The sequence below is a fragment of the Setaria italica genome, chromosome III (genome assembly GCF_000263155.2).
Source record: "Setaria italica strain Yugu1 chromosome III, Setaria_italica_v2.0, whole genome shotgun sequence".
Lineage (NCBI taxonomy): Eukaryota > Viridiplantae > Streptophyta > Magnoliopsida > Poales > Poaceae > Setaria > Setaria italica.
The window spans coordinates 44125409-44186356 of NC_028452.1; the positions used below are offsets into that span (position 1 = coordinate 44125409).

The 60948-nt window shown below is 45.9% G+C and overlaps 4 protein-coding genes and 1 pseudogene across 4 annotated transcripts; 1 reads left to right on the plus strand and 4 right to left on the minus strand.

The window, feature by feature from the left end:
* Nucleotides 1-8270: 8270 nt before the first annotated feature.
* On the minus strand, nucleotides 8271-8873 carry LOC101773779 (annotated as a pseudogene).
* A 30138-nt stretch (nucleotides 8874-39011) lies between these two features.
* LOC101759296 (5'-adenylylsulfate reductase-like 6) lies at nucleotides 39012-42058 on the plus strand. The gene is made up of 4 exons (XM_004962766.3): nucleotides 39012-39323; nucleotides 40484-40659; nucleotides 40754-40878; nucleotides 41322-42058. The coding sequence occupies exons 1-4, from the start codon at nucleotides 39120-39122 to the stop codon at nucleotides 41738-41740; spliced, it is 924 nt and encodes a 307-aa protein (XP_004962823.1). The 5' UTR covers nucleotides 39012-39119; the 3' UTR covers nucleotides 41741-42058.
* A 100-nt stretch (nucleotides 42059-42158) lies between these two features.
* LOC101759704 lies at nucleotides 42159-47671 on the minus strand. Its single transcript, XM_004962767.4, has 4 exons — nucleotides 47516-47671; nucleotides 44761-46468; nucleotides 43213-43924; nucleotides 42159-43008 (listed from the first exon to the last, which is right to left on the minus strand). The coding sequence occupies exons 2-4, from the start codon at nucleotides 46406-46408 to the stop codon at nucleotides 42402-42404; spliced, it is 2967 nt and encodes a 988-aa protein (XP_004962824.1). The 5' UTR covers nucleotides 46409-46468; nucleotides 47516-47671; the 3' UTR covers nucleotides 42159-42401.
* Nucleotides 47672-48393: 722 nt separating this feature from the next.
* Nucleotides 48394-52877, minus strand: LOC101760113. The gene is made up of 9 exons (XM_004962768.3): nucleotides 52647-52877; nucleotides 52513-52551; nucleotides 51508-51561; nucleotides 50963-51016; nucleotides 50514-50567; nucleotides 50352-50423; nucleotides 50180-50269; nucleotides 49958-50014; nucleotides 48394-48846 (listed from the first exon to the last, which is right to left on the minus strand). The coding sequence occupies exons 1-9, from the start codon at nucleotides 52740-52742 to the stop codon at nucleotides 48778-48780; spliced, it is 585 nt and encodes a 194-aa protein (XP_004962825.1). The 5' UTR covers nucleotides 52743-52877; the 3' UTR covers nucleotides 48394-48777.
* A 2160-nt stretch (nucleotides 52878-55037) lies between these two features.
* On the minus strand, nucleotides 55038-60214 carry LOC101760523 (respiratory burst oxidase homolog protein B). Its single transcript, XM_004962769.2, has 8 exons — nucleotides 59676-60214; nucleotides 58627-59189; nucleotides 58389-58548; nucleotides 58257-58305; nucleotides 57405-57518; nucleotides 56489-57307; nucleotides 56184-56398; nucleotides 55038-56093 (listed from the first exon to the last, which is right to left on the minus strand). The coding sequence occupies exons 2-8, from the start codon at nucleotides 59168-59170 to the stop codon at nucleotides 55304-55306; spliced, it is 2691 nt and encodes an 896-aa protein (XP_004962826.1). The 5' UTR covers nucleotides 59171-59189; nucleotides 59676-60214; the 3' UTR covers nucleotides 55038-55303.
* Between the last annotated feature and the right edge of the window lie 734 nt (nucleotides 60215-60948).

Here is a 60948-nt window from a genome sequence, read left to right on the forward strand (position 1 = left end):
AGAGGTGAATTTTTCAAGAGCTTTAAGGGTCCGAGGCAGGGGGATCCACTGTCACTGCTCTTGTTCAACTTGATTGGGGACGCTCTCTCACCTACTATGTCCAATGCTTGCAGGAGGGGTGAGTTGGAGGGCCTAGTGCCACACTTGATAGAAAATGGGTTAACACATTTGCAATATGCTGATGATACGATCATCCTGTTGAAAAATAATGAGAGTGTTGACGCTCGTTATTGACACACTTTTAGTTCCATTTAAGTGGTGCTTTCATACATATTCTTATACTAATCTGCCACGTGGCACTTGAAATAAACCCGTTTTCGCATATGCATTGTATTTTGGAGGATATTTTATTTTTTAGAAAATTGGACCTAAAAGTATATTTTTGGATAAAGCCCTGAACAAACTATGAACCTGTCAAAGACAAAGGCCATCGGGCTCAGAAAGAGCCTAGGCCGATCAGCCTAGTGAAGCCCAAGCCGATCGGCTAGGGGTCTTTTGTCCTCCTCCGATGCTCATTTTTGGCAAGCACTCCTCCAAGATTACTTTTAGGCCTAAGATTGTGAAGATATGGCAAGTATCACTTTGGGATCAAAGAGGAATCGAAAAAGATCAAGCAAAGATTTGAAAAGTTATCAAAGATCAATCTCATCTCAAAGCTATCGATGTGCCAGGCCCAAATGTATACAAAAATAAGCTTCCAGAACGTCAGAGGAGACTTGGCGATGAAGTTGGGCGCGAGGGGATAAAAGAAAGGGCCATGCCGATCAGCCTGGACGCCCCCCCCCCCAAGACCAATCGGCTTGAGGCTTCCTTACTCCCCTCACCTTCCAATTTTTGCCACGCGCTCTCTAGACTATAAATACCTTAAAAATTCACCGAGCACGGAGATCAATCCACCAGAACTTGACGAATAGAGGGACACAGACCAGAGGGAGTTGAGGGCCACTGCAAGTCTTTGAGGTTGTCTAGGAGATGGCTTAGGCTAGACCCTAGCCGCCATGGTCGTCCCTACATGGTGAAGCTATGGTGGAGTTCTGGAGCCGAGCCTTGTGATCATTAAGGCTTATGTACACATGATGGTGATATCAATCTAAACTTGTGCTTACTTTGATCTACTATGATGCATGCTTATTCTCATATGTCTAGCTAGCATATGTTCTTAGTAGGAATATATGTAATTGTGGTGATTAGTCTATATCTTGCGGATACATTTTAGTAATGCGTAGGAAGTCAATGTGATTACCCTTGCGTGGTGACAGCATGCAGGTAGGAAAAAGGCCGAACGATTATGTAATGTTGAGTAGGATCAATGGCGAGTATTGTGAGAGTCATTGGGGTAAAGTTTTGGGAAATTGGAGGCGTCAACAGGCACCTCGCAGTAGCGACCACAAGAAAGTAGGCCGCTTGCGACCTGTCTTTCTAAGAGATGACTCTTTCTCAAGGTACGAGATACATTAGTTACCGCTTTGGCTGGAGCTCCAACTAGAAGACGATAGGCCCTTATTGCCTTGTTAATGTTATATTATTTATATCTGTGGATCTGATCAATCTTTGCTCTATCATTCATATCTATAAAGGTTACCCTTCTTCTGCAATCTATGCTTCATTTTAGGATTAGATCCGTTAGATTAGATGGAAAACCCTAGTTAGTTCGCTGCCAATCCACGGGTTGATAAACCTTGGATGGAATACTCTAAGGGAAAAGCTACGATGATCTGTGCGCTTGCGGTTCATAAATTGGCGCGCTAACTACCGTGAACAAGCTTTTTTGGCACTGTTGCCGGGTATCGGAACCTCGAACCCTAGGGCAATCTATCTAATTTTTTGGACTAACCCTAATTCTTTTTATTGCATATACCCTGTTTTTCTTGTTTGCGTCCTTGAAAGCAGGTAAATACTAGACGCCAGATGATCGAACATGGACTTCATCAAGTCTCAATTCACTCCGATAAGATAATAACAACATCAAGCCCAACTCTTTAGCAGTAGCTGCTAACTTTGTTAGTAGCCCAGCATCTGCTATCAAGTCCACACCAATAAAGACAATACAAATGCTTATAAGCAAGGTATGCTGCTGTATCAATTAATTTTTAATACTAATGTTTCTTAAAGATTTGTTTGTTCAAGTAACAGTTGTTGGGTCATGCCCAAAAAGTTGCAAGTTGGATCATCAACATCTCAAACATTGCTGTTGTGATCAATTTTCTACCCATGATCAGAGATGTACAGAAAAATTGAATATTCAGAAGCTCCATCAATTCTTCTTTCCAACGCATCAAGGATTGCTAATTTCAGAGATCCATACAAGGAGTTATGATAAAATCATTCAACGCTGCGCGTTCTGAAATTAGTTCAGGATAGAACGTAGTGCCGGAGTAAAATGGGCGTAACTCTTTCATCCGAAATCTGTTTTGAGTGAATGATCACTTGTTGGAAAGGGAATTTGATGCACTTTGTAATGGATTAGAAGTTTGGTACATATTTTGTACTTGACATTGAGGAGTTCAATGGAGATGAGGCAGCAGCGAATGACGAAGAAGGTGGTGATGATGTTGAGGGATGATTGGAGAGCCTCTCTGCACAAAAGACGATGACTTGAAGTTGATCAAGACTGGAGGTAACAACATTAGAAGTACCATGGCACTACCAATCTTCTCCAGTGGGATGTTGAAGAAGCTTCTAATTTAGTGATGCAATCAAGAAAGAAAACCGCTCAGATCATTGACACAAAGCGCAGAAGCCTCCTCTGATCTCAGCACCTTGGCCAGAGCAAGAATTATGGAGAAGACATATCATTGCCACCATGATACTCGCTGGTGCAACCATGGGGATGACTTTGAAGCCAAATTATGTGAGACATAATGCCCCAAAGACCACAAGATTAAGATCATCAACATATCTGGATCAATTCGTGACAAGCTACTGTTGCCATCAATATTTTTGCTCAACCTCAGAAGACAATAATAGAATATTTCTAAATATTTAGAAGCCCCCTGAAGCATACGTTCCAATGAATCAAGAATCAAGGCAATCGGAGATTTCTACAAGCGGTTATGGCCGAATCATCAAAGGTCGTGCATCCTAAAATTAGTTCCGGACAGCACGAAATGCTAAAATAAAACAGGCATAACTCTCTCATTTGAACTCTGTTTTAGATGAATGACCACTCATTAGAAAGGTAATTTCATAAACTTTTCAATAAAGCTATATTTCACTATATGTTCTGTTCTGGACATAGGCAGCGAAGCCTTCAAACTCATAGGTAGCCGTTCTTTGAATAAACACCATGACATCATAGATTATTCAATATAATCATGCGGTGTAAATAAATAAAATGATGGCTATATGAGCTGACGGACTAGGATAAAAGTATTATAAAATGATAGCCATAAAAGGAAGCCCTTGTTAACCACGCGCTTATCAGATAAGCTAACAGATCTAGCCAATATCTTGATAAGTATATTGAACTCAAAGAAGGTAACATGAATGAGAGGGCATTGGCATCAATCTACTAACTTAAAATATTAGAACATAGTAACAAGGACCAACAGATGATTACTGTATGCAAGCTACATACATTAACAGATCTTAATTAATGTCTTGATAAGTGTATTGAATTTAGACAAGGCAACACGAATAAGAGGGCATTAACCTCGATCTGTCAATATAAAAGACTAAAAAACAATCACCAAGGACCTCTTGCCTACTGCTTGCAAACCTGATTAAGGTAACAAAATCTAAATCTAATAAGTGTCACGACCATGTAATTGAACTTAGACAAGGTAACATGGTGAGAGGGCATTAACTTTGATCCGTTAATCTTAACAAACAGGCTCGTGGTAGCAAGGCCTCGCACGTGCCCCTATTAGCTCGATGATGTCACCACGCTCCTGAGAGAAATGGATAAGACCCGTCCGAAATATCGGCTCTCAACAGTAGCACACTGACGTCAAGGGCCCGACGGTTAGCAATACAAGGGACAGGGGTAAAGATCTATCGGACCTAACATATGTAAAGCAATAAAAGCATGCAAGATCTACCAGCTGATACGATCTGATAACTATGAACATTTAAATAAGGTGAGGAAGCCGATGAAGACAACCTAACCAGATCTAAAACATTCGATAACTTGAGCAACGTCGAAGACAAGCAAAATATTGGACAAATCCTAGAAAGTTCTACTTGCAATCTAAGGATACTCGATAACTAGCCACTCAACAATATCAGAATATAAAACTTAACTTAAAAAGTTCTGATAGAGGTCGTAATGACCGGGTGATGGTACTTACAAGCTGACCTGAGATCGAAGCCGATGCAGCCCTGCACGTTAGAAGGAATTCATTGAAAAGCTACATTACTCCTATTCCTAAGGGTTTGGCGGCGTGGTACTAAAAGATTGTATTGATTGATCGAGAGATATCCCTTTACAATAGCCAGAGGTACATATTTATACCCTGGAGTAATGACTCCTAATCAGCTAGGATAATGATTCGTACAAGACTTCCCTAAAAATAAAAGAAAATATTAAGATACATGAACTCTAATTTCCCTTGCGTAGAATCCTTGCTAATAAAGCTTCCTCATGCCTTCGCATGCACGAACTGCCCTTCTTAATTAATCAATCTGGCCACCATCCTTTCTTTAATTACCTTGCATGCAGTCTAACGTCACTTTCCAATGTATGTACCTATGCAAATAATGCTCATGACGCATGCAGCACCCGTCTCCGTGTATACCCATGCAACTCCGTAACATCATACTTGCATGCCTCCGTATGTCATACAAACAAAATCATCGGCTTGGTTCCTCTCATTGCCTGTGACTCCCGCAGACGTATGCTAATGGCCGATTATGTTCCCTTACTTCGGATTACCTAATTTTGCTAGCCAAAATCCGGTATCAACACAGGGCCCCCCAAGTTTGGAGTATGAATGTTCATGCTTCAAACTTTGCAAGTCCAACGTCTCAATCTTTTAGCCGATACAATCCATTTGATCGCACCATGGACTCGATACCCTGACTTTTCTGTTGTTGCTCTTTCATAGCCAATGTTTCTCTTCAATCTTATTCTCAAGTCTTCAAGCTAACGTGCTTAAGAATCAGGCTAACTTTACTTCTCCTGCTCAAATAACTTGGGTTTTTTGAAGGATTTTTAAATCAAAATATAACCTTGCTCCTCAAATGATTCCCTCGAATCAGTCACTTTGTATGGTTCCTTACCAAGACATTAGAAGGCCTATTTTCTCCCTATTCCTAATAAGACTTTTTTGTGGAGCTCAGGGTAGGGGATGAAAAGGAAGCATACTCGTATTGCATATTTGCAAAGTAAAAAACCGGATCCAAGGAAAAAACAAGTCATACAATCAGATCAATATGTGCATGTGTGTGGAATTTTTGGATGAAATTTATTTGAACTCCTTTTTGCATGACTCTATCTTTTATTTCTTTTTTCCGGATATGAGCTACCTTTCTTCTTCTTCTTTTTTCTTCTCTCACTTTTTCTTCTTCCTTTTTTTATAGCCCATACCCTTTTGCATAATGAATATAAAGAGCCATGTTAAAGGGATGGAATATTTTTGCCTAGATGGAAGGCAAGCGTAACTTCCAATATAGAAGTCAGCATGAATATATGTGGCGTGTGTGTGATTTTGATCATGAAAGCGTGACTAGAATCTTTCACGGGTCACAACAGTTTGACAAAGCTCAATGCAAAATAAGTAGCACATGTATAAGGTTTTCAAAGATATCAGTATATGGCTTTGGTAGGAATTTATCATATCACTGAGGAGCTAAGCTATTTTTATTTTTGCAAGATAACATTCCCAAGTATTTTGCAGCAAAAAGTAAGATTTCTTTCATCATACCATATCTTCTGATAGATTAGCCGACGTCATGCACTATTCATTAAGCCTCTTTTGACGAACCATTTGTCCCTTTGCCTTTATCGGCTTGCTTGATGCGCCACTCCTGGTTATGCTCGTCTTGGTTAAACCTGGCGCCGTTCCTCCGTTCCAGCTTGCGGTGGCGTCGGCAGTAGTAGCGACGGCGTTGGCAGCAGTAGCGGCGGCGTCGGCAACAGTAGCGCCGTCTTGCGATCCCGAGTCCTTGCTGCTCAATAAGAACCATCGGCTGCACCAAAATTTGGACCATCGGCTTGTATTCACAGGCCGACGCCTCACCGTGGCAGCAACGAGAAACTTCCGTTCGTGGAAATCTTCCACAAGTTAGCTAGGTATTCACAGGCCTCACAAGTTTGCTTGTGGCAGATACGTGCCTACACATGCATGTACTGGGACGCTGTGAACCAACAAGGTCTCCAAAGGAAGCATGACTTCTCGGCTCTCTGAGGTCCTTTCGCCAGGCATCATCGTCTTCATCGACATCGTGCCGTATTATCACCGCGGCAGCCTTGACAGCAACGATAGCACCATCTTGTAATAATCTTTTGGACAACCTCGCGGTACCTTCATTGGTGGCGCCGCCTTGTCATCCCAGGGGCAGCCCGGCAGCCCTCTCATAGCGTTGTCGCCATCATTTTCATAGGCAGAGCGATCTTGTCCCTCAGCCCTGCTGGTAGCTCCGCCTCATCGCCGTCTTTGTCGTCCTGGCGCCGCTCCTTCGTTCCGGCAACCTTGCAGCATCACGGCAGTACCTCCGGCATCAGTAGCAACGTCAATGATACCCGGCACCTCCGGTAGCCTCACGTCGGCGGTGGCCAGGCCGTCATGGGCTGATGGCGCAGCTACTCCACGGTCGACGCGGATGAAGTGATCAGCGGAATTGCGGACGGGCCACGTCCTTCAAGGCTCCTTGCTAGCCTCCTGCGTTTTGAGCGCCTCTGACCGTCGGCGTGTGTGGGTCACACGACGTCATGGCACCATCGCAGCTGCGTCGTGTCGCCTCCGGCCGGTCAGCATGGCATCGTCGTCGTCTCCCATAGCGCCATTGGCATCCCGTAGTGTATAGGCGCCATCTCCAGAGTGTCCAGTGGTTTCGTGGCATCTTGATCTGGCTCCTCCGCAAGCTGCACCCCCAAGACGAAGGCCATGGCTTCCTTCTCGCTTGCTTGCTTTCGGCTGGACTCCAATCCGGCGTGACCGCCGGCTCCGAGCAACAACGTAACGTTGAGAGACGAGCCGTCAACGATGGTCGTGAAGAGTGCGGCCGGTTTGGTGAGGATGGACACCGGCCTCTCGACGGAGTGTGTCAGTCTTGACTCTGGAGAACGTCTGGGCGGATGAACGGCTCTGAAGCGTGTGCCTGATGAGAATCCCACGATGTAATCAGGAAGCGCATGTACGTGTATAATCCAAATCTTGTTTGGTATCCTCCTGGTTTCCATGTGACATCTGATCCTAGGGCATGTACAACCCATAGACAAGTATTCGTCTCTAAACGTCTCGAATCTATCGTATAGGTAGGTATAAAGACAGGTCATATGAGCTACGTTCAACCCATAGACGGAGGGTCGTCTGTGACAGTCTCGAATACAAGAGTCATCTGCAAGCTGTTTAATGCATCCAAATCAGAACTGCGCGTACACGGGATCCGCGTGTCGTCGAGTCAGGAAGGCGATCTGTACAACACTGCTGGAGCTGGCGTTTCGGTCTCGGGCCACGAGCCTTTCCCGTCGTCTCACGAGACGACGACGCTTCCGTCTCCAAGCACTGATGGGGGTTTTCTGCAAAAAATACATCACGCAGACGGAGCGAAGAGACCCGTTGTACGTGCCCTAATTGCTGGCCTATTAGTCAAGATGTTAATCGGCCGAACATGACAGGGGCTTCTAGAATTTCCCGGCATCTAGAATCTTCCATCAGCCATCCTGCGGGCACGACAGTAGCTCTGTATAGTGGATCCCGATGCGTACGTGACGACCGATTCGGGAGAACACTCGTGCACGCACATACCCATCTTGGCCTTGTGTACACACCAATGGTTAGTTGTATTAGTCTGTCATGCACGTGCGTGGAGCTTCTACACCTGCTAGCTTGCTTCTTTCCTCTTCTATTGGTCACAAAGCCATCCGTAAAAGAACGTGCAGATTCATCGGCTGGTCAATTATCCAGGATAGCTCATTAGCACTGATAACCGCACCATCGGCAGAAGTGAATCGGACATCAGCCTTGACGTAATCTGTCGACGTGTTGATAGACGGCCGGAGCAATCGCAACATCGGCCTTCTTTGTGCTCGATAAAAATAACTCTTGGCCGTCGTCGTCTTCGTCCCCCGGCACGTCCGCGGGCGTCTCGCCCCATTCGGCACCCACTCAGCAAGATGTCGCCGTCGGGCTCGGCGCGCTGTCGTGGTGACGGAACTTGGCGCTGGCGTCGGCGAGGAGGTGGCAGGCGACATGGTGGGACGCATCCACGCCCGAGGCACCAGCGAGGTGGTCGACGACGGCGGCGAACAACAGGAAGCGGGCGCGGGCGGAAGCGGTCGACGGCGAGGTCGTCGGCGGAGAGCCCGATCTGCTCCTTCTTCTGGTTGATGAATCCACCGCTGTGGCACGAGTCGGACACCATAGTGAAGGTCGCACCCTGCGGCACACGGTCCACGAGCTGCCGGAAATCCACGTCAGTGATGAGGTTGAAGTCGCAGGGCACGATGGCCTCGTCCGGGCGCTGTAGTGGAAGAAGAGCATGTCCCCGGGCACCACGCGGGACACCTCGGCCAACGCGCGCCTAATGTTGGCGCCGGTGGGGACCACGGCGGACGACGGCGAGGAGCCACGGTCGCAATCATCATCGTTGGTGAAAACGGTGGTGTCGCTGGGCGTGAAGTCGAAGCGAGCGACGAAGGTGTCGCGCATGGCGAGGACGTTGTTGATGCAGCCCCGCAGCTCGTGCGGCGTGTCGGCGTAGCGGTGGCAACGGCAGCGACACGACCGTGTGGAGTTGCGACCTCATTGCCTTCCCCCTCGCTCGCTCGGCGCGCGCTGTCTTGGGCATATCGGCTCTTGGTTATGACGAGGCCGTGGCCGGCCAGATGATAGAAGGCCACTCAATTCTGAAAGATTGGCAATAATGTGTCAGCAGCTCAGCCCCTGCTTCCTCATTGGTTACAAGGTTATTCATCGCCCACTGTAGTGTCGATAACTAAAGAAGGTAATGCAGGCGCGTAGCATCGGCTCCAATAATAACCACACATGCTCAAACTCTGCCTCAAGAGGAACCAACCAACGATAACCTCTATCCCTCAGGAAAATCTAGACTCAGCCAATCCACACCACGACTTCGTTGGCTTCCGATTTTCACATATTTTATTCTAAAGACGACACCATGGGTATCGGCTGTTTTGAAGTTGATAGCATGCATCGGCTCTATCACGCATCGCTGATTAGAATAAACTCTCTGATCCGATCATTGGGTCAGCTTGACTTCTTTGATCAAATATCTTGTGGAAATAATCTTTCCAGACAGAAGAATTCGACATCTTCAAATTTTCAAACCAATAAATCGGCTGTAGCTATGCTAGCCGATCCGTCGGCTGGAACGACTTTAATTTCATCATCTTACCGTTGAATTAAACAATCGTTAATCCAAACATAGCTTCTGAAAAATCCTCAACAAGATGCTCTTGATCTTCAATTAAATCTGTTACGGCCATTGGAATCATGTTGCTTGGAGCTTATTCTTAATCGCCATTGGAAATATCAATCGGGTTCCACTGGGCGTGCCAAGAACGTGTTGACGCAAAATCTAGACTTCAGGCTTCAATGTTGAGCAACACGGAAAACCTGAGAGATATGCTTAACTTCAGTGTAGGCTCCAAATCGGCTCCCGTAGGTGCGCGGCGTGCCAGTCAATTTGACCTGCAATTCATAAGGGAAACGTAAAATTCATGAACCGATGGGCGGCCAAGCCTTCGAACTCATAGGTATGTGTTCTTTGAATAAACACCATGACAGGATAGATTATTCAATGTAATCATACAGTGTAAATAAATAAAATATTAATGGCATGTGCCATCGGCTATATGAGCCGACGGGCTAGAATAAAAGAATTATAAAACGACAGCCATAGAAGGAAGCTCTTATTAACCACGCGCTTATCAGATAAGCTAACAGATCTAGCCAATATCTTAATAAGTGTTTAGAACTCAGACAAGGTAACACAAATGAGAGGGCAATGGCATCAATCAACTAACTTGAAAGATTAGAACATAGCAACAAGGATCAGCCGATACTGACTATACACAAGCCAGATAGATTAACAGATCTTAATTAATACCTTGATAAGTGTATTGAACTTAGACAAGGCAACACGAATGAGAGGGCATTAACCTCAATCTGTCAATATAAAAGACTAGAACACAATCACCGCTGACCTCTTGCCTACCTCTTGCAAACCTGGTTAAGATAAAAAAAATCTAATCAATGTCGTGACCGTGTTATTGAACTTAGACAACGTAACACAGTGAGAGGGCATTAACTTCGACCCGTTAATCTTAACAGACAGGCTCGTGGCAGCAAGGCCTCGCACGCGCCCCTATCGACTCGATGACATCATCACGCTCCTGAGAGAAACGGATAAGACCTGTCCGAAGGATCGGCTCCTAACAGTAGTGTGCTGATGTCAAGGGCCCAACGGTTAGCAATATGAGAGGCATGGGTAAAGATCTATCGGACTTAGCATATGTAAAGCAATAAAAGCATGCTAGATCTACCGGCCGATATGATCTGATAACTATGAATGTTTAAACAAGGCGAGGGAGCCGATGAAGACCACCTAACTAGATCTAAAACGTTCGATAACTTGAGCAACGTCGAAGACAAGTAGAATATTGGACAAAGCCTAGAAAGTTCTACTTGCAATCTAAGAATACTCGATAACTAGCCACACAACAATATCAAAATATAAGACTTAACTTAGAAAGTTCTGATAGAGGTCGTAATGACCGGCTGACAGTACTTACAAGCTCGCCTGAGATCGAAGCCGATGCAGCCCTACGCGCTAGAAGGAATTCGTTGAAAAGCTATATTACTCCTACTCCTAAGGGTTTGGCGGCGTGACGCTAAAAGATTGTATTGATTGATCGAGAGATATCCCTTTAGAATAGCCAGGGGTACACATTTATATCCTGGACTAATGACTCCTAATCAGCTAGGATAATGACTCGTATAAGACTTCCCTAACAGTAAAAGGAAATATTAAGATACATGGATTCTAATTTTCCTTGTGTAGAATCCTTGCTAATAAAGCTTTTCCTCCGGCCCTTCGCATGCACGTACTACCCTTTCCTTCTTAATTAATCAATCCGGCCACCATCCTTTCTTTAATTATGTTGCATCCAGTCTAACATCAATTTCCAATGTATGTACCCATGCAAATAATCCTCATGACCCATGCAGCACCTATCTCCATGTATACCCATGCAACTCTGAATGTCATACTTGCAGGCCTCCGTACATCATACAAACAAAATCGTCAGCTTGGATCCTCTCATTGCGTGTGACTCCCGCAGATGTATGCCAATGGCCGATTATCTTCCCTTACTTCGGATTACCTGATTTTGCTGGCCAAAATCCAGTATCACCTTGGAGGTAGTTTGTGCACTTGAATTGTTTTGCAGGCATGGTGAAGCGCTTTCATGAAAAGAGAAGAAATTGAAGGATAATAAAGGTAATAAAAGTGAAGAAGTATAAAGATAACCACCGGACGCTAAGAACAAGGATTTCAACAATCACAAAAGGTTTCATCTTCTTCTTCTATGCCTAGCACAATTCTAAGAATGGGGGAGGACTTGGCAGACAAAGAATACAAGGATCACAGTCGCAAGAAGATGCTTATTTTTCTTCTTCCATGCTAAACACAATGCTTAAACATGGGGAAGCTGTGCTACACTTCATTACAAGCATCTAAAGGACGATAAATTCTTCCTCAACCATCTCCCATCTCTTTCTAAATGCCTGTCTATATAAGCCTTCAACCATAGACTCAATGCAACCTTTGTATATCTCTCGATAATAATATGGCTATTAGGAGTACAACCTAGTTTTTATTTTGTTTAAATCATGATCACCATCACCTCGTGCTAACCACAATGTTATTAATTTTGGTATAATCTTGCTTATGGAAAAATGATGAAGGTTGCTGCTTTGTTTTATCTACACAATGTTATATATGATTTGACTAATTGCTCTCTATTTAATGAACATAAATTGATTAAATATGGGCTGTTTTAATTGTGGAGGTTAAATGACTAAATTCTAGACCCACAAACTCTATGTTGATCTTTGATTTAAGTTTTCTGATGACTTGATAACTTGATTTGTTTTTATTTTAAAATTAATTCATATGCTATCTACATTTGTGAATCTCTTGCAAAGTTCAACCTACTAGAGCCTATATACATACATGATCTTTCATGATGAAACCTTTAGATTGCAAACTTATATTTTGATGAGTTGGATTAAGATTGATTTCTGTGGTTTGAGACTTAGAAGCTGGCCATCTCCTTTGTCTAAACCTTTTTCTTGCTAGTCTTTTTATCCATGTATTGTGAATTTCTACACTGAAAATTTCACAAACATTGCTGGACATCCAACCTAAACCTAAATATATCATTTTTGTGACTATCTCCTTGACCACAACCTATTATTGAGTATGGAAAAATATTTTGACAAAGATTCAGAAGATTAATAAATGCTTTTTCAAGAAAATTAAGACCTGGAGGCGTCCACCAGTACGGAGAATAAAAAATGAAGAAAATAGAGGCCAGAAGGAGCTAGGCTGATCAGCCTGGACACCCTCAGGCTAATCGGCATGAGGTGGTTCCCCCTCTGTTCCCTCTGAATTTTGGCATGGATGATCCTTTAGAGGAATAAAATAATTTGATGAAGATTGAAGATTTTGATACTTACATCAGCAGGTTATCTTTCTTCCTTTTCATGCTCAAGGGCGAGCATTGTCTAAGCATAGGAAAGGAGTCATCGCATTATCTCTTACTACTGCTGAGTAAAATACTATGTTGCAAGAAGTTCTGAGGAGAAAAGAAAAAAATGAGGAAAAAGGAAGAAAGAAGAAAGAAAAGAAAAAAGAATGAAAAGGAAAAAAATAAAGAAGAAAAGAATAAAATGCTCCTCAGTTCTTTGAGCCTCGTAAAAGTTCCCCGTGCTCTCAAGATTAAGGATTGATCCATACTCAATTTCCAACCATGTGCAATCTGATAAAGAGGATTTCATTTGTGCCTCGGGATCATTCATTTGCCACTTGCACATGTCCATTTATCTAAATGTTTTCCAACATTTATTTTCCACGGTCGTTATGACAAGTCTCAGTAATCCCAATAGATCTCTCTTAGTTTGACAATATTTCAGATATAATATTTTGCTTGGATTGTTTTTACCTACCAAGCTCCACATAAGCCTTCCACTTTCATATATGAGTAGAATAGGTTGAAAATAATCTAGTATAGGCTTGAGTAACTTGATGAGATGAGTGTTTCCATGAGCTTTTGCAAGAGAATCTCACTTGTGTTGGATTTGCATCTTTTTAAAAAACTCTTCACGATGAAACAAGGTAAAGGTCCGAAGATCACCTAAGTTTAAGAGCATTGTATTTATTTTATTATGGTATATTCTTTATTGCTAGTCTATCTTCCATGATGAAAAAGTAGCAGGTCACAACTTGAACTTGAAATGCTAAATACTTGAGAGAGCAATGTGTCTTGTTATGTATAACTGAGTGCAGGGATGACATCGAAGGGCAATACTGATTGCTTGATCAAGCAAGTATCCTGGACTTGCTCGAAGAAGAGTAAGGTTTAAGCATAGGGGAATTGTTGATGCTCATTACTGACACACTTTTAGTACCATTTAAGTAGCGTTTTCATACATATTCTTATACTAACATGTCACTTGGTACCTGAAATAACCCTGTTTTCCCATATGCATTGTATTTTGGAGGATATTCTGTTTTTGCAGGAAATTGGACCTAAAAGTATATTTTTGAATAAAGCCCTGAACAAGATATGAACTCAAAGACGAAGGCCAGTGGGCTCAGAAAGAGCCCAGGCCGATCGGCCTGGTGAATCCCAAGCCGATCGGCCAGGGGTTTTCTTACCCCTTCCGACGCTCATTTTTGGCAAGCACTCCTTCAATATTTCTTAAGGGCTAAGATTGTGAAGATATGGCAAGTATCACTTCGGGATCAAAGAGGAATCGAAAAAGACCAAGCGAAGATTTGGAAAGTTATCAAAGATCAATCTCATCCCGAAGCTATTGACCTGCCAGGCCCACATGCATACAAAAATAAGCTTCCAAAACATCAGAGAAGACTTGGCGATGAAGTTGGGCGTGAGAGGATAAAAGGAAGGGCCAGGTCGATCAGCCTGAGGCTTTCCTTACTTCCCTCGCCTTCCAATTTTTGCCACGCGCTCTCTAGACTATAAATACCCTGAAAATTCATTGAGCCCGAAAATCAATCCACCAGAACTCGATGAATAGAGTGACACACACCAGAGGGAGCTGAGGGCCGCTGCAAGTCTAGGAGATGGCTTAGGCTAGACCCTAGCCGCCATGGTCGTCCCTACATGGTGAAGCTATGGTGGAATTCTGGAGCCGAGCCTTGTGATCATTAAGGCTTATGTACACATGATGGTGATATCAATCTAAACTTGTGCTTACTTTGATCTACTATGATGCATGCTTATTCTCATATGTCTAGCTAGCATATGTTCTTAGTAGGAATAGATGTAATCGTGGTGATTAGTCTATATCTGCGGATACATCTTAGTAGTGCGTAGGAAGTCGGTGTGATTACCCTTGCATGGTGACAGCATGCGAGTAGAGAAAAGGCCGAACGATTGCGTAATGTGGAGTAGGATCGATGGCGAGTATTGTGGGAGTCGTTGGGGTAAAGCTTTGGGAAATCGGAGGCATCAACACACACCTCACAGTGGCGACCACAAGAAAGTAGGCCACTTGCGAGCCATCTTTCTGAGAGATGACTCTTTATCAAGGTACGAGATACATTAGTTATCGCTTTGGTTGGAGCTACAACTAGAAGACGATAGACCCTTATTACCCTTGGTAGTGTTATCTTATTTATATCTGTGGATGTGATCAATCTTTATTCTATCATTCATATCTATTAAGGTTACCCTTCTTATGCAATCTATGCTTCATGTTAGGATTAGATCTATTAGATTAGATGGAAAACCCTAGTCAGTTCACTGCCGATCCACGAATTGATAAACCTTGGATGGAATACTCTAAGGGAAAAGCTACGATGATCCGTGCACTTGCAGTTCACAAATTGGCACGCTAGCTGCCATCAACGGAGAGGAACTTAAGGAACATGAAATTCATTCTATATTGCTTTGAAGCTATGTCAGGCATGAACATCAATTTTGACAAGAGCGAGGTCTTTGTTATTGGAGCTGAGGTAGAGGAACAGCAGAGAGTTGCAGAGGTGTTTGGCTATAAGGTGGGGGTTTTGCCAATGATCTACCTAGAGGTTCTAGTGAGCAATCTTAACATAACTAAGTTGCAGAGCTATACAGTGGATAAAGCAAATAGAAGATTGGGTACTTGGAAATGCGACACCATGTCCTCGGGAGGAAGGTCAATTTTAATAAACTCATGCCTATCCAATACACCTATGTATATTATGGGTGTGTATATGCTATACGAAGGCAACTACCAGGCTCTTGATACGATCAGATCTAGGTTCTACTGGCAAGGGACAAACAAAAAGAGAAAATATCGCATGGTGAAATGGGAAGCGCTCGCAAGACCTAAAGAGCTTGGAGGGCTCAGCTTTATGCATGTTAGAGTTATGAACACCTGTTTGTTGGGGAAGTGGATAGACAGATTGGAAAGGGGAGGCGAAAGCATTTGCATTGAGTTGCTAAGAAGGAAATATTTAGGAGATAAGAGTATTTTCCAAATAAAGAATGTTTCTGGGTCACAATTCTGGAGAGGTATACTCAAGGTAAGGAAATGGTTCCAGCGAGGTAGAGTGATGGAGGTGGGAAGTGGATTTCAAACTAGGTTTTGGGAAGACACAAGGCTGGGAGGCTGTGCTCTGAAGATTGAGTTTGACCAGCTATTTAGATATTGTAGTAACCCTAACATCTCAGTACAGGAGCTGCTTGGAGGAGGTTTTCACCTATCATTTAGAAGATCCCTGACACCAGGGGAGTTGCAGGACTGGCATAGACTAAGGGAGAGGGTTAGTTAGGTGCTACTGACAGAGGGTAGAGACGAGATGAGATGGATGCTGGAGAAGAAAGGGAAATACACCACAAGATCACTATACAGAATCATCTTTCTCTGGATGGCTTTCCATGACAGGATCCAGTCGGCGGTGCAGTTGAAAAAGAGGAGATGGGCTAGCCTTGCTCAATGCAAGCTATGTGAAGAGTTAGAAACGACAGACCATATCTTGTTCCAGTGCCCTGTTGCGAGGTTTATGTGGGCCTTTATTAGAGAAAGCCTTGGTTGGAGCTCGGTGCCATTTTCTTGCTAGAATTTAGTAGAGGTAGTGCTAAGAAACAATAATGGTAAACTATGTGCCAAAAAACTCTTTGTTTCTGCAGGAGTGATGTGGACTTTGTGGAAGGCAAGAAACGACATGGTGTTTGAAGACAAGTTGATGGCGGCCTCAGAGATGATGGTGTACAAGCTACTAGCGCTCCTCACACATTGGAAGCCGCTGCTGAAGCAAAAGGAGATGGGGGAGGTGGAGGCAATGAGCAGTAAACTTGTGCAGGAATGCCGCAGGTTGTCTCCGTGAACCTACCCGAGAGATAGCTGCTTTTGTGTAGAATGGTGGTGCTCCTTTTCTCTGAAGATGTAGTCTTGAGGAGCTCTTTAGATTGAGAGAAACTACTTAATGTCTGGTGTGAGTTGGCCTCAAATAGGTGTTAACCCTTGTTATTGACATACTTTTAGTGTTTTTAAGCATACTCTTATACTAACCCGCCACTTGGCACCTAAAATACCCCCATATTAGCATATGTGTTATGTTTTGGACCATATTGTAAGATTATAGGAAATATGACATAAACGAAGAGTTTTTCTACAAGTTGGATTTGGGCCCGGACTTTGGGATATTGAAAGGCCCAAATACAAACATTGAACTGCAGGCCCGTAGGAAGAGCTAAATCTTGCACGGGCCATATCTTCCTCATCCAAACTATGATTGGGGTGAATTTATAGGGAAAATTGCATGGCTCGACAAGATCTACAACTTTTGTATGAAGTGCTCAGACATTAGAGGCCAAAATAGGGCAGGCTGATCGGCCTATGAGGGTCCAGGCCGATCGGCCTGACCCATTTTCGGCTTTATTCGTCGCCCCCTTTCACCAAGAGGAAGCCCACGAGGTTCCTAGGGTTATTTTCCAAATACTTGGCCTTGAAGGTACCCCAACCGATGCCGCCAACTATAAATACCCAAGACATTCAACAAAGAGGGGGATCCTGACGAGTTTAGACCTAATTGTCGCCACCACAAGAGAAGAAATAGGGATTTAGAGGAGTTTCGTCATTGAAGTGGACCTCTAGAGGAGGGAGGAAACCCCTAGGCCGATCGGCCTAGGGTGCCCCAGGCCAATCGGCCTGAGGCCCTTGTGTCTCCCCTCGTCTTCGTCTTGGGTCAAGGTGTTCTCCATGTGCTCTATACCCCCTTTATCCATCAACATGTGTAACATCATGGGGTAAAGCCTTTGCCCATCCCTAGGGTAGTTATGGTCCTTGATATGTAACTACTACATGTTCTTTATGCCCATTAATGCATCATGGTCTATGTCATTGCAATGCTTCGTTTACATATGTGAGCTCTTGTTCTATATAACATATGTTCTTAGTAGAGTTTCTAATAATCGTGGTGATTAGCTTAACTCTGTGGATGCTTCGATATAGTGTGTGCGAGCAACGCGTTGAGTATCCCTGCGTAGTGACAGTATGTGGGAGGGAAAAGGTCGAGTGAGTACGTAACCGTTGTGATAGCTAGTAAGGGTAGCACCCATCTGTGTAGTAGATGCATATTCTTGTGAACCTAGATCCTAGGGAGGGAACGCTTATATCTATCTTTATCTCCTATCTTTTGTTACCTTTGCTATATTGTCTCAATCTCTGTTATTAGTTTAGTTTGTCTCTCTACAAAATACATACACTCAGTTTTGTTAGCAAGATTGGTATAAAGTGAGAGACAGCAATTCATTTGTTCCACAGATTGATAAACCTTGGGGGAATACTCTAAGGGAAAAGCAACAACTGATCCGTGCGCTTGCGGTTCACGAATTGGCGTGCAAACTGCTATCAACAATAGGCGTTTTGTTTCCCTTGCACTATGCGTCTTTTGGACCCCGTTGTAATGTGGCTGGTAACTCGGCTCCCGATGGAATGTAAAACGCTAATTAAGCTTTCAATAAAGCTGGGTGTGATGCCTTTGGTCGGAAAAATGACCTAGCTAGATCTTAAGACCTCCCTTTTATAAATGGATGTGGTTAATTACTGCAAATGGTAGCTAAATGTCATCTAAGTGAATTAATAGAGCTGCTGATATTGTTTAGTAGCACTAGCTGAGACCAACGGTGCATGCATTCATTGCTGCAAAATAGTACCTTCGCAAAAAAAAATAGAAAAATATGGTTTCCCTCTCTCTTTTAGGGCTTCTATGTGGCTCGTGGAAGCCAGTTAAGGCTTCCACTTTAAAGCCTGTTAGATCCAAACTAGAAGATTAATTCAACGTTTTAGCATATCAGATTCAACATTTTTTAAAAATTATATTGTTGACGCAAAATCTTGGTGGTGGTGGATCCTACATCAGCACATGAGGACCTGGGAGATCTGCTTAACTCCAGTGCAGAATCCAAATCGGCGCGCGTGGTATGCGCGGGCGTGCCAGTCAGTTTGACCATTCAACTGACAAGGAAATGATAGTCATTGTGAAGTCCGAGGCAACCGGCCAATTAGGTCGATATAATCCTGGCACAGTAGCGATAATGGTGCAACAAAATAAATCATGACAAATATATCGGCTGTGAAGCCGATTCCAGTACCTTGATGAATGTGAGTGATTCATCGGTCATCCAGCCGATTTAATATAATTTATAATAACTATCAACCAGACGGCCGATAGAAAACAGGATGCTGTTGAGTTGTTGCCCCGCCATAGCTAGAGCCACAAGCCGATGAGATCTAAACTAACATCACCACCAATATCTCTAGGTGAAACCACAGCGATGCGGCCGGTAGTTGCAGTCTAGAAATATTTAGCAGGACGTTAATCTGAACCCCGCTAGCCGATGGATCCAATCACAACGGAACTTACTCCCAACAACACTTGAAGGATGGCCAAGATCAAGATGCAACAGGCTATTAAAAATAGATCTATCGTCTATTCCGACAGAATTAATAACAATTAATATGTCGTAAACGGCAAGACGATAGAACAGATAAATATCAGCCGATGCAAGCTTAATCAAGGCGGGATAACTGGTGAATACCGTAGATCGAGACAGAAGCGGTGCGCCGTAAGTCAAAGATCCAAGATACTCGATAACTGGTAGATGAAACTAGACAAAACCACAGCGATGCGCCCGGTGGTTAAAGCCTAGAACACCCGGTGACGGAACTTGCAGCTCGTCGGAGATCGAGGTCGATGCAACCCAGCTTGCTAGAAGGAACTCGTCGAGGAGCTACATTATTCCTACTTCTAATGCAATGGCGTGAAGTCGAAAAGGTAAATAAAAGATAAATGTGTTGTATATTGATCGTGTGATAAAAATTACAATGGTCAGGACCCTTTATATTTATAGGGCGGATGGCATTTGACGCACCACGTACAAGGCAAGCCATGTACACAATCTTTTCTAATCAAAACTCTATCTCTAACTAATCCAACTCTATCTCTAATCAAGCTTATCCTAACCAACTCTATCTCCAGAATATTTTATTCAATTCTTGCCGCGTGCATTGATTTTCTTTTCTTGATTTTTCTTTCTTCAGCCTTATTTAGGAGATTTCATTATTTTTTTGCATCATCGGCCGATACCTTCCTTTCAGAGCACATTTCTAAATTTTGGTGTTAACATAGGCCCCCCAGTTTCGAAGTATGAAGGCTTCATATTCCGAAACTAATTATAGAAGTCCGATGATTTGGTGTCAACACAGGCCCCGCAGTTTTGGAGTATGAAGGCTTCATGTTCCGAAACTGATCATAGAAGTCCGATGATTCGATATCTTTAGAGCCAATGACGTCTGGTTGCAATATTCAAAGCACCATCGACTCCTCTTGAAATATAAAGAACTCCATGACTCCTCTTGAAATATAAAGAACTCCATCAGCTTGATGTCTTGATCCCACTCTGAGCCGATGAATCTGTTGGCAATGGAAACAAAAGATCAAGTATGTTGACACCAAAACTTGGTGCAGTAACCAGCAAGTTTTTGTTGTCAACACATATCAATATTTGTAAATACTTAATTCAACATTTTATAAAAGATAGATGAACATTTTGAAGAAAAATACCACATTCAACATATTTTTGAACACATATTTCAACATCTTCAAAGAACATATTTAATATTTTTCTAAACCTATGTCAATATTTTTTAAAAAAATACCCACTGTTTCCTCTTCTTCGGTGTCGGTAGGGGCAGTAGCTGGGGAGGGGCTGGCAGGCGTGGCAGTCACGACGGCGGGGCTGGCGGGTGCGGCATGTAGAAGGTGAGGAGGAGGCTGGGGTTGAGGGGTCATGAGATGCATCCAACAAACTATATTGTGTGCACGAATATGAAACAACAGAAGAAACTACGTTTCTCGCTTTTTTAGGCTAGAAATCCCGTCTCTAGAAAGGAAGACAAGCTCAGCGGCCCAACAGGCCCACACAAATAAGACACCCGTTCTCTGGCTTATTCTCCGGTCCGGTGGGCTTAAAGCCTAGAAAAACATCATGGTCCTCCTTGCGGAATGCCACCCACTAATTCACTTGGACTGGATTGTATTCTAAATGTTTTTACAGCCCACAGCAGGGCCCAGACTAAATTTTGTGATATCTTTTTCCTACAATCAAAATTGTTGAGTATTGGTTATGTTTCAAAGAAAAAAGAATATTGGGTTTTGATGCAAAATTTCAGAAAATAATCGTTTGTTACTTGAGTTAGTGTCTTTCATTTAAGGAGTATAGTTCACCAAAAGAAAAAAGGTTAAATTTAAAAATTATGATGACACTGAAGCTTTACAAGGTAAAGTTTTCAGAGCATGACAGCGTGCATTGATCTAGAACGAAATATGTTTTGGCTGGACCCAGTAGTTCTCTAATAGCAAAAAAAATAAATCGTGCGCTGCTGCAATTGTCAGCAACATGTAACATTTATCTAATGCTGATGTGATATTTACATAATGCTGTACGTGTTAAGTTGTGACATGAACAGTGTACATTACCTACCACCTGTCATTGATGATTGGTACCGCTATCAGATGATGAACCGGTGTTGTTGGTTAAACCAAAACATGGTACTTCCCTATTATAAACAACCTTGAAGATCTATCATAGATAAGCAGTGTGGGTCCAAACTTAGAAATGTGTCTCTGCCACAGGTACATCAAGATGATGTGGCAACAGAAAAGTTGAACTTGTGGGTGACTGGTGTCCAGATGTGAGTGATAATCAAATACTTTACCTGCGGAGAAATTTCTTAGTTTGTCGAAGAAAAGAGAAAATTCGTACGAGGCACCACGACCTACCGAACCATGTGGATGGATATTTTTTACTCAAAACACTAATTGTCAAAGTTTTCAGTGACGTGTATCGAATTAGGCCATGAATAATTTTTCATACATGTGACTCTTAAAGTTGGAGATATAAAATATATAAATCAGAATGATAATGTTCCAACTCAAAATTCTCCGTTTTCACTTCGTGTAAAGATCTCATGGAGGAATAGCCAAAAGTCCAAAACACTGGGAGATCGAGCAAGAAATAAAATATATAGAGGACCATTATATTATTCAAACGTAGCCCAGGGACCTTGGTTTAACTTTACCCAGACAAGCCAGCATGGCAAGCAAACCCATTAAGAATTTAAGATTGAGAATTGAACAACTGTCCTAGCAAGTGCTAACGGCAGGTGGCACTGCAAAAGAAAGTGTAAAGGAAAAGTTTGGACGGCGCAAAACGGCAGGAACACGTTGGACTGACGTGGTTTCCGGCCAGCTCCCGTGCTCATCAGTCTTATTTTCTTTCACCCTGGAGGAAGGCAGCTAGCTCGTCACATTTGCAGCGTGGTTCTGTTTTCCATTCTCAATTGAACACAAATATATGTATACGCCTTAATTTTGGAAAAAGAAAAGCAAACTCTCGCAAGAATAAGTTTAGCTGCCCGTGAGCCAAATGAACTAGAAGGCTAAAAGCCCGACATAGGAAGCCGAGCTATCAAAACCAAACCGAGCCAGCCGAGGTGCTCTATGCGGGTGAATTTTAGAGTTTACAACTTTATAATTACTATTTTTAATATTTAATATATGTTTTGACGTTAATCTAAATTTACATCAACTCACGAGCCTAATGAGCTAGCCCGAGCTACTAATAAGCCGAGCCAACCTTTTTGGCTCGTTTTGTAAACGAGCCGAGCCGAGCTAGCTTGTTAGGCTAACAAATCAGACCGAGTCGAGCCGACGTACAGCCCTACGTGGAACCCTAGGGGAGGCACTACATCTGCATGTATTTTTATAGTTGTGCTAAAAACTCATCTAATATGTAATTAGACTGTCTTCAAAACAAAATTGTTAGATGAGGATCATACTATTCCATTATTGTCTTGCTTTCGTCCGATTATAGTCCTTCACTACATGACTTGTGTTTTCTCATCATGAGGATCTTTTACTACCATATTCTCTCAACCTACCACTCACCATATCTGGCAGCTCTTTTACTACCAGATTCTCTGTCACAACAATTGATAATTCCCTCTCACACACCTATCATTAACGTCTCCCGTCTTCCCTCATACATAACTCGTTGTTCGGCTCTCTATCTCCTCCTTCATCTCTAAACCCTAATCTATATTAACTCGAACCTCGTTTCGGCAAGTGTAACTTATCATTTGAAGTTTATTCTTATCCAAACAATTTATATGTAGGAGAAGGAAGGTGGCAATCTTACAGTCGAGGAAAGGGAAAGATCAACAATTTATAAACGGATCACTAAACCCTAGGTGCATCGATACATCACTGACGGTGACATATCCACCAGCATCGCCTAAAGGGGGATGTGCGCGGTGACAAATCCGACAGCTGGCGTGCCAGGTAGGGGCTCTCGCTGAGAATCCGCTAGCGAACTCGATGGCATAATTCATCATTAAGCCAATCGTCGCGTTTGAAGCAGGCGCGACATTCGTCTTCGGCTCCTGGGTTTGCATCGTAGACGGCATTGGAAATTTTCATCACCATATTGCATCGACCTCGGAGAAGAAGCCATAAACCATGAAGCTTTGGAGGATCTTGAGAATTTTGGTGAATTTTCAATTTCTGACCTAGTCAGAGGTTGGGGGGACGAGTCCGAGTTCAACTCAACTTCTTCCGCCAGTCGGATTGACTTTCACGAGCCGACACATAAGCCATCGTACGAGTCTGATTACCACCAGAGTTGATTCCGGTTCGGACTTCGCAACGCAACCACTGTTTATCAGGCGGCCCGGTCCAGATTACAATCCGATACAGATGCAATCGAGGACCTCGACTACTACTCGGATCCGGACGAGGAAGCTCCTTTATCAGGTCCACAGCATAGCCTGGTAATCACATCAACTCCTCAAGATAGATTCGTCTACTAGCCCAACATGAAGCCACCTGCTCTTGCCAAGCACGACGATTCGCACCTTATCGCCTACCTCGACACTCTCCCATACTATGAGGGAGCTCCTCTGTTACCCATCTACGAGAAAGGCAGCACCACGGAGGTCATCACTTCAAGCTCAGGAAGCTACTCTCTAGAGAGAGAAATCTTCATCGTAATTGCTGGACAAGAGGATGAAGAAGAAGAGCAACAGGACAAAAACCCTCGACATGAGCGTCGCCTGGACGACGTCTCGCAGGATGAGCTCACTACCAATGTTGTTGGAGAAGAGACAGAAGCTTAAAGAACTCGACGACGAGCAAGAAAAACCGCAAGAGCAGAGCGCCGCCACTGCCTTGCACTGGATCTACCAATTCAGAACCTGGATAACGCCTTTGAAGCAGTTCAAACGTGACACTATCGTACTCCCCTAGCTACCATCGCATCTATTGATCTCATCACCCGCATGATGCCCAAGAACAAGTAAACTAGACAGTTGGCTGAACTGGCAAAACTTGTGTACGAACAACTCAATCAGCAAAATTTGATACAGTCAGTCCAACCCTCCGCATCCCAGCGAAGTCAACATGGCAGCAGCCATAGAGGCTCTCCGTCCAGACCAAGTCAACTCGGAGGTGCCAGACCAAGCCAAGCTGGAGCTGAAGGTAGTTGGGCAGGACTCTCAAGAGGCTGTGGCCACCGTGGGGCTAACCCAGAGCCTGAACGTCTAGTAGGAGGCCTCTGCAACAAGATCAACACCAGTCACGATGCCCGCACCATCATCGATGGACGGCGCAGCGAGCGCGAGCAAGAAGTCGAACACCCAAAGGATGATACTGATGGATTCCCTGCTTTCTCCAGACGTGTGAGGAGGACAACTCTACCTGAAAAGTTCAAACCCCTGGGCATCACCAAGTACGATGGCAAACAAGACCCAGTCCAATGGCTGCGGTGCTACTCACTGTCAGTACAAGCAGTTGGGGGAAACGACGACACCAAAGTCATCTAATTTCCCATCTACGTGGAGGCGGCGCCACTCACATGGTTCGAATCGTTGGACAAGAACTCCATCTACTCGTGGAAGGATCTCAAGGTGGCGTCCACCAACAACTACATAAGGGCAATGCAGCGTCCTAGCAACAGGATCGACTTGTCTCAGGTCAAGCAACAAGAAGGCGAGACCCTGCGGAGCTACTTACATCGCTTCGTTGACAAGGAGGCCACAATCGTGGATGTCACGGAGCGCGACGTCATTGACTGCTTCCAAAACGGGCTCCACGAATGTCGTGACTCAAGACTTCGGCAGAAGATGCCCCGCAAATGTCAAATCTCTCAAGATCATGATACAAACATGGGCAGATGAAGAAGACAGGGAGATCGAAAGGTTCGAGTCCAATCGCAACAATGGCTAGAACAACAACAATCAGAACAATGGCCAACGCAATGACAGGAACCACAACGATTGCCCCAACAATGAAAACCGAAATAACTACTCGAAAAGTCACAACCACAAGTGCAAGCCGGACATTACTGTCGTGACAATCTTGCAGTCGTTCAAGAAGGGTGGTGGCAAGAACCAAGACATGCCCTTGTTTAACGAGCTCCTGAAGAAACAGTGCCCATGGCACCAATACCACAAGCACTCTACGTTAAGAACCAAGACATGCCCTCTTTTAACGAGCTCCTGAAGAAACAGTGCCCATGGCACCAATACCACAAGCACTCTACGTTAGATTGTTTTAGTCTACGCAGAGTCATGAAGGACCTGCCAGAACCATCAGGCACGAAAGACAAAGGTAAGGCTAAGGAAGATGAAGACGATGTTGACAATGGCAAGTTTCAGAACCCATCCAACACCATCAACGTTATCTTCGGTGGAACCCGGGTACTGCTACTTAGCGGTCCCAGAAGCTCCTCTTCAAGAGATAATGTCCATTGAACCCGCGGTGCCAACCTTCCTCAAATGGTCTGAGGTACCAATTTCCTTCTCTAGGAAAGACCAATGGACTTGTTTCTCAAACCCAGGACGGTATCCCCTCGTCCAGGACCCGGTCGTCGCTAGCTCCAGACTTACGAAAGTTCTCATCGACGGCGGCAGCGGTCTCACGTCCTGTTCGCCAAGACACTAAAGAAGATGGACCTCGACGTCACCGATATGCTCACCCCAACGAACTCTCTGTTCTATGGGATCATCCCAGGCAACGCGGCTGTACCACTCGGACAGGTGGTTTTGCCAGTTACCTTTGGGATCAAAGAACACTACCGGACAGAATACATCCGGTTCGAGGTGGCGGACTTTGAAACATTGTACCACGTCATACTCGGAAGACCAACATTGGCCAAATTCATGGCCATCCCACACTACGTGTACTTAGTACTCAAGATGCTAGGACCCAAGGGAGTACTCTCCCTGCACAGAGACTTCACGAGGTCGTACGACTGCAACACAGAAGCCATGAAGCTAGCAGCAATTACCTAGGTACCAAACTTGATGATGCAAGTCTTCACTGCATCCAAGAAGCTATCCCCGTTAGAGCTTGAGATTCCAGAAAAGAAGTCGGGGGCAACCAAGGTCAAGCTGGCAAGTGTAACGACCGTAAAATTCACCAACCAAAATCACTCGCTAAACATCGCTTTCAAAATCTTTCACCGCTTGGGCTCTCTAAAATCCAGTCTTCCCGGCAAGTTCGCCATCCCGGCACCGAAGCCGACCGTCGTCCATCCGTGTTCCCCTTTTATCTCTCCGCGAGTCATGCCGCGTGCTGGACGTAAGACCACCGTGCATGCCTGCGACCGTTCCTGCAATCGCCGCCATCTCTCCCTTTTTCTTCTCTTTTTCCTTCCCTTTTTCCCTTCATTTTTCTTCCTTTTTCTTCTCTTCCTTATTTCCTTTCTTTTCTTCTTCTCCCTTCCTTTTTCCTTTTCTTTTTCCCTTCCTACCTTTTTCTCTCATGTGCCGCACCTTGCTTCTTTTTCCCCTGCCGCATGCATGCATGCATGCATGCACCGATATTTTTTTTTATTTCTTTCTTCCTGGCCGTGCCTGGCTCTCATGCGCATAGCACCCCTGCTAGCCCCCTGCATGCGCACATGCGCCCTTGGTCTCCTGCCGCTTGCATGCACCGCTTCCCCCCTATCGGATGTACCGGCCCCACCTATGCCTACCTCCTTTCCCTGGCACACGCGCCTGCTCCCACGGCCTGGCCCCCCAGCGCTGGCTCCCCTACTGCATGCCACCTGCGCCTGGTGCCGGGCCCACAACTGCCGCTGGCCCTACCTGCACAGCGCACCCACCCTAGCGTAGCGCTGCCCAGCGCTTAGCTCCTCCCTCACGCGTGCCCCTACACCAGCCCAGCACACCACACACCGTTTGCCGCCGCGCTTGCTCACCGCGTGCCGGCACGCGTCCCTGCCGCCTGCCCCTCCCAGCGCACGACGTCGCGCTAGTGCTACACCCCGCCGCACGTGCCCACGCATAGCACCACCGCGCACCCGCCTCCCCGACGCGAGCGCGCTCGCCGCGGTCACCGCGCCCGGTGTGCCTCGACGACGCCGTGCCACACCAACAACTCGCCACCAGTGCCCGACCACGTCGTCCACGTGCATCGTCGCTCAAGCACGCCACCGCATCCCTGTTCGCCTCACCACGCACGCGGAGCTCTACCTCACCACACCACCGTCCTGTGCGCTTCCTGTTCCCGAGCATCCCGGTAGCCATTAACTCCGCCGTTCCTGTGCGCCGCCCGTCGGCAGCCCCTCCCCTCGCCTCCGGCCTAGGCCCTCCGCTCTGCTCTCAACTCCACCACTGAGCTTCCGGCCAACTCCCCTCGCTCCCGTGCTTCCAGTGCTGTTCCCGCAGTCTCCCGCCCGCCGTCGCGGAGCCACCTCAGCCCAAGGTAAGGAGAGGAATCGAATCCCCTCGGCCTCCTCTCTATTTTCCCCCACTTTCTGGTCGTCACCATGCCCCGGCGCCGCCTCTCCCCAACTGTGCCGCCCTCCTGTTTTTCCCGTGCGAGACGTTCTGTCTCGAGGAAGAAGAAAGGTCATTTTGCATTTTCACCCATCCGCTTTTTCCTTTTTGCATACAGACCCTCCCACCTCTCCCAAACTTTCTTCACAGATCAGCCCCTCCATCTCCCAAAGATAATTACAAACAAGTCCCTAGTTCTCGCAGATTGGTCCTAAGCCCTATTTTAACCCCTAAATACATTGTTATCTTGTCATTTAATGCGCCAAACTTCCTCCAATTAATCCCAAATTTGACCACGGCGTCCTCCAATATATTCTTGCCGAGTCATCTCCAAATTCCATGAAAATACTCATTCCTCCTAATTTCCATTCACGTTCTCTGTCCAACCTCATCGGGTAAAGCTTTATTTTTCTTTTATTTATTGTGTGCCCAATTATGTGTGTCGTAGATCACGGAGTGCCCGAGGAGTAGCCCGAAGAGGAGCTTGACGACTAGTACTGTGAGCTGGAGCCCGAAGACCAGCACCGCGAGCAGATACTCCCGGAAGGCTTTGAGGACGGCAAATCCAATCTCACCCTTTGATGCATATTTATCCTAATTTTTCAAACACAACATATTGGCCTATTTTATAAAATTGCATATTGTTTTACTGCTGAAACATGGTTGGATAGCCACCCCTTGATTGTTATGATTATTCCTTGATTGTCCTATAATTATCTCTAAATATGATTTGCTCTGTTTGGATGATAATTACTGCTAGAATGCTTAGGACCTTGTTACTCAATTCAATCATGACTACAATGTGTTTTGTTAAAGAATAAATGTGTGGGTGTTCTAGAAGGAAAAATAGGTTTTCCGAAATAAAGGAAAGAAATGCTTAGATGAGATGGATGGGTGTTTCTTGTGTGAAATGCCAATAAGTTGGGCTCGTACCTTTGTGGTTGAGCAAGGTTGGGAGATATTCATCTTGTTACAATTAAGGACCAAATTGATGTGTCATCTTGCCTAACCCAACCATCGTGCAACCACTCGACCATTGTATGCGGCAACGGCTTAGCATAAATCCCACTAGCTAGTCTGTTAGTCATCAAGAGAGCTGGTGAGCAACGGGAGACCATGGAGAAGGAGTAAGATCTTTGTGACTTAGGTCCCGGTTAAGACCCTATTGGTAGGTCATTAACCCCTTGGTTACTTCCTTGTTGGCTAGTCAGGCTTAGCTAAGGTGGGTAATGGCTTTGATAGGATCTACACCGACACTAAGGTGATCGTGCTGTGGTACCCTACTTGTGGGAAAAGTGTGCAACCTCTGTAGAGTTAAAACCTATCCGAGTAGCCGTGTCCACGGCATTGGACGAGTTACGACTTGGTCACATAACTAGTGCTTGGAGATCGATGGTTTTCATGGCGTGTGTTGGATTTTGGAAGTGTCCGGCAGTTGTGCCGTGAGCTACTGCGGACGGGGAGTCTGGTACCATTAAAACTTGGATCCTTTGTGTAGGATCAACCCCACTTAATGATTCGGTTACTAAAGAAATGCTTTGCAAAAATCCTTTTGAAAATAAACCCTTGCATGTGTTAAAATCTAACTTCATTGCAAATAAACCTTAGCCTTATCATTGATATATCTTGTGCATATTCTTGATTGTATCCCCCTCTGTGGATGGGGTTGGACTTATTCAGTACTTTTGTACTCACCCTTGTTTTGTTGCTTCAGAGGAAGACCTGGACTTCGTCGCCGAGGATTTCGAGTAGGAGGTCGCTTCCGCACCCACATTGCCTGTGGTGTTGGCCTTTGCAGAATGCTTCCGCTGCCATGTAGCCCCGAGTGTTGTCTCTTGATAGTAGCTTGGCTCACTGCTGTTGTTTATTTACTTATCGTTTCGGCGTGGCTTTCGCACCCACTCCCTCAGGAGTTGTACGTTTTATGAACCATTTGTTGAATAAATATGTTATCAGCCTCCTGGGAGTGATATTTGTATCACATTTAGTCTCTACTTATGTGGGGACGCTTCAGCAAGTTAAGTAGACATCAAAGCCATTGATCTTGAACCTGGTGATAGCTCCAAGACAGCCCTAATTGGCATAGGACGGGATCTTAAATAGGAAAACGCGCTCGTCAGCTTCCTCCGAGCCAATCGAGATATCTTCGTGTGGAAACCAGCGGACATGCCGGGCCGTCGGGGGTGCCCAAGGAGTTGATCGAGCACTCACTCAACGTGAATCCAAAAGCTACACCAAAAAGGCAACACCTTCAATAATTCTCCCAAGATAGAACGGAAGCCATCAAAAGGAGCTGGGAAAACTACTCGTGTTGGGCTTCATAAAAGAAGTCTATCATCCAGAGTGGCTTGCCAATCCTATCCTGATGCGAAAGAAAAACAATAATGAGTTGAGGATGTGTGTCGACTACACAGACCTCAACAAGCATTGTCCAAAGGATCCCTTCGAGCTCCCTAGGATTGATCAAGTCATCGACTCCACCGCTGAATGCGCCCTCCTCTATTTGCTCAATTGCTACTCGGGGTATCACCAAATAGCTCTCAAGGAGAAAGTGCAGATCAAGACCGCATTCATCACCCCATACGAAGCTTTCTGCTACACAATAATATCTTTCGGGTTGAAGAACGCAGGCGCTACTTATCAACGGGCAATCTAGGAGTGCTTCAAGAAGTAGCTACACCGCAACGTAGAGGCGTACATGGACAGCATGGTCGTACAGACCAGAAATCCAGACGACCGGATTGCAGATCTAGAAGAAACTTTTACAAGTCTGCGAGAGTTCCGATAGAAGCTCAACCCGACAAAGTGTGTCTTCTGCGTGCCTTCCGGGAAACTACTCGGGTTAATCATCAGTCACCGATGCATTAAAGCTAACCCCGAGAAGATCTCCGCCATCACAGATATGCATGCCCCATCAGGCATCAAGCACATCCAGAACCTGACTAGATGCATGGCGGCCCTCAACAGATTCATCTCAAGACTTGGAGAATGGGGCATACCCTTCTTCAAACTACTCAAGCAGCAAGATAAGTTTCAGTGGACCAATGAGGTAGATCAAGCCCTACAACAATTGAAAGACTTTCTATCAAAACCACCAGTCCTCATGGCGCCAAATCCCAATGAAGACTTGCAGCTTTACATCGCCGCAACTACTCATGTTGTCACCACGGCGATTGTGGTTGAAATACCGGAACTAGGCCATGTATTTAAAGTACAGTGGTATGTCTACTTCGTAAATGAGGTGTTGTTAGATTCCAAGACTAGATATCCACTGATTCAGAAGCTGCTATACGTGATACTACTCACCTCACGGAAGTTACAACATTACTTCCAGGAGCACAAGATCTCCGTTGTCACCAACTTTCCCCTGGAAGAAATCCTTCACAATCGGGATGCAACAGGAAGAATATCTAAGTGGGCGGTAGAACTCGGAGCATTGTCCCTGGAATTTAAATCGAGGACTTCAATCAAGTCTCAGACCCTAGTCGATTTCATTGCAGAGTGGCAGGAAAATTAACTACCAACACCAGCAGAGCATCTAGAGCATTGGGTCATGTATTTCGATGGATCCCTCAAGCTCAAGGATGCCAGTGCAGGAGTACTCTTGATATCTCCCAAAGGCGAACTACTCAAGTACATCCTGCAAATCTTCTAGGATGTTCCAACAATGAAGCTAAATACGAGGCGCTTCTGCACGGGCTCCGCCTGGCAATCTCGCTTGGAATAAAGCGATTGCTGGTCTACGGCGACTCACTGGTGGTGATCAATCAAGTCAATGATGAGTGGGAACACCCCCAAGGAGAACATGGATGCGTACTTTCTAGAAGTACACAAGCTAGAGAACAAATTCTCTAGTTTGGAGTTCGACCATGTCACCCGCGACAACAACATTGCTGCGGACATCCTATCAAAGCTCGGATCTACTCGCGCTCAAGTTCCAGCAGGAGTTTTCATCCATGAGCTAAACAAGCCACCCATAATAGAGCCGACACCATCAACAACCATTAATCGAGATTGGGAGGTTATGATGATCGATGTAGACTGAACCGCTCCCTTCATCAACTACATCAAAGAACACAAGCTACCCTTAGATAAGAAAAAGGCAGAATAATTCTCACGGTGCAGCAAGAACTATGTTCTAGCTGGAGACAAGCTTTACAGAAGAGGCGCATCATCAGGAGTGCTCATGAAGTGTGTCTCACGCCAAGACAGCACGGGCATATTGGAGGAGATCCACAAAGGCATTTTTGGCAACCACGCGTCCTTACACACAATCGTGGGTAAAGCTTTTAGATCAGGGTTCTACTGGCCTACAACTCTCACTGACGCCCAGGAACTAGTCCGCCGATGCTAAGGGTGCCAATTCTTCACCAAGCAGTAGCACATCCCTGCCTACAAGCTAATCACCATACCACCCTCTTGGCTCTTTGCGTGCTGGGGGCTCAACATGATTGGCCCACAGCCCGCGACATCAAGAGGATTCAACCGAATTCTGGTGATCATTGACAAGTTTACCAAGTGGATCGAGGCGAAGCCAATCACTTGCCCTAAAGCAAACAAGGTACTCGACTTCCTTGATGAGCTTGTTCATCGCTATGGCTTCCCTAATCCTATAATCACAGACCTGGGTTCAAACTTCAACAACCATGGATTCTGAGAATACTGCGAGAACAATGGGATCAACGTCCTGTACATCTCTGTCGCTCATCCATGGGTCAATAGCTAGGTTGAGCGCGCCAACAGGATAGTGCTAGACGCTCTCAAGAAAAGGCTGCACAACATCTCCAACACCAAGCGAGGCAAGTGGGTCAAGGAGCTACCCAACATACTCTGGGGGCTACGTACCCAGCCATGCAAGCCTACAACACAATCATCCTACTTCCTCATCTACAGATCTGAAGCCATGTTGCCCACTAACGTCATGTGGAAATCCCCAACAGTTGAGTAGTATGAGGAAGGCGCAGCAGAAGAAATAAGGCATGTAGACATTGACAGCCTCGAAGAAGCTCATTGTGCAGCACTCGTCCAGCCGCAAGATACCTCGAAGGGATCCGCAGCTACCATGACCGAAACGTCAACGAACGATCGTTCAACATAGGTGACATGGTCCTTCGTCGTATCCAGGACACCAAGGGACTGCACAAGCTCAAGTCATCATGGGAGGGGCCTTTCATTGTCTTCAAGGTTACTGTACCTGGATCGTATCGACTAGAACACCCCTCTGGTGAAGACGTCGACAACTCGTGCAACATCGAGCAACTCTGTCAATTTTATCCTTAACTTAGATTTACATATTCATGTAAATTGGCCATCGGCCCTAGTTGTAGATTTACAACTCAACAAAGCAGTCATATTTTTAACGTAATTCGACTGCTTATTTCTACCTTATCGCGGCTTGCAGAAGCAAGTTCGCAGTACTCCTAATGAGTTATTCGACTCCTTGGGCAAAATTGTCCAAACATGGCTTGTAATGACAAGTCCACAATACCACAATGAGCTATTCAGCTCCCAGGGCAAAATCGCCTAATCGCGGCTTGTAATAACAAGACTGCACAACTCCAACGAGCTATTCAGCTCCCTAGGCAAAATCACCCAAATAAGGCTTGTAATAACAAGTCTCCAAAATTCTTGTAAGTTATTCAATTCACTGGACAAAATCATCCAATTGCGGCTTGCAAAGCAAGTCTGCAATAAACTTCATGAGTTAGTTAGCTCATTGGAAAAATTTATCCTTTGGCAGCTTGTAGAAAAGAAGCCATCAGTACCTCAGGAGTTAAATAACTACCTGAGTAACTATTCACCAGACAAATCTGTCTAGTCGCAGCTTGTAATAACAAGTCTGCAGTTCCAGGCTTTCAAGAGCGTAACATCAATACAACTCAGGGAAGTTGTAAAGATAGGCTATAGTCGTCAAAGCCCTAAAGAGATTACTCGTCCAGTAGTCTACTATCCAGATAGCTTGAGTACTCACGCTCCGCAAAAGGACACGTGTCCTAAGTACTTTACAATGTGCATCTGATGAGGCTCACAAAAGAAGTCTTGTGCGTAGACACTCACATTAATCTAACGAGCAACGATCAGGATTAATTGTGAGAGGCACTAAAAATAACAAGTCACAAAGCAAAAAATAATTGTGCACAGACTGATGTATATATTACATATGGAGCATCCATAACTATTTTCTTTACAATACTAATGTTTGCTTGATACAGATCTACTCAAGGTTCAATTGCTTAGCCACTTCCTGAGCAATGGGATCCATCTCTAGCATAATTTCCTTGAAGCGATCGTCGGAGCAATCATCTGCTATCCCTTCAGCCATGGGCTCGAGATTAGCCCTTGGGTAGAAAGACTTCACGAAACTCAAGACTTGCTGGGTAACGGATCTAGCCATCCTATGAATATAGCCGGAAAGCAACTCCGACACATCCTTGAGTATATCTGTCAGCGGACAAGACTCAACGCCCTCAACTCGGGACTCAACCATGTTTGCAATTAGTTGGGCGTCTTCGACAATTTTGCTCAAAGTGGATGTTGCCATCATCATCTCAGCCTCGCACTCCTGGATGGTCTTAATGGCATTGACCAAGTTGATTTTCACCATCTTTACGCATTTTCTTCTCCTTCTCCAGGTGATGCTCCAGATTCTCATATTTCAATACAAGCTTATCATGATGATCAGTTACGTGATAATGCACGTTCTTCATATCTGTGAGTTGTCCCTGGCGATCTTCATTTGACTTTTCGAGCGGTGCACAAATAATGCATAAGAGGATCAATATTACAAATAAAATCAGTACTCAGAATCCAATGAGGAGAGCAATTACCTTTGATTTGCTGGTTCAACGATTTGTTGCGCCCGCTAAGACGGTCATTCTCTTCCTCAAGTTGCTGAATGCGGTTACAATACTCGGGAGCAGCCCCATCGTATTTCATCAATAGTCGGGAGGAGTATTCTCTCTCCTCGGCAAGTTTTCTTTCGAGGGCCTTGGCACGGAGAACTATGTCCCCATAGCCTTCAAACATTTGAGATTTACGGTTGGAGCACTTGATAACATCCTACACCACAACAATAAGTACTCTTATCAAGGCATGGGTACTACTTGCAAGCTATGTGTCAATGGAACAAGCTGAAACAAGCATACCTCTGTGTAAGCGCCGATATGGTGGTGTATCTCCATCACTCCAACAACCACATCCACGTGCAACAGAGGGTCGTCAATCAACTGGATTTCTTCAAGACGTATATTCCTAGCCAACAAAGGATTTACATCAGCCTCAGAACTAATTGCGCCTTGCGGAACCATAGCCAGGTTTTCAGACGGACCCGGCTCGAAAGATACATTGGCGACCAAGGCTTCGAGTGTTGTCGTCACCTCAATTCCTTGCTCTAGCTCATGGGCTACAGAAGTACTCACGGCACCAAATGTAGCCACTGCATCCTCAAGCACCTGTGGCCCAGGGGCTGATGCCACCATACCTCCAGAAGATGAAAATACCTCCCGCATGAGGGCCGCCACAGCAGATATGGCTTTTGGACTGGATGTTTTCTCCATGGGTTGTTCCTATGGCTGGAGGATTGGGTCGAGCGGAGCAATATCTCAAGTTGAGCGGCTATCGCCATCAACCGAAGGACTGGAGTCAGGTCTAGACAAATGCATATCCGAAGATTTCTTGAATAGATAAGTTCTCGTCAAATAGACAGAAAGGAGAGTTACAATAAGTACTCAAAGAGAGAAGCAAGAACTACCTTGTAGATCTCCGCAACTTCAATTTGGATTCTCTCATAAGGCATAGAGTTTTAACGCCAGGAAATGGTGCCTTTGGCGTGGCCTGACTGGTCGCAGTGCGATCCTTGCCAACCTCATCCTCTGCCTTTATCGTTCGAGTTGTCCATATGTGTTGATATCATCAACAACATTGGGCTCTGGATCATCTTCAATGTTGATTACCTCCTCGATGACCGGCGACTTGTCTTGCGCAGCTAGAGCAGCCACCTTTTCAACATCCGTCACCGGCTCAAGTACCTGCAGTCCACCAGTGTCATCTTGAGTAGACACGGTGTTGACATTGAAAACATCCTTTGGAAGTACATGATAATCAGGATCTTGTCCTTCCTCATAGGTAATTACCTTGGGAGGCGCATCATCTGCAGATACAGAATTCTTCACAACCCGCTTCGCAATGACGGTCCTCTTTTTCTTCGGTGGCGGAGGGATTGCGGCTTCAACCTCATCTGTTGCAGAGTGTTTCTTCACTGTAGAGGAAGACCCAGCCTTAGCAGACGATTGGGCCTCGACTTCATCCGCGGCATCAGAACTACTGCCGCTGGAGGACTCGACTACCTCCTCCTCTTGGTCATCACCTCTCATAACTTCCCGCGTAAACAAACAAGGAATGGCATCACAAATATCTTCAGATCCAGGAGGAGGAGGAGCGGAGAAGTACAAAGCAGCATCTTCCTGCAAAATGAGACGAGTCAGTTGACAAGTACATTCAAAATAAGTACTCGGGGGCTAGGGTCACGGGTACTTACAGGCTTCGGTCGGTGTGAGGCACTGAATTCCCGCACAATAGTGGGGATCCCACATACGTTCTTGAACATTCGTTTGAGCCTAACATGATTTCATCTGTGCTGATTTCATCAGGAGAGAAATTGGATGGATCATTAAAGCCGATGTACTCATAGCCTAAATGACAGCGCTACTGCAGCGGCTGAATCTATTGCTTAATAAAGCTGAATGCAACGCCAAAATCGATCAGACCTTATTTCTTCAAATCTGATATCCGCTTCACCAGCTTGGGTACTTACAAGCAATCACCATGCTTTGGCTCATCAAGCCACCGGTTGTTCCAAGAGGGACGGTGTCCTATCAGCTTGGGGAGTTTTGGATCATGGTTGCCAATGTAGCACCATTTTTATTTCCACCCAACATTGGAGTCTATCAATTTGTAGTCCAAATATTGGCTACTTACTATCTCTTGCATCTGGATCCCGACGCCTCCAATCAAGAGGGTATGATCTTTTGAGGGTTATGGCTTCACACGAAAAAACTTCCGAAATAATTGAAAGTGCGGCCTGATCCCCAGAAAAGCTTCGCAAAAATGGATGAAAACAGCAGTATGGAGGATCCCATTGGGGTTTAGATGAACCAATTCCAATTTATAGAAATCCAGCAAGCCCCGAAAGAAATCTGAAGTTAGCAATGCGAGACCCCACTCAATGAAGTGGGCAAATATTACCGTCTCATTGGGATAAGTCTCTAACGGACAGGCGTTGTCATATGCAGATCTTGAGTTGATGAAATTCTGATCTTGGAGTAACTTGGCAGCTACGAGCGCCTTAATTTCCTCCTCCATTAGAGTTGACCGCTTCCAGGCACATACCGGATTTGGCGGCGCGGTTTGACTGGTTTTCCCATATTTGGGCACCAACAACTGCGGCTCTTTTTTTTCATCGGACCTTTTCTTCTTCTCGCCTTCATCCGCTTTGGACGCAGCAGCTTTCCTTCCCATCTTAATGTCACGAGCGTTTTCAATCGCATATGCTCGGGGGCTGTGAGGTTGGGGATGGCGGTAGTGTTCGAAGATCGAACAGTGGCAGCAGCGTTAGGGCTATGGTGTAGAAGTTGGAAAGGTAAATGGCAAGAGTAAAACAGAAGGGATAACTTTCTCCGTTATTTATAATAATGGCATGTAACAACTACGCAAATGAATGAAGGGATTTTGATTTAAAGGATCCCCATAATTCAGTACACCTGATTGGCAGTTTCCTTTATTTCATGAGGAGATAAGATCTCTTTCCAGAGATGATCACGTTGACCAAAGGTTGACCCTTATACCTACCAAACTAGTCAGCTAAAGCTCGCGGGCTGTGTGCCACGTGTCCATCGGCAGAAAAGTTTTTTCTTCGAGTTTTAAGGGGAAAGTGATACAAATTATAGATTGACCATTAGCCTGATTCTTCGATTCAACCTAAGGCTTGGGGGCTACTCCATATGGAGTACGGTTTTCGTCACACTTCCATATAAAATTCAAGGTTGAAGGATATGAACCTGAGTTAAATGAAGATTGAGCACATTCTAGCTGCATGACAGTTTTTGGTACCTTTGAAAACTCAACTAGATGAAGTACTTGAAGAGCACCAAAACTAATCGGTGACGTTTACAAAAGTACTCGAAACTGCTGCATTCAACTTAAAAAAGTATTCAGGGGCTTGTCGTACATACATCTATGGACCCACCAGAAGGTTTGGACAGTCCTAAATATAGGGCTAGACACCAAGACGCATCTGACATGGAGACCATGGTACAGGATGGCGTAGTCTACGTGGAAAGACAGGAACTAGTCGAGGATAAGGAAAGTACTCGTTGTAATAAGAGTAGAACTCCTTTAGTCGTATCTAACTAATATTCTTGTAACCAACCGACCTGTAACCCTGCCCCCAACTATATAATGCGAGGCAGGGACTTCCTCCAAAGCAATTCAATCCAACCAACACACAGGGTATTACGCAATCTACTGGCCGAACCTATCTAAATCGTGTGTCTGCGTTTACCTCCAAGTTCCTAATCTCGACGAGCCCTACTAACCAAAACACTACCTCGGACACCACTCTCGGTAGGTTGCCGGGTCTAAACACCAACACCCACGAAGACATCGTCTTCGTCTTTAGCAACTGGCGCACCGACACCCACCGTTCGCCCTGCGCCTTCTGCCATCCTTCTGCTTGCGTGCTCTCCCAGCTTGCCCCCGCGCCACCCTCCTCCTTCATCTACAGCGACTCCCGCACCGGATTCGCTCTCGTCGGCAGCCGCCATCCTAACCCGGCTCTGTCGGGAAGCTCACCGTCACATCCCCTCCTCCACCACCACCCACTAGTTGTCCTCTGCCGCCCGCGGGCCATCAGCGCCCCACCACCTCACGCCTCAAAACCCGTCGCCACCACCGGTCCCCCCTTCCCCCCCCAAAGGACCCTTCCTCTATCACCCTAACATCAAACCCTGACAACCCCAAATCCGAACCTCAAACCTAACCCTAATCGACGGAGCAAGCTGCGCGTGTGGAAGAATTAAGGAAGGGGACGCGAGGAAGAAGGGCGAGCATTGGAATCTCATTGCTCATGGGAAATCCGGTAATAGTGTAATACCTCCGTATATGCATCAAATAAATCGAGTATATACGGGCAGGATTTGAGGTATACTTGTACAACACCGTTAAGATGAGTACGGCCGTCCCGTCCGACCCTAATTCCAAGAAGGGCACATCAAATCTCGAAAGATTCCCAAAGCTGACCCTCCAGAAAACCAAGAAATCTCACTCCTCCCCCCTCCTCTCTCCCCTCTCGCCCCCGTCGCCATGGCCGGCCGCCTCCTCCCCTTCCTCCTGCTGCTGGCGCTGCTCCCCTCGCCGGCGCCGGCTGCTGCATCTGCACGAAATAAGGCGCCGGTGGAGCCGGATTCGGGGTGGTGTCCGGGCCTGGAAGAAGGTGGACTGCCGTCGTTCGCCGCCGCGCTCCGGGCAACCTGCCCCGTCTCGGCGGAGGGGTACTCGGCCGAGGAGGTGCGTGCGTGTCTCCCAGCTCTATCCTCCGGCCGTTTGGCTGTTTGGTTGGCCACAAAATCTGTGCTTTCGGGAGGGTGAATCGGGCGGTTCGGCGTACGGTTCTTGGCGGATCTCACACTTGCGCGCGTTCAGATGCTGATGCTGAGAAATTCCTGTGCCGTTCACACTTCTTGATGCTGTTCCCGTCGCAAAAAAAAAAACAACTAGTTCCTCTTGGTTTCTTCACTGATTAGGGTGGATTCTCCTGGGTAGCTATGGATATGGATAAATAATCTTCTGTTTTTCAAAGGTTCGCCGAGACGGTTGGATGCGTCTGGATCAAACTGTGCTGAGTGGATTGCTTATTCATTACTTTCTTGGTAGAATCGCTTCCGTGATCCCCTTTACTTCGTGTTGACGGAATTTACCTGTTCTTTGTTTATTTTTCAAGAAAGATAGCTAAACTAAGTCAACGCAGGAGTATCAAGAACAGTGTGATGCATAGCCTATGTTCTTGGCCTTTCGTTTTACCATTCTATTAGAGTTTGAGACTATACGACCCTAGACTCCTGGTTCATCGAAAGTATTACCTTTCAAGAATTTCTCGCTTGTGATTTGCTTTTGTATTTTTTATTGGTTGAGGTGGCAACTTTCCAACAATTGAACTATTTTTTTTCTTGTATTATTTGCATCTTCAGTTGTTTAAGTGTATGATGCACATGGTCCCAGTTGGAATGACTCAAAAGTTCATTTGATAGTGAATGGCAGTGTAGCACTAATGGGAAAGCTAGGAACTAATGTAGAGTCATGAAGTAGTGCTGCTGGGTAGGATCAGGGGCTGGTAGAGATGTACATGGTGCTTCAATGGAATTTAATTAGCTACAAGTGAAAACAGACGGCCGCTGTATGTTGCTTTGTCCACGTTATTCTTTAATTCGGCAGGAGGCATTAATGTGACAAGGGAGTGTAATACAGTGGATAGCCCATAATAACTTTGTATAGCGAATATATCGTAGGGATTAGATTATTTGCAAAGGAGAATGGAAAACCATATCATGACTTTTTGCTGGTTGGCTTGGAGTTCTATTGTGTAATGTGTAGGGTAACGTACTAACATTTGTTGAGTAACTTTGGATCTGAGGTGTCTAATATGAAACTCATTTCAAACATTTTGGCAGGTTAATGGGGAGGAACTTGTCAGGATGTTAGATGGCAAGAAAGAGTACACAGCTGTCCTTTTCTACGCATCATGGTGCCCTTTCTCACAACGAATGAGACCACTCTTTGATGATCTGAGCTCAATGTTTCCACAGATTAAGCACTTGGCTGTTGAAGAGTCCAACGTCATGCCTGCGTAAGACCCAAATATGTTTTAGTGTTGTTACCTTTCATGGGCATCAATAAGCCAAGGCCCATGGTTAAAACCTCTTTCCTTCTATTATTTGCAGTATTTTTTCAAGATATGCTGTCCGTACCCTGCCTTCCATAATAATAACCCATGGTTCATACGCATTCTGGCCTCTTGGTTCTAAAGATCTGGACTCTATGGCCAACTTTTACACTGCTGTAACAGGTATGCTTTATTTTTATTATGTATTAAAACCTGTGGTTCGAATCTTGCAATATTTACATCATGTCCGTGCGTGCGTGTGTACTCTGTGTGTATGTTGTGTATTCGATTTTTTGTGTGCACTTGTGCGTGTGCATGCATGCGCGCGTGTGCGTGTGCTCACCTGCTAGTGTACTCTGTGTCTATGGTGTATATGTGTTTTCATTTTTTTTTCTGCGTGTGTGTACTCTTTATGTATGTCGTGTATTTGTTTTCCCTTCTTTAATGAAATGATATGAACTATGCCGAATATATTGTTGCAACTACCATTATATTACATTACATTTGTTGTATGCTGCACTGTTCTTGGTTAATAATAATTGGATAATTTTGAACATTATTGGTGGGAAAGAAGAAACCAATTTATGTTACTTTACTCTACTCAAGCAAGAGTTGGTTTCATGCAGGTCAAGAACCAGTCGCATATATTGGTCCTCGGAAGTGGAGCGCAGCTCAGAACACACACTATGCTAAGTTTTGGAACAGCTCTATTAGTGAAGCAGTGAAGCAAGAACCCTACCTAGCATTCAGTATCCTATTTATTTGCCTGAGGATATTCATGTTCTTCTTCCCAAAGTGCTTCGCTCTCATCAAAGGCTTCTGGACCCAATATTTCCAGCAGATCAACCTTGGAATCCTTGCCAAGTTGAACCAGCTGCTTGAATGTGTGCCTCATGCTGTGGACGTGAGGAAGGTGTGGAGCAAGTTGAGGCTCGTGGCTGGAGCTAAGAATGCTAGGGCCTGGGCGTCGTCTCTAGCTTCGGTGTCGCTTGGTGGGCAATCTTCTCCCCGAGCTGCTGTTGGATTGATGGGCTCGACCTTTTAACTGTGAAAAAGGTGTGCTGATTCATTGAATTGCGCTGGATGAAGTAGCTCCTGTAGCTCGCATGAGCATGTAGAGGCAGATAAGATCTCTGCTCAGAAAGATACATCTTGTTTGTAGCATGTAAATCTTAGGGATACTGTTGAGCTTTTGTAAATCATACTGTAACATTAGCCCTGAGCGACCATCAGGCTGCGTCTAGGCCTTTAGCAACAGAAGACGCAGCATAAATTCGTTTCTTCCCCTCCCCTGAAAGCATTGTCAAGACATCTTCTAGCTTCATTTTCTAATGTCTTTGATTTTCAATGTAGAAGTCCTTCATTTGCTTGTAATACGTAAAGCGTTTCAGGCGATCCGTTAGCATCAATCTAACATTTTGATTTATGTTATTTGATTGTGCAAGAACTTTGAAACAAAACACTGAAAAAGATACAAAATTTAATTTGCCGTAATGTTGTAATGCTTTTGATGGACATATTGACCTCTCTTGTCATCTACAGAGGACTGCTAAGAAGTTTTCTTTAGAACAAGGAAAAGTAGTAACTGGTGATACAGAATTACAGATGGGACTGAGTACAAACTAACAACAGCTATGCACCTCCTCGAATCAAAATGTGCCCAATTTCTCATGTCAGGACGGTAACTGAGCTCACCGCCTAATCAATCAATCCTCGCCGAGGGTGTACCGGATAAACCTTCGAACCTTGATGTTCTCCCCGAGGGAGGCTATCGTCTCCTTCACAAGATCCTTCACTGTCTTGCTGTCGTCCTTGATATAGGGCTGCTCCAGGAGGGCCATCACCCCAAGCCTCTTCGCTATGCGTCCTTCGACAATCTTCTCCCTGATGTTCTCAGGTTTGGACTGCAGGTCATCCCTCTGCATCTCAATCTCCTTCTCCTTGCTGATGATGCTCTCTGGGATGTCCTCCACTGAGACATAGTCAACCTGTGGGCATGCCACCACTTGCATCGCGAGGTCGTTCACGAGCTCCTTGAACTTCTCGTTGCGAGCCACAAAGTCGGTCTCAGAGTTGACCTCAATCATGCATCCGATGCGGTTGTCGTGGATGTAGGAGCCAATAAGGCCTTCAGCAGCTAGGCGAGATGATTTCTTATCTGCAGATGAGAGACCCTTCTTCCTGAGAAACTCCTGAGCCTGCTGAAGGTCACCACCGGTCTCAGCCAGCGCTTTCTTGCAGTCCATCATACCAGCACCAGTTTCATCGCGGAGTTGCTTTACCAATGCAGCTGAAACTGCAACAGCTGGCTTCCTGGAACATGTATGTCAAATGTGAGCAGTGTTACCTCTACAAAAGCATAACAGCGTAATTCAGTAAGAAATGCCTAAAACACACACCGGTGCACATGTTGTGCACACAGCGTAATTCAGTAAGAAATGCCTAAAACACACACCGGTGCACATGTTGTGCACACACTCACAAACATAAGCACACAGGCATGAGGGGGGAGATTACTTCTCAGCAGCTTCTGTTGTTTCAGCAGGCTTGTCCTCCAAAGGAGGAGCAGATGGCGGTGGCTTTGCTGCTGTCTGGGCTGCAACTTCAGCAGCAAAATCCTGGTTTTTCTTCTCCAACCCTTCACCAAGGTTGTACCGGGCAAATCTCTTGACCTTCATGTTCTCTCCAGTTGTAGCTATGGTTTGCTTCACCCATTCACTTATTGTTACCTTGTCATTCTTGATGAATGGCTGTTCAAACAATGCAAATTCTCCAAGCCTCTTCTTTACACGTCCTTCAACAATCTTAGCCCGGATCTGCTCAGGCTTTGACAAGAGGTCCTCCCTCTGCATCTCTAGCTCTGTCTCCTTCTTCACAACCTCCTCAGGGACGTCATCAATGGAGATGTACTGCACTTGAGGGCAAGCAGCAACTTGCATGGCAAGATCCTCAACTAATTCTTTGAAGATGTCACCTCGGGATACAAAGTCGGTCTCACAATTCACTTCAATAAGGACCCCAATCCTGCTGTCATGTATATAAGAACCAATTCTTCCCTCAGCAGTAGCTCTGCCAGCCCTCTTGTCAGCAGCTGCCAAACCTTTCTTTCGTAGGAATTCTTGAGCTTTCTCAATGTCACCCCCTGTTTCTGCAAGAGCCTTTTTGCAGTCCATCATGCCTGCTCCAGTTGCTTCACGCAGTTGCTTCACAAGGGAAGGAGAAATAATGGCTGCTCAAGTGCAGAAAAGACCATCAAAATCTTTCTTGTGCTGACCTTAGTTTGGCAACAAATTGCAATGTGCAGTGAATTTTTGCCAAGGAAAATGCAGGGTAGTCCATAAAGGAGAATGAAGTAATTACAAGAAATGAAAATTCAAATACAATACTTTAGTAGCATTCTTAATTTGCACTAACAATTTTGAGAATTATGTTCTACAATCACATTGTGGAATAAACAAACACTGGTGGAAATAAAAAAAAATTGAACAACGCAGTTACATATTTCAAGAAATATAGTAATTAGCCAAGCTACATGACTTTATTTATATACCATCAGGAGGTCAGCCTTGTTTATGTTTAGAGCATCAGTAGACAAGTAACATATGTTTATCATATACAATAGTTTGAGCAAAGCATGCAGTTGACATGTCACAGAAAACACAAATAAAAAAATATTCACAAATGTGGAGAAATGCTTTATTGAAAGAATACAGCAGAAGGTGAGGTTGAATTGTTTGTGACCTTGTACAGCAAAAGAGTAACAACCAGGTCAACCCTTTTGGCTATTAGAGGCAGAACTCAAGGATTGCTAAGTGTTGAACCTTGGAGTTCACCATGTGTGAAACAACAATGGACCAAATAAATTAACATGAGATATCTGTGACAGTAATTGGAAAAAAAGCAGTAGCTTGAACAGGTTTCTTGCAATCTATTCTAGTATCCCCTAATCTAATTAGGCAGGGTTGCTTCAGAGGCTTTTGCAGATAAGGCGTGGCTTATCAGATTATTGCATGCCAAAGCCTTTAGGGGATAACATCACTACTCGCTCATAAAATTACTACAGACCTGTAGTGGTGCTTGCTGTTACAGGAACCTCTTCAACTGCTGAAGATTCTTCAGGCTCGGCAGGTTTGTCCTCAGTTTCTGAAACTGAAGACACACTAGTTTCTGGGACCCCATTGGAGGACAGCTCAACACCAACTGTAGATTCTACAGTTTGGTCATCAGCTGCATCTGCCACAGAAGTAGAAACCTCAATTCCCTCCTGAGAAGAGACTTCGGATACAGGGGCAGGAACATCAGTTGCTACTTCTGACACAGTGCTCAATTCTTCACCACTTTCCTCATCCGCCAGAGCAGCTTCCTCGATACTGGTGGTGGCAGCTTCAATGGAAGAGCTAACCTCCTCTTTGCCTTCAGTTTCTGTAGCAGAAACTGAACGATCCGCTTCAACTAATTCAGCCGTGCCTGTTTCGCTTTCCTTGTCCTCGATTTGATCACTGCTTGCTTCAGCATCAACTACAGTGTCCACTGCTACTCCAGCAGCTGCATGTACTTCTGGCACTTTTGTCTTTTCCCTCTGATCCAAGAATGCAGAGATCTCCTTGTTCCTACGGAAAGCCAACTCAAATGCATTGGTTCCTCTGGACCAGTCCCGCTTAAGCTCCATGTTTAGCGTTTGCAAATCGTCTTCATCATCTTCCAAATCTTTCATGGTCAAAGTGGCCTGACCTTGTGCTACATTCAGTACTTTAACCCGTATCTGTTTACCAACTTCCATTGCAGATTGTCCAATAAGGGTAAACAGTGCCACTGCTTCCTCTTCTCTGGGAAGGAACCCTTCACTCCCATCAGGAAGTGTCACAAATGTCCCAGCTCTTGTTGTACTTTTCACAGTGCCCTTCAGAGATTGCCCTGGTGCATATTTTGACTCGCCTGTTGCCTTGGCTTCCTGTCTTTCCTTTGTTTGCCTAGGTGAGCTTCTGGGGGTCGCAGTGGCACTCCGCCCATTACTTTCAGCCTTAGGTGCTTCCTTTTTCGGCTTGACATAGTCATCACCTTCCCTCATGGTCAAAGAGATGCGCCCCGTTTCCTTATTTGCTTCAAGCAATCTGACCGACACCTCTTGTCCAACAGTGAAGAGGGAAGATATATCTTTTACAAACCCGTCACTTACTCGGGAGATATGAACAAGGCCTTCCGTGAATGCTCCAATGTCAACAAAAACTCCAAATGGCTTGATAGACCTCACCTTCCCAGTAAAAGATGCACCAGGAACTAGATCCTCATCAGTCAATGGAGGCATCTCACTCTTCCGTATGTTGCGTCCTGATTTACGGGCAGAAGAAGCTTGGTCCGTGCTAGCCTCACCCTGCTCACTTGCTTCAACAGCATCAGGTGCAGCCTCAGAGGCTTCATCGGAAGCTTCTCCTGAGGGGGATGGATTCTGATCCTCCACTGTGACATCAGTCCCTACAGTTGCAGCAGACAAGGTTCTTGGCCTCTGGGCTGAGGACCAGCTTCTTCTTTTGTAGATACTGATCAAGTGAAATGCTGTTTGTGGCTGCAACAGTCTTCGAGGTGATGGTGATGCTACCCTTGAATACCCAGTTGAGCCCTGGAATCTTCTTATCTGGATCTCTCGGCTGGTCCTGATACTTCCAATGTGAAACAGGCTAATATTGCCAACAGAACAATGAATCACAGGTGTCATTTTGAATCAAGGGAATGAAGTATCCAGAAACTATATCAGAATCTTGATTCCTTCAGAACCCTGTGCAACAGAGGGAGCTCTTTAGACAAAAAGCAATGAGGTCCCAATGCCAGTGCATTGGTTGAACAAAAAAGGATATACCATAGGACAGATATAGCTAGGGTATTTGCTGAAAGGAAATACAAAACCAGAACTAAAAATTGCAGGAGTACTGTTGCAAACTTTAAGCATAAGACATCATAATTCCACCACAAAAGAGTAGCATTTTCAGGGAAAGCAAGCTGAATCATTCCCAAACAAGAAGACTCTCTATTGGTATATTTTCATGCTTGAATATAAAGTGTTTATCTCCGCAAGTCAAAACTGGAGTCATTCCACATCACATCACCTAATGCAATAAAATAGCCCACTAGCTAAAAGAGCAATTGTGGAAAGGTTGCAGCGTTAGACCGAGCATTTCAATTATGAGTAAGATCATCTACGCAGTATCTTGCAAACTGTAATCGAATCTCAGTGCAGTTGAACAAGGGCAGATGTTTCTGCTCTAATTTGAAATGTCGAACGAACCGGAAAGAAACCAGATCTCTACATTGCTGCAGAGCAGGACTACATGTCGTAAATTTGAACTCGAAAGTTGGAATAGAACCGCCTCTGTGATCAGTGAACTTGGATATTAACCTTCGGCGGCTGCCGTAAAGTTGTTGTTATGTCTCAATTTGCACGCAAACACAGATTTTATTCCCCCCGAGCTTAAAGTGGCCGACAGACACAAGAAGCTACTAGCCGAGCGCAAATGGGGCGAGTGGAGCAGGTCAGTGGCGCGCTAGCACTCAAGCACTACAGCAGGAGCGAAGCAGAGCATCCAAGGCAGCAGGTGGAGAAGACTAAAGACGACTGCATATGCACGGAGAGCGCATGGGAAAAATTTACGGGCCTGCGGAGAGGCCACTAATGCCGCCGCCGCCATGGAAGCGGCATGGAAGGACGAGCCGCAGCCGTCGCACGAACGAGGCTGCTACCACTCCCGCGGAATCGGGGCAGGGGCGTATCCACAAACACATTGCATGCGCGCGCGGCAAGAAACGGGACGGGGGAACCTGGCGTCACCTGGTCATACACACCACGCCGCCGGCCGGTGCGGTGCGGTGGTGGCGGGGCTGCGCGGCTGGCTGGCCCCGTCCTCGTCGCCGAGGGGAGTGGGAGGGGGAGGGGAGGGGAGAAGGGAGGAGGAGGGGAGAGCGGGAGAGGATTAGCTCGGTGGATTTATAGCCTTATCCCGAAGCGGCTCGGGTTCGTTCGGGAGCGAAGCGAAGCGAGGGCGGCCATCAGGAGAGGAGAGGACGGGCAGGAGGATGTGGTTGGGGGGCCAACTCGTGTCCCAACGCCGGCTTCGTGAAAATCGCAAGAAACCACGGCGAGGCCACCCGGCTTACTGCCCACCAAAGGGTAGCCGGACGGAATTCGACAGACACACACTCCATACGAACACGGAGAGCTTTCGTCGCCATTTTTTTTTTTTTTTTTGCGTATGTTTGTATCAAGAAGGAGAGCTTTCGTCGCCAAGCCCATCACATTCACATCTCTCTCCTCCTCGGCTCCGGCTACTCCCTCGGCCACTCTATCAGCTCGCTTGGTGAAAGGAGTGGCCAAACAATAACGGATGTGTTCGATGCATATACTAAGGTTCTATTGAACAAAGTTTGTTAAATTTGTGCAAGGTTAAGCCACCAAATTCCTCGTCATGCTTTGGCGAATTAGGAGAATCTTGCCGCACTTTTACTAGTCTTTGACACGTGAAAATTTGGGACTTTTGAAGCCATAACCAAACTAGTCAAGACCTTACTCATCTTAGACGTGACAAAATGTGCAATTTACGGCTTCGAAAGTCCCAAATCGGCCTGGAAGATCTCCGTCGGGATAGGTCACGGCACAACATGAGTACGAAATTGTGTGCCGTCACTTCGAAGCACAAGAATTCAACTGAATTGGAATCAATTTAAATACTGATGTGACATTCTCCATCCAAAATCCATGTCAAGGTTCCAAGTTGGCCATGACTTATCAACATTGCAAGGTTGCCATCGAGAACCAGCTCAAATGCAAATCAAACGCATGCAGGAGCGCATCTGCGAGTGATACCAGCTGATCACATGCGATTGTTAGACTGTAACGGCAATTTCAGAGGCTTGGGCCTTTGCAGGTCACGACAGCGTTCCGTAACACTAGGCTACACGACCAAGCGAGCCATCACGAAGCATGGGCTCGTTTTCTTGTACAATAACCTACATTATCACTGTTCTTAAACTTCCTAGGGCGGAGCCATGAGAGAAGCAGCTCCTCCATTTTTGTTTCACCTTGCCTGCCTTGATCTATTCATCACTTGGGGTCCCCTCCTTGGTGCCTTTGTCGGCGGCACCATCTGCAGCAGGGCTTTCCTCCTGCAGCCATCACAAAGAAAAAGGTCAAGCAGAACATTAGGACACCGTCCACTGAGAAAGAGAAACAATAGTTCCGCTGCAGCCTGCAGGAAATTAAGCCACTGTGAAAGCATGCAGGGCTATATCATCACATGCTCCTTGATTGCAGAAATAACAAGATACTCATCGTTTGCTTCTAATGTTCATCCAGACAAGGACGATCCCCAACCCCAGATACGGTTTATCATCATGGATGAAGATGAAAAGAACAGTATGCATCGCTTCCCTTTTTCCGGGTCTACTTCTATTGACTAACAGTGCAGTCCCTGCATTTCTCAGATGACATTTTATTTTGTTGTGTGACAACAAATGCAATCCAAGGGGTTCTTTTCATCACAGAAAAGAAAATGGATCCTTGTATTGAAGATGATCTAGGTAGTGTTTGGGTAGATGGATGGACATGGATGGGGAGATGGCCATCCCTGTTTTTGTAGTGTTTGGTTGGTGACAAGGTGGATGGGGCAGCCATGAGGATGGTATATACCCTCTAGATGGTGGATGGAGTTAGTTGGGTTTTTTTGCTGGATGAGCTCGTCCAACTTGGCTAATCATAATCATTAGTAAAAGGGTTAGTAATAATTAGCATGCAGTATTACTAATTAGTATTTATTATTATGTGATTGTTGTTGGTAAGTGCGCAATGGGTGTGCCAATTAGAGTACGATTAACGATGATCAGTGTACCTTGGTGTTAATTAGCAATTACTATGCCATGATTAGCCAACCTTGCGCTCAAACCAAACTAATCCCTAGATGGCAGCACATGTTTGGTCCCTCAAAATATTTCATGTTATTCCCTCTAAACTATGATGATATTATAAAGAAAATGGTTTCTCACTCTTGTGTAATCAGACAGACAGTATCTTCAATTTTGACATATCACACACATGGATCATGCTACAATTAGATGAAAAATATAAAATACCATTCTGAATTTCAGAAATGATGCCACTCTCAATTTTCATGGAACTGGGAAAATACTCACTACCCAGCTTTTGAAGGCTATAACATACAAAAGAAGAGTGTTTGTTGCTACTTTGTTCTAGTCATCCATGTAACAAGTAATTACTTACAGTCTTGTCATCCTTAGCGTCTCTGCTTTCATCATGATTTTCAGAAGCATCACCCAACTGGATATGAAGGCAAAAAATGGTTAAGGAATCACTTATTGAAAAGGCATTTAAGTCTTACTAAAAAAAGGCATCTAAGTCAACTAACAAAAGTCATTTACATATGTTGGAAACGACCTAAGCGGCTAAGCTAGCCATTCTACAAGTAAACTATGAGCTACTTACTTTCAAGCTCCCTAAGTTAGCTGACAAGTCCTCATTTGTATTCTCCTCTCCACTTCCTTTGCTCCCATCATTTTCAGTAGCATCTTGAAGCTGAGATGAACAGATTTAAGCATATTGTGCAGAGAAAGTTCCCATACATCAGAAATTGACATGAATGCAGAAAGGCAATTACCCCCAAATTCTTTAAGCTAAGTGACACATCTTCCTGCTGTTTCTTAAGGGTGGTCCTCAGCTCTTGGAAATCCTGGAAAGGAACAGGACAGGAAAGATTTTCAAAAAGAACTAAATGCAGAGATGAACAGCAGAAATTTTAGAATGCAAGTGTGATCCTTACTGAACGAAGCTGTTCTATTTCATTATTGAGTGCACTTTTGATATCAGAAAGTTCCTGCAAGGCAGATAAAATGATAAATGAAGTGCTAATAAATAAACTGCCATGCAACCTGCAACTAAAAGAACTCTGCTGCTAGCTTAAGATTAGCATGGGTTTGCTCAAGGTAGGTTTTAGCTTTATGCTTTACAAACAGGAATTATCAAAAGCATACAACCTTTACAATCCTAAAAGATCTCTAGTTAAATTTTTATTTAATATTTAGCAAAATAAATATTTACACAACCAAGTCAGAAACTAAAGAAAAGGGTAAGCTTTCACTTTAATCTTTAAAAGGCAACTAATATTGTAAAAAGCAAGTATAGATAATCATAAAGAAAAAAATACAATAAAGAATATAATCAGACTTGAATACAGCAAATGGCATTAATGTGAAACGCAAAGAAACTCACAACTTTGTATTTTGTCACTTGGGTGTCTAAATTGCTCCTCCAATTCTGCAGATCCTGAAACATCATAAAATAAGAATTTATATTAATGGTTCTGTTATGAGAACTCCACAAAATTCAAAGTACCATACTAATAACAGTGTAAATAAAACATGTCAAGCATGTCACCGTTCAAAAAGGAAAAGAGGAAAGAAAACCCATCACTCCTACATTTGGAAGCAATTGTCCAAAAGGGAAACAGCATATTTTATGCAAAATTCCAAAATTAGGCACTAGAAATAAAAACTTCAATGACAAAATCTGGTTCTCCTATTTATAATGAAGCCAATCTCCTGATAGCTAGATATCCAAATGGAATGAGCAAACTTGCAAATATATCAAAAAGTAGTCATATGTTCATGTGGATTCCATGAGAACTTATTACCCAAAGCATCTAAATTCTAGCAGATCGAGACTGCAACAACTGATTCACAAAAGTACATGATTCATAAGGTAATAAATAACATAAAATACAGTGAATGTACCAAGTTAACAAAATTACAACACACCTCCTTAAGTCCTCGGAGTCTCCCTAAAAGCTCTGATTGTGATTCATTCAATTCCTGCTCAAAACAAAAGCACGGAAGTTAGTTTCATTCAATGTTCATTATGGAGATCTAGATGTTACTTCCAAAAGAAACTTCTGAAAATAACAAGCTCAGAGAAGAGAACTATTCCAGACCAAAAGAAGAAGATGATGATCAGCAAAGAAATCGGTGTCAGAAGACACATGACAGTATACGTGTTAAATATAGCTTCACAACTACTAAGCAGGTTAGCATGTGATATTCTGATTTATTAGGGAGATGAAAATGTTACTTAACACCTGTACTCAGAATGTGAGCACCGTGCATCGGCGTCATATCTGTCAAGGAATAATACGTCAACACATGAAACTTGCATTGCTATGAGTTAGGGCAGGTGACCTAAGTTTGAATGATGTGTTGCTTGTCTAGTGTTGCTCATAGACAGAAAAGGCACATCTTCTCGTTGAGATCAACCCTACAACTCGAATCTGTTTATATTGAAACTCGACCTCTGATCTCCTTGACCTGTACCCTTGATTTCATGATCATTGTATCAGTGATTCAGTTCAATCCCACAACCACATAAGTGACCGTGCACAGTGAAGTTGTTGGTGCCACAAAATATTTGGGCTCTGAGGTGCCACAATCTTTTCAGATTTCCCAGACAAGACCGCACCACATTAACACCCAAAGCATTTGGAGAACCTCCTAACTAATTTCCACACACTGATGCTTCTTTTTTTCTAGAATAGAGATGCTGGAGCCTGATTGGCAGTAAGTTCCGGCAGCATTTGGTAGCTCCCAGTACCTAGCGCAATCACTGTGACACCAAATAACAGCCACGCGGAACATAGCAACGTGCCCCCACCCAACCCACGCACGCACAACATCATCTCCGCCCGTCGCCGCGCCTAAGCAAATGGAGGTAAAAAGAAGAGGGGGGAAACAGTAGTGTAAACCCTAGGTGTAGGAGTGACGGATCCTCACCGAGATCTTTTCCCCCACGGGCAGCAGCTCCTCCTTCCTCTGCGAATCCAGACACAGAACCAACAGCGACGAAAGGAAAATCAGATTTGGCACTGCGGGAATCGAAGGAGACGGGAAGGGGGCGCTGCGCTCACCGCCGGGGACGGGGTCGGGGAGCTCTCGAAGGACGCCGCGGGCGCCGCGGTGGGCGGAGCGGGCTGCTCCGCCGGGGACGCTTCGGAGTCCGACATCCGGAGGGTGGCGGCGGCGGGTAGGGCAGGGTTAGGGTTCCGCGGGGCGGCGAGGAGCTCAGGAGCGGGGGAGCGGGGCGGCGAGGAGCGGGGGAGATAGAGAGAGGAGAGGAGGGGAGATTTGAAATTGAAGGGGAAAGGAAAGGGGGAAGAGCGCAGGGGAGCGGAGATAGGGGAAGTCCGTACGGGAACTGCAGGAACGGATCAGCTGATCTGAGCCGTCCGATCCTCTCGAGATGCACTATCGGTGCGGAGTGTTCTCGCGTGTTCAGACACGCGCCCATCAACAACAACACGGCATCATATTTAGGGGGTGTTTGGATACGAGGTGCTACACTTTAGCAGGGTCACATTGGATATTTGGATAAACATGAGCTAATGACAAAACTAATTGCACAGATAGAGTCTAATTCGCGAGACGAATCTATTAAGGCTAATTAATCCATCATTAGCAAATGGTTACTGTAGCACCACATTGTCAAATCATGGACTAATTAGGCTTAATAGATTCATCTCGCGAATTAGACTCCATCTGTACAATTAATTTTGTAATTAGACTATATTTAATACTCCTAATCAATATCCAAACATCCGATATGACAGGTGCTAAAGTTTAGCACGGTGTTCCAAACACCCCCTTAGTTTTTGAAATTTTTTTCAAGCTTGGATGCAGTTTTGGTGGGTTTTCGAAATGATTGGCACAAATTCAGGTAGAAGTTTGTACTAATGTAGATAAAAAGGTACCGAGTAGATAATTGAAACTAATCGTGGTGCTCCTGCACGTTTAGAAACTTGTCCGCACGACCGAATAAGTAGTGTCTGGAGAGAGAGAGAGAGACAATTGAAATGGGCAAATCCATGAGCACCCGTCTGCTTGCTCGCGTGCCCTCTCCGTCGAGCCATCGCCTCGGCCCATTGCCTCGATCCGCTGCCTAAGCTGCCTACCCATACTACCACATACCTACCTTATAGTCCTTCGGTTGTCTCCTCTTCTTAGGAAAAAAAAAAGCATGACTAGATCATTCCTTTTCAATGGCCAGCGTTTTTATGGGACAAGGCCTTTTTGCACCGTGTGCAAAGCTACTCCAACATGTCGTGGAAGTATTGATCGCAATGATATGGACATATAGTGTGAATATAGAAATTTCCGTGGGAATATGAACAAACCGTTCAGTAGTGTTGATTGCAACAGCAAGATGTAGCAATGAAGCCAGGTTAGCCAGCCAGTAGCTCGTTCGCTTGGCTGCGGCGTTCGGCTAGCTGGCTGCTGCGGCAGAGAGCTGCTACGTGCTGCAGCTGCTGCGGCAGATAGCCGAGCAGCAGCAGCCAGCCGAACGAGCCCTACGGCTACTCGTTGCTTGGCTTTTTGCTGTTCAGCTGCCCTGTGAAGCTACTGCTGCTTGGGCTGCAACCGAGCGGCTGTGCTGTACAGTCGCAGCCCAAAACAGTCCCAATAAGCAGAAGCGAACGCGCTAGCACCTAGATAAATTTAAAGCGCTGGGTTTAATGGATTCCCATGAGATAACTCTGATTTCCCGTGGGATAGGAACATTTCTTCACGTTTCAAATGGTCTAAGGCTTGTTTAAAAACTCAAGACTTTCATATAAAAGACAACTAATCAAACTCGAGAGTATAGGGGGGCTTGAGCCCACCCCCCCACATGGTCACAATAGATCATCCTGCTAACTCGTGTAGTAAAGAAGTTGATCATAACATAAGGTTAATAAAATAACAAATATGGCTTTTAGAGTTCTGTTGATGACCTTAGTTTTATTTGCTAGTTAAAATAATATATACTTTTTAAAATGTGTTTCGTTGAAAAATTACTCAACCTTTTTTACTTATCAATCTTTTATTAGATGGGTACGGCTTAAGTTTGTAATAATTTTTAAGCCCCGAATTAGATATTTATATATCTTTAATAGTTGCAAAGAAAATACAAATAAGCGGGTGGTAAATTTATATAAAAGTAATAAAAAAAGTCAATACGTCTCGCTCCTATTTTTGTACGAAATTGGCAACACGAAAACGAGCGGTGCTATATACCTATGCATTTCAAAAGGGAAAAACAAAAGCCGCTACAACATTACATGGATATCCATTTTGTACAAGTTGTCGTTTCCTAAAATTTTCGTACAAATTGAGCAGCATAAACCAGCAAAAGGACATAAAAAAGAGCAGTACTATATATGTGTCCTATCCATTTCACAAAGAAGAACAAAAGGGGTCAACATTTGTATGTGTGGAGTACTACATTCCTATCCATTTGAAAAGGAAAAAACAAAAGCTGCATAAACGCTATGTTTCTATCCATTTTGCACAAGTTCACGTTATCGAAAGATTTTGTACAAAATTCAGCAGCATAATCCATCAGAGAGGTCACAAACGTGAAACGAGAGGTCACATCCTCTTCTGACGGTCTGTCTGCAATTCTGCTGCTACTCTAAATATAATATATGTGTGCCTTTTTCAAAACACACACACACACACACACACACACACACACACACACTACCAATCTTTTGTCTTGTGTATCAGAATCAGCAATTGTTGTCGACGATCAGAAGTTCTCCTTGTGGAAGACGAACTTGGTTGTGGTCTTGTGCGAGAAGTCCTGCGACAGGCGGCGGAGCTCCGGCGTAAGCTTCTGGTCGCCGCAGAAGAAGACTCCCACGCGCTGGCCCTGGTGGTCGCAGGCCACCCGCTTGAAGACGTCCCTCCACTTGGGGCGCGCGAAGTGCGTGCGCACCCGCGTCCCGGACACGACGTCGACGCCGCTCTTGGCGTGGTGGAGCGCCTGCAGCATCACCAGCAGCGCCGACCGGGCGTCCCCTTCCCCGTACACGCTCGTGCAGTGGTTGTGGAGCTCCACCACCTCGCCGGCGGCGTCCCGCTCCGCCACCTCGTTCATCACGCCGCGGAACCACTCGAAGGACCCTTCCTCACGCGTGCACCAGTAGAAGTACACCCGCCGCGTCATGAACTCGGGCGATGGCTGCTGCTCGCCGCCGGCGCCGGAGATGGGGATGACGTTGTTGAGCACGTCCTTGACGATGCTGATGAGCGGGGTGGCACCGATGCCGAGGCCGATGAGGAGGAGCACGTCGTACTTGCGGTAGTCCTGGGCCGGGGCGCCGTAAGGCCCGTCGATCAGCAGCTTCGGGAACTTGCCGGACACCGCCGCCACGGGGGAGGTGAGGTCGGCGCGGAGGAGGCCGCTCTGACCGGCGGCGGGAGGCCGGCACACCTGCGAGAAGAGTGCCCGGAAGCTGGTCGTCCAGTCGCCGCGGCACCGGATGTGCATGCTCAGGTAGTCGTCGCCGGGCGCCGAGGTGAAGGTGAACGGGTGCCTAAGGCAAATTGAACAGAGAATTTATCAATCGTCCATGGCGTTCGATTGCCGACAATGACGGCGCAATCGGAGAGGCCGGCTTGCTTACCACTCGAACGGTGAGACCTCGCCGCAGTTGACGTAGATGTACTGGCCGCTCTTGTAGCTGAACCCGCACGGCTTGCTCATGTGGATGGCGATCACGTTCCCCGGGTACACGGCCACCTTCTCGATCCTCACCGTCGTCAGGCCATGGGACCTCAGCGCCCGGAGAAGCCGCTCGCCGGCGTACAGCAGGAGAGGGATGGCAAGGTACATCCATGTCTGAATTTCCATTTCAAGACAGTTTTTTGTCAGAACAAAAACCATGAACATCATCTCCAATCAAATTTTACTGAACTTGAATTCCCTTACCGTCTGCTTGTACCAGGTCCGGTTAATGTAGAGGCAGACGCCATGGACGACGAAGGCGATGTAGACGATGACGAAGAGGTGGTGTGAGTACCAGAACATGTTGAACCCGCTGAGCCGCCGCAGCGGGTTGCCCTCGCTGAGCCTCCCTCGCCGGAACCACGGGTGGGCCAGCGTGTAGGCGATGGCCATCAGCACCACCATGATCACGCCGGTGATCCCCTCCACGCCCTTGACGAACCACCAGTAGTTGGGGATCCGCCGCTGGCCGAAGTAGGCCTTCATCGGCTCGTAGGCGGCGTTGCTGGCGTGCAGCAGCCGCGGGAAGTCGCACGTCAGGTGCGTCACGGCGTGCAGCGCCACGCCGACGGCCACGCCGCTGGCGACCACCTTGTGGAAGTTGATGTTGTCGTTGAACGGGACGACGGCGCCGAGCCGGGTCCGCGACCGGAGCCAGGTGATGGTGTTCCGGCACACTGGCAGGAGGATCAGGGCCATGTTGAACTTGGTGGTCTCGGCGCCGCCCTTGGCGACGCAGACGCAGTACCCCATGACGTCGAAGGTAGGGTGGCGGCGGTAGGCGATGAACTTCCAGGTGAAGAGGGCGGCGTTGATGGCGAGCCAGAGGGACATGACCCACACGCGCTTCCAGTTGTCCTCCAGGAAGTAGAGGAGGCTCCGGGCGGTGCGGCGCAGCGGGTTGCGGTCGGGCGCGGGAGCCAGCTTCTGGCTGATCAGCTGGCTGATGTTGGAGCTCTGCGTCAACAGCCGGGATTGCGCCTGCGACGGCGGCTGCAGAAGCAGTGACTCCAGGTTCGCAATCTGTTTTTGTTGTTAGTTTCAGAGGTCAGTGTGAGATGAACAATGATAGTGCACGGAACAGTGTAGTAGGATTGAGAGGGGAAGAGTATGTATGGACCTCAATGTAGCCGAGGTTGTCGGGATCGAGCTCCTCCATGATCAGTGCGGTGTACTCATCAACGCGCTCCAGGATCTTGGACAGCTTGTTCGCCGAGGCGGTCAAAGTGAGGACCTGATGGTGCAGGAAATTCAGAATGTTCAGAGTCCGGATTCTTCACTGAATTAAGGCCATGTTTAGTTACTCCCAACTTCCAACTTTGACACTATGCAAAAAGAAGATTCCCCATCACATCAAACTTGCGGTACATGTATGGAGTACTAAATGTAGATGAAATTAAAAAGTAATTGTACAGTTTTGTTGTACTTTACGAGACGAATCTTTTGAGCCTAATTAGTTAATATTTGGACAATAATTCACAAATACAAACGAAACGCTACAGTGTGCTACAGTGCTGTAACAGTAATTTGGCACCTCCCAAATTGGCCAACTAAACAAGGCCTAAGCTTATCGAGTAATGTAATGAGGTGTTTGTTTCTGTTGATTAGGGGCATGTTTTCTTCCACTTGCTAAACTTTAGCACCCGTCACATCGAATGTTTAGATACTAATTAGAAGTATTAAACGTAGACTATTTACAAAACCCATTACATAAGACGAATCTAAACGGCGAGACGAATCTATTAAGCCTAATTAGTCCATGATTTGACAATGTGTTGCTACAGTAAATATTTGCTAATGATGGATTAATTAGGCTTAATTAGGCTTAATAGATTCGTCTCGCCGTTTAGATTCCACTTATGTAATTGGTTTTGTAAATAGTCTACGTTTACTACTCCTAATTAGTATCTAAACATTCGATGTGACACGTGCTAAAAATAAGACATGGAAGAAAACGCCCCCTAGGTCGTACCTCTTTCAGCTCCTCTTCTGTAATCTGACCATCAGCATTCTTGTCAACCCTGCAACAAGTTCAGAATCAAGCAAGTTCAGACACCAACAGACTGAAACTTAGGGTCTTTGGGTACACAAACTGAACACGTACATGTCAAAGAAGGTCCGAAGCTTTGCATCAAATCCTGGGTCAGAGAGCTGCTCCCAGAACTCCCGGACCTGATCCTTGGTGAGCACCTGAGCTGTGATCCCCCTTCGCCGCGCAAGAGCGTCGAAGATCTGCACCGCAAACTCCTCCGATCCAACCATACCTGAATCATTAGGTGGACAAGAACATTTCAGTACATGGTTCAGAGTTGAGAGAAAACATGCAACAACGGCAAGCTCACCGATGCACTGGCCGAAGCGGGAGCGGAGGAGGAAGCCGTCGACGGCGAGGCGGTGGAAGCGCTTCTCGACCTCGGGCCAGCCCTCGGTGACGGCGGCCTGGTTGAGGAACTGGAGCCCCCTAAGGGCGCTGGTGGCGCCGGTGACGCTCCGGTCCAGCCTGGCGGGCCGGTCGCCGCGGAGCAGCGCCGAGAGGGGCACCGCGCCGCGCTTGGTGTTGTTGTTCCCCGACGCGATGCGCCGGAGGGCCCTGAGCTTGGACGACAGCCCGCCGGGTCCCGGCGCCGCCGGAACCTGCCGCTCCAGGAGCGCCTCCTCCTGCATGTCCGCGGCGCCGCCACCGCCGCCGCCGCCCGGGACGCCCTTGACGCTCCGCACGGCGACCGCGTCGCCGTCGCCCCGGATGTCGAGCGTGACCTCGACGTACTCGTCCTCGTCCTTGAACCGCGTGCTCCGGCGCTTCCCGTCCGTGGACGGGCTCTTGAACGCCGTCGCCGGCGGTGGCCCGGCCCTGGCGCCGCCGCCGCTCCCGGCCTGGCCCGACATGCCCACCCGAACGAAGCTCCTGCAAGGGGCGCATTGCGACGGCGAGGAACATCAGCACCGGCAAAGTACAGAGGAAACAGAGCAGACTGGTACTGCAGCAATTAAGTTGGCATAACAAAGATTCATCAGCAAAACCGAAACGTCCGCATCAAGTTGTTCTTCCTCGGCATTTCAGATAGTAAAAGTGTGATTACAACAAGCTACCTAGCGCATGAAGATAACTAAAATCTAGGACGATGTTACTGTCAAGACTACTCACGAACATGGCAAGTGACATCACATTATTCTCCAGGTAGTTGTTGTTGGCAGCAGCCGCAGCACTACTTACTTTCCACCACGAACGGAACCCGACAACGAACAGTTTTGTCAAAGCAAATGTCAAGATAACCGAGACCCAAAACCCCTGTCCCTCTGAGTCAATCAGGAGCGGAGAATCCACAAGCACCATCAGCGACGCGAAAAACAGAAAGAAAAACCGTGAGCAATTCATGTCGCTCCCACTCACCTCGAGTCTTTAGCCTTTGAATTCGAGCTCCTCTCAGCCCGTCGCAGCTGCCAGGGCAGAACAACCGCCGTGCGGTCCGAATCTGAACGATGAGCTCCAAGAAGAAGAAGAAGAAGAAGAAGAATGTTGCTGGTGGTGCTGAGATGATGTCCAGGGGGCCAAGAACGCGGCGCGGCAGGATATATACGCAGGGCAGGAACAGGGTGCGGAGGTTTGGTAGAGGAGCTCCTCCTAGCAGTCTCCTCCCCTTCACTGGAGAAGGAGATTGGATGGGGACATTGATCGGGGGCTGGTCGTGGTCGTCGGTGTTGGGCTGGGTGGCAAGCAGCGCAGCGAGAGCGCGGCGGGCACGAGTCAAAGGGGAAGGAAGGAGGGGGGCACAGCGAGGCAGAGGCGGCGGCGGTGTGAGGCGCCGATACAGGGGGCGCCCCCAAGGTTGGCGTTGGCGCGGCGCTCCGGCACCCGGGAATGGGCTAAACCACCGGTACACCCGGGACTACCCCTGGAAACCAGTGAAGCTCTCAGCCGGTTTTGGCGTTCCGGGGTTGGTTGTTGATCGATGATGATGAGATTTGGTGCCTTTTGCACGTGAGCTGTAACTACATTCTTTCTTTCCGATGTTTGCATAATTGTATATGCTACAAAGGCAAAGCTTTGTAGATATAAAAAAGTTCTTCGTAAGGACGTGTGTTCATCTCACCATGGCCGTCGCTATCACCGCGGTTAACCAACTTCTTCGACTACTCTTATGACTCTACCCATGCATGTGCATGCTAGCTGCATTCCAGCGAAGGAGACAAAAGGCTGGATCACTACGCTAATGTAAGGTCTTAGCCATAGGCTCATATACTTACTGGGTAAATGCGCAAGTGCCGAGACTATAACGGTGGTTGTGGGTGGATCGGTGCAGAGACCAGTGGGGAAACCGGATGCACCCTGCTCCTTGTTTTGGCACGAATGGCGCGTGGAGAGCGGAGAGAGGAGATCACGACGCCATGGAGACTTGGTCCGGCGCTGTTTGGCTGTTTGGTACAGCAGCGGGGTGAGGTGAGGTGCTTCTCAAATAAACGGCATTAAGAGAAAAAATATTTCTTTGATAAGCGAGTCATAGTTCAGTTTATATGTTTTATATAAATAGGAGTGGTGGGAAGATGCGCGGTCAAAAGAATCTGAAAAAAAAATTCCATTTAGCTAGTAGTTTCAGCTTATTTTAGCTATAAGCAGGCCGTTCCAAACAGATCCTGTCGCCTCTGCGTAAAAAACAAGTGAACTT

Bases quoted from the DNA above. Each gene is read 5' to 3' on its own strand.
- LOC101760523 (XM_004962769.2), bottom strand. From the start codon at position 59,170: ATGTCGGGCCAGGCCGGGAGCGGCGGCGGCGCCAGGGCCGGGCCACCG. The intron at 57,519-58,256 runs GTACGACCTAGG...CTGCACCATCAG, and splicing joins CAGAAGAGGAGCTGAAAGAG to GTCCTCACTTTGACCGCCTC. The intron at 56,399-56,488 runs GTAAGGGAATTC...ATGGAAATTCAG, and splicing joins GGACCTGGTACAAGCAGACG to ACATGGATGTACCTTGCCAT.
- LOC101759704 (XM_004962767.4), bottom strand. From the start codon at position 46,408: ATGACACCTGTGATTCATTGTTCTGTTGGCAATATTAGCCTGTTTCAC. The intron at 43,925-44,760 runs GTCTGTAGTAAT...GCACTTGAGCAG, and splicing joins AACAGCAAGCACCACTACAG to CCATTATTTCTCCTTCCCTT. The intron at 43,009-43,212 runs GTAATCTCCCCC...TACATGTTCCAG, and splicing joins ACAACAGAAGCTGCTGAGAA to GAAGCCAGCTGTTGCAGTTT.
- LOC101760113 (XM_004962768.3), bottom strand. From the start codon at position 52,742: ATGTCGGACTCCGAAGCGTCCCCGGCGGAGCAGCCCGCTCCGCCCACC. The intron at 50,424-50,513 runs GTAAGGATCACA...GTTCCTTTCCAG, and splicing joins AAATAGAACAGCTTCGTTCA to GATTTCCAAGAGCTGAGGAC. The intron at 50,015-50,179 runs GTAAGTAGCTCA...CTTCATATCCAG, and splicing joins CTAACTTAGGGAGCTTGAAA to TTGGGTGATGCTTCTGAAAA.
- LOC101759296 (XM_004962766.3), top strand. From the start codon at position 39,120: ATGGCCGGCCGCCTCCTCCCCTTCCTCCTGCTGCTGGCGCTGCTCCCC. The intron at 39,324-40,483 runs GTGCGTGCGTGT...ACATTTTGGCAG, and splicing joins AGGGGTACTCGGCCGAGGAG to GTTAATGGGGAGGAACTTGT. The intron at 40,879-41,321 runs GTATGCTTTATT...GGTTTCATGCAG, and splicing joins CTTTTACACTGCTGTAACAG to GTCAAGAACCAGTCGCATAT.